The following is a 72,089-nucleotide window of genomic DNA, read 5'->3' on the forward strand; positions in this document are numbered from 1 at the left end:
CTACTTCAATCTCGTTTACCGGCAAGTCTCTTTACTTGTTCCGTAATACAAGATCCTGTAACTTACACTAAGTCACATTGCTTGCAAGGCTTGTGTGTGATGTTGTATTACCGAGTGGGCCCCGAGATACCTCTCCGTCACACGGAGTGACAAATCCCAGTCTCGATCCATACTAACTCAACGAACACCTTCGGAGATACCTGTAGAGCATCTTTATAGTCACCCAGTTACGTTGTGACGTTTGATACACACAAAGCATTCCTCCGGTGTCCGTGAGTTATATGATCTCATGGTCATAGGAACAAATACTTGACACGCAGAAAACAGTAGCAACAAAATGACACGATCAACATGCTACGTCTATTAGTTTGGGTCTATTCCATCACATGATTCTCCTAATGATGTGATCCCGTTATCAAGTGACAACACTTGCCTATGGCCAGGAAACCTTGACCATCTTTGATCAACGAGCTAGTCAACTAGAGGCTTACTAGGGACAGTGTTTTGTCTATGTATCCACACAAGTATTGTGTTTCCAATCAATACAATTATAGCATGGATAATAAACGATTATCATGAACTAAGAAATATAATAATAACTAATTTATTATTGCCTCTAGGGCATATTTCCAACATTTCCCAATGTCATTGGCGTTAATCCTGTGCTTGTTGGTGAACTCTGTGATCATCATGTGGTTGGTGTTGAGTCCACGCTCCACCATCCCTTGGCGCTTGAAGACTTGTTGCTCCATTGCTTCGAGCCTCGTCTCCATGCTTCCGGTCTTCTTGGCCCCCTCAACATCACGGATGTGCAACATCCCCTCACGCATCTCGATAGATTGAGGGTGTTGCAGCACTCCCGCTATGTAAGGATTGATGACCTTCTCGAAGATCTTGTCCTTCGGAGCTTTTGGGGACGTCATAGCGATCTAGATGTGCAACAAAAACAAGCTCAAAACGAAAACAGAGGGAATTTGCGTGATACACAGGTCAGACCTTTTGGGAGAATATATAATGATTTTTTCCAGACCAGAAGGAGTAATCCGCACGAAAACGGAGTCCGGGAGGCGCACGAGGTGGCCACAAGCCCTCCAACCCCGGCCAGGGGGGTAGGTCGGGCCTAGGAGGCTTGTCACCTCCTCGGGCACTTTCCGGACTACTTTAATTTTTTCTATTTTTCAAATATTCCAAAACGGAGGAAAATTGCTATGTGAAAAGTTTTGGAGTCGGTTTACTTACCGAATCACATACCTCCTCATTTTCGGAGTCTCAAAGAGGCTGATAAATATCCCTTATGTACTCCTCCGGAGTTATGGTATTGATAATGTTGCTCTCAACATTTATGGGAGTACCTGAGATGTAATGCTTGATTCTCTGCCTGTTTACCACTCTCGGACAATTATCTTCCGTGTTGTTGATCTTGATAGCACCGGAACGATATACTTCCTCAACAATATAGGGACCTTCCCATTTAGAGAGAAGCTTGCCTCCAAAAAATCTTAAACGAGAATTGTATAGCAAGACATAGTCACCTACCTTGAACTCACGCTTTTGTATCCTCTTATCATGCCACCTCTTAACCTTTTCTTTGAATAACTTGGCATTTTCGTATGCCTGAGTTCTCCATTCATTAAGCGAGCTAATGTCAAATAACCTCTTCTCACCAGCAAGTTTGAAATCAAAGTTAAGCTCTTTGATTGCCCAATAAGCTTTATGCTCTAGCTCAAGAGGTAGATGACATGCTTTACCGTACACCATTTTGTACGGAGACATGCCCATGGGATTCTTATAGGCAGTTCTATAAGCCCACAGTGCATCATCGAGCTTCTTAGACCAATTCTTTCTACACCTGTTGACAGTATTTTGCAGAATTAGTTTAATCTCTCTATTGCTTAGCTCTACTTGACCACTGTACTGAGGGTGATAGGGAGACACAATTCTACGGTTGACATTGTACTTAGCAAGTGTTTTATAGAAAGCACCATGAATGAAATGTGGACCACCGTCGGTCATTAGATATCTAGGGACTCCAAATCTAGGGAATATAACTTCCTTAAGCATCCCGATAGAGGTGTTGTGATCAGCACTACTAGTGGGGATAGCTTCTACCCACTTAGTGACATAATCAACATCAACTAGGATATGAGTATACCCATTGGATTTTGGAAAAGGTCCCATATAATCAAAGCCCAAAATATCAAATGGTTCAATGACAAGTGAATAGTTCATAGGCATTACCTGACGTTTACTAATATTACCTATTCTTTGACATTCGTCACAAGACAAGACAAACTTACGGGCATCCTTGAAGAGAGTGGGCCAATAGAAACTTGATTGCAATACCTTGTGTGCAGTTCTATCTCCCGCATGGTGTCCTCCGTAGGCCTCGGAGTGACACTTCTGTAGGATCTGTCCCTATTCATGTTCAGGTACACCACGTCTAATAACACCATCTACTCCTTACTTATAAATGTGAGGATCATCCCAAAAGTAATGTCTCAAGTCAAAGAAGAATTTCTTCTTTTGCTGGTATGTGAAACCAGGTGGTATATATTTGGCAACGATATAGTTTGCATAATCAGCATACCACAGTGCACTACGTGAAGCATTGATGACATTAATTGCTCATCAGGAAAGCTATCATCAATAGGTTGTGGGTCATCAAGAATGTTCTCCAACCTAGACAAGTTATCTGCTACTGGGTTATCAACACCCTTCCGTCGACAACGTGCAAATCAAATTCTTGTAGCAAGAGAACCCATCTGATAAGTCTAGGTTTAGCGTCTTTCTTCTCCATGAGGTACTTAATAGCAGCGTGATCAGTGTGAATAGTGACTTTGGAATCAACTATGTAAGACCTGAACTTTTCACATGCAAACACGACTGCTAAAAATTCCTTTTCCGTAGTAGCATAGTTTATTTGGGCACTGTCTAGAGTTTTACTAGCGTAGTGAATAACATTCAACTTCTTATCAACTCTTTGCCCTAGGACAGCACCAACAACATAATCACTAGCGTCACACATGATTTCAAAAGGCAAGTTCCAATCAGGTGGTTGAACAATAGGTGCATTTATTAAGGCCTTCTTAAGTATTTCGAAGGCTTCCTCACACTCATAGTCAAAAACAAAAGGAATATCCTTTTGCAATAGATTGGTAAGAGGCCTAGAAATCTTAGAGAAGTCTTTAGTGAACCTTCTATAGAAACCAGCATGACCAAGGAAAGTTCTTATACCTTTGATATCTGTGGGGTATGGCATTTTTTCTATTGCATCAACCTTAGCCTTATTGACTTCAATACCTCTTTCAGAAATTTTATGTCCTAAGACGATGCCTTCATTGACCATAAACTGGCACTTCTCCCAATTCAAGACAAGATTGGTGTCTTTTACATCCTTGCAAGACTCGATCAAGGTTGCTGAGGCAATCATCAAAAGAAGACCCATAAACGGAAAATTCATCCATGAAAACCTCAACAATCTTTTCACAAAAGTCAGAGAATATAGCCATCATACATCTTTGAAAGGTGGCAGGTGCATTACATAAGCCAAAAGGCATACGTCTATAAGCAAAGGTACTGAAAGGGCAGGTGAAAGTGGTTTTCTCCTGATCAAATTGTGCAACTGGTATTTGGGAGAAACCAGAATAACCGTCTAGAAAGCAGAAGTGTGTGTGTCTAGACAGTCTTTCTAGCATTTGGTCGATAAAAGGCAAAGGGTAATGATCGTTCCTAGTGGCTTTATTCAATTTCCTAAAATCGATCACCATCCTATAGCCAGTAATAATCCTTTGCGGGATCAATTCATCCTTATCATCAGGGACAACGGTAATGCCTCCCTTCTTAGGGACGCAATGCACTGGACTCACCCAATCGCTATGAGCAACAGGATAAATAATACCTGCCTCCAGGAGCTCTAGTATTTCTGTTCTTACTACTTCTTTCATCTTAGGATTCAATCTTCTTTAGTGATCAACAACTAGTTTGAAATCAGGATCAGTTTTAATCTTGTGCTGACATAGAGTGGGACTAATGCCCTTAAGATCATCAAGAGTATATCCAATAGCAGCACTGTGCTTCCTCAGAGTTTTTAGTAGCTTCTTTTCTTTATGCTCTGAGAGGCTAGCACTAATAATAACAGGATATATCTCTTTTTCATCAAGATAAGCATACTTAAGAGTATCAGGCAACTGTTTAAGCTCGAATACAGGATCACCCTTTGGTGGGGGCGGATCCCCAAGCAGTTCAACAGGCAAATTATTCTTAAGGATAGGATATTGTTCTAAGACAACTCTATCTATCTCATCCCTTTCATCCATATGCATATCATTTTCATGCTCAAGCAAGTATTGCTCTAAGGAATCAGTAGGAGGCACAACAATAGAAGCTAAGGCAATAGTTTCATCCTTACTAGGCAACTCCTTTTCATGAGGTTGTCTACCAAACTTGGAGAAATTGAACTCATGTGACACACCTTCAAAGCCAACAGTGATATTTTGCTTCTCACAATCAACATGAGCATTGACAGTATTGAGAAAAGGTCTGCCAAATATGATGGGACAAAAGCTGTCTTGGGTGGTAGCAAGAACAAGGAAATCAGCAGGATACTTTGTTTTACCACACAAGACTTCAACATCCCTAACAATTCCCACATGGTAGATAATATCTCTATTGGCAAGCTGAATAGTGACATCAATAGGTTATATCTCAATGGGTGCAATCTCGTCTTTGATTTCATCATATAAGGATTGAGGTATTGCACTAACGCTAGCACCCACGTCACATAAACCATGATAGCAATGATCTCCTATCTTAACAGAAACAACAGGCGTGCCAACAACAAGCCTATGTTTGCCTTTAGCGCGAGGTTTAGCAATTCTAGCAGCATCTTCACAGAAGTGAATATTATGTCCATCAACATCGTCGGACAAAAGATCTTTGATAATAGCAATGCTAGGTTCAACTCTAATTTGCTCAGGGGGTGTAGGTGTTCTAATGTAGCCTCTGTGTATCACAGTTGAAGCTTTAGAATGATCCTTTATCCTAACAGGGAAAGGTGGTTTCTCAATGTAAGCACTAGGAACAACAGGATCATTATAGGCAATTACTCTCTCTTCAACTGGATTGGGTTTAACTACATTGACTTCTAAAGGAGGATGGTATTTAAACCACTTGTCTTTGGGGAGATCAACATGGGCAACAAATGATTCACACAATGAAGCTACTATCTCAGAGTCAAGTCCATACTTAGCGCTAAAGTCTTAAAAAGTATTTGTTTCAACAAAGGATTTAACGCAATCAAACTGGAAATTCATACCTGACTCCTTACCTTCTTCAAGGTCCCAATCTTCAGAGTTGCGTTTAATTATCTCCAATAAGTTCCATTTGAAGTCAATATCTCTCTTCATAAAAGAACCGGTACAAGAAGTGTCAAGCATGGTGCGATCATCATGAGAAAGCCGAGCATAGAAGTTCTGAATGATAATTTCTCTCGAGAGCTCATGGTTGGGGCATGAATACAACATTGATTTAAGCCTCCCCCAAGCTTGAGCGATGCTTTCTCTGTCACGAGGCCAAAAATTATAAATATAATTCCGATCACGATGTACTAAATGCATAGGATAAAACTTTTGATGAAATTCCAATTTCAACCGATTGTAGTCCCATGATCGAGTATCATCACATAGACTATACCATGTCAACGCCTTATCCTTCAAATATAAAGGAAATACCTTCTTCTTGACCTCATCCTCGGACAAACCTGCAAGCTTAAATAAACCACAAACTTCATCTACATAGATTAGATGCAAGTCTGGATGTGATGTTCCATCTCCTGTAAAAGGATTAGCCAGCAGTTTCTCAAGCATACCTGAAGGAAATTCAAAGCAAATATTTTCAGTAGGTGCAGTAGGTTGAGGAGCAACTATTTGTGCTTCCATTCGAAGTGAAGATACCCCGAACAAGCCCCTCAAAGGATTAGTATCCATAATGACAAGTGACAATAAATTTCAGCACACTATATGAATGTTTCCTTACCAAGTTCCACTTACCAAAGGCGCTTCACTCCCCAGCAACGGCGCCACAAAAGAGTCTTAATGACCCACAAGTATAGGGGATCTATCATAGTCCTTTAGGTAAGTAAGAGTGTCGAACCCAACGAGGAGCAGAAGGATCTAACAAGTGGTTTTCAGCAAGGGAATATCTGCAAGCACTGAAATTATCGGTAACAAGAAGTTGTGTGGTGAGATGATTCGTAGCAAGTAGCAAGTAACAAAAGTAACAACGGTGCAGCAAAGTGGCCCAATCCCTTTTGTATCAAGGGACAAGCCTGGACAAAGTCTTATAGGAGGAAAAACGCTCCCGAGAACACACGGGAATTTCTGTCATGCTAGTTTTCATCATGTTCATATGATTCGCGTTCGTTACTTTGATAGTTTGATATGTGGGTGGACCGGCGCTTGGGTGCTGCCCTTACTTGGACAAGCATCCCACTTATGATTAACCCCTCTCGCAAGCATCCGCAACTACGAAAGAAGAATTAAGACAAAGTCTAACCATAGCATTAAACTAGTGGATCCAAATCAACCCCTTATAAACTAGGGTTTAAGCTTGTGTCACTCTAGCAACCCATCATCTACTTAATACTTCCCAATGCCCTCCTCTAGTCCCAAATAATGGTGAAGTGTTATGTAGTCGACTTTCACATAACACCACTAGACGAAAAACAACATACAACACATCCAAATATCGAACGAATACCAAATTCACATGACTATTATTAGCATGACGTATCCCATGTCCTCAGGAACAAAAGTAACTACTCACAAAGCATAACCATATTCATGACTAGTGAGGTAATGAGTAGCATCAAGGATCTGAACATAAACTCTTCCACCAAATAAGCCAACTATCATCAACTACAAAGAGTAATTAACACTACTAGCAACCTTACAAGTACCAATCGGAGTCGCGAGACGGAGATTGGTTACAAGTGATGAACTAGGGTTTGGAGATGAGATGGTGCTGATGAAGATGTTGATGGTGATGAGTCCCCTCCGATGAGAGGAGTGTTGGTGATGACGATGGTGACGGTTTCCCCCTCCGGGAGGGAAGTTTCCCCGGCAGGATCGTCCTGCCGGAGCTCTAGATTGGTTATGCTCAAGTTTTGCCTCGTGGCGATGGCGAATCCTCAAAAAAGCTCCCTTCTGATTTTTTCCGGACGAAACCCTTGATATAGCAAAAGATGAGCACTGGAGGGGCAACAGGGGGCCCACAAGCCCTCCAGCCCCTGCCAGGGGGGTAGGCCGGGCCTGGCAGGCTTGTGGCCTCGAGGTGGCGCCCCTCTGGTATTTCTTCTGCCCAACATTTTTTATATATTCCCAAAAAATTCCACGTTGATTTTCACGGCTTTTGGAGTTGTGCAGAATAGGCATCTCAAACTTGCTCCTTTTTCAGGCCAGAATTCCAGGTGCCGGCATTCTCCCTCTTCATGTAAACCTTGCAAAATAAGAAAGAAAAGGCATAAGTATTGTACCTCGAAGTGTAATAACAGCCCAAAAAGCAATAAATATCAACATGAAAGCATGATGCAAAATGGACGAATCAAGCACACTCAAAGTTTTGCATATGATTAAGCACATTTCTTGGTAAACCTCTAATGATTAGATTGATAGTGTTAAGGTTACCAAGCATATTAACTTCATCATCATGAGAAGGATGTATGGGGTCAATGGGAGGCGCATAGGGATATTCAATATACTTGCGCAAATGGAACTCGTCGAATATATCAAGCATTTCGTATTTCCATTGTCTAAAGTACTCCCCATCAAGAATAGGCACTCAAGAACTAAAAATCTGGGAACTATTCACATTCAACTTCCTCCAATGGCGGTTAAACCAAGGTTTTGTAGACCTTGCTCTGATACCAATTGAGGGATCGATAGAAGTTGTGTCTAGAGGGGGGTGAATAGACTACCTGTCAAGATAAAAAATCTAGCCTAACCTAATTTCTAGGAGGGCAGAAATCTAGTAGTTGTAACAAGTCTAGGTCACCCTACACTTGCAGTTCTAAGAGTATAGCGGCAGAAAGTAAAACATGCAAGTGTAATGTTGAGGAGTAAGGTAGGGAGATCAAACGCATGAGGTTAACACTGTGATTTTTGGCATGGTTCCGATAGGTGGCGCTATCGTACGTCCATGTTAGTGGAGACTTCAACCCACGAAGGGTAACGACTGCGAGAGTTTGTAACACCCTGTTTTTAACTCTTCTGACTGAATTGACTTTTCTCAAAAATTAGGACCAATTAATTTTTGTGTGAATGCTTATGATGCTTGATGTGATGTTTGCTTGCTTGCCTGTTGCTTGCATTTGAATCCAATGCTCCTGCTACTCTCCAGACTCAACTCCTTGACCCAAACCCTTGCCTAATGATCATACCATGTGTGTAGGACCAAAAAGTATTTTTACCAAATATTATTTTTATCAAAAAGCATTTCTTTGATTTAAGCTATCAAAAACCCGTGAGTTGGGATTTACTACAAGTCCTCAAATTAGGGAATTTATTTTACACCAATTATTTTATTTAAAACCCGTTATCAAAATGGCTTCTCAAAACCACAATATTATAATTTTAAAAGTTATTTTACTATTTTATTTAAATGCCTTCCTACGAGGCCAGAAATGGCCTCTTATGAAGGAAAGTTATTTTTATTGCTTTCAAAATATTTAAGAAATTTAGGGAAACTCAGTGGACATATATATTCCATATATATGAGTTTCAACACATGGTCATGCTCAAAATATTGGGAAAACCCCTTCAAAACCCTTCCTACCTATTTCAAGCTTTTGGAATATTTCTATAAGAAATATTCTCAATAAATTCCTATGAAATTCTAGCATGTCACATATGATATATGTGACGATCTTGCCAAGTTTCATCTCAATACAAGTTGATTTGACTCCCCTAATTATTCTAAAACTCTATCTATCCAGATCCAAATTTGAGAACTCTACATTGCCAAGTGTCTCCAATTGTACTCAAATTTGGTAGACATGTTCTGATACTCCAATAAAGCATCCACACCAAGTGGTGCATCAAGGAGAATAGAAGAACTTGTCCCAAGCCCTCAAAACCCTTTGTGTTGATTTCTGACTTTGGGAAACTTTACATTATAAAGTTTCCCTAATTGATCCAAAACTTTTTGGGCATGCTTCAATGATCAAATAATGTCCCACACCAAATATTGGATTTGTGGGAATTGATTTGAATGGTTTTGTAAGCACAAGGCCATTTCTGCCCATTTCATGGGTTTTCCAAGTCTACATTGGAAACCTTCTCCACCAAATCGCAAATTTGGTGCCCAAGCTTATTTTCATCTATTATTTGATCCTCTTAAGTTTCATACCAATTGAAGTCCATCTGGTAGCCCTGACACTCATCAAACACCTTGTGTGCACTCACCTAAGTGGCTACTTTGGCCCCTTCCACTTTTACCCTTGATCTCAAATTTATACCACGGCTCTATATAGTTACATTTTACCTCCAATAGCATTGCCATGACCTCTCGTAAATTATTGGAGAGAGGCTCCATGTAACTACTTCTCATTTTTACCCTTAGATCACCATTTTTACCCCCTCCTGCCCCACCTCTGCTTAAGTTAATGCCCCCACCTCTTTCCAGAAGGTCCCTAGCATCCCAAGGCATCATTTCAAACCAAGATATGGCATGATCATGTGGGGGAAATGAGCAGCACATCTACAAGTTGATTTCTGGATGAAAAGCAGCTTTGTACATCAAGTACTAGCTACCCTCCTCTCATTGAGCTCAAACTTGGCAGTGTTGTAGTCATTGCATAGCTAACACTGCTAGACATAGTTTTCCCCCAACACTACACATTTGAAACTCATTTTCCTTAGCTCCAAGTTTGTTGTTGCAAACTTGACCTCAGTCAAAACCCGACCTACCCTGCTCCATATGCAACCAAACTTCTCCATTAGCCTCCTGAATGCATGCCCTGAGCTAAAGACATATTTGACTGGTCAAATTATCACTCTGGGCACAGGTGGTCGTGGTGACCACCACCCTGGCGTGCAATATGGGTGCTCTGTACCTTGTTTCCTTCCTCCGGGCCGTTTCTAGCCGATGCAACCTGTCTCCGCATGCCAAAGACCCTCCTTTTGACCGTTCCAATCACTCCCCAACAACAGCTACCTCCAAGCTTCAACTAGGACGCGTGGCCGCCATGCACACGGAGCTCCCGAGCTCTCTCTCCCTCCCCTCTCTTATCTCCTCACCCAAGCTCTCTCTGGTTCCCATCACTCCCTCCTTCCTCCCGAGCCTCCCCTTTCTAGCCTTGGGATCTCCTCATCCTCCTGCCCTGCCATAGCCGAAGCTCCCTCGGCAGCCTCTGCCCGAGCCCGAGCTAGCCAGCTCCCCCTCTCGCCTCTAGCCTCCACGGAGGTCCCTCCTAACCGGCGTGAGCCTCCCCATCACCTCCATCCCCTCCCCATCGCTCCTGGTGCCGAATCAAGTGAGGGCCGTCGGCCTCCCCGCAGCCATCATCACCGACTCCCTTTGCAACATTCCATGCGGGCGCCGTGCATGGGAATGGGGGCGTCACGCTGATACGTCTCCAACGTATCTATAATTTTTGATTGTTCCATGCTATTATATTATCAACTTGGGATGTCTTATATGCATTTATATGCCATTTTATATCATTTTGGGACTAACCTATTAACTTGGTGCCTAGTGCCAGTTTCTGTTTTTCCGTGTTTTTGACCCTTTTCAGAAAAGAATATTAAACGGAGTTCAAACGGAATAAAACCCGCGGGATGATTTTTTCCATAACAGAGGATATCCAGAAGACTTGAGAACCGAGGCAGGAGGTCTCGTGGGAGGTCACGAGCCCCCTAGGCGTGCCCTAGGGGGGCGCCTAGCAGGCTCGTTGCCCCCCTTGCTTCCTCTGCCCTACCTCTTTTGCCTATAAATTCCCAAAAATCCCGAAACAAATAGAGAGAGCCACGAAAATACCTTTCCGCCGCCGCAAGCTTCTGTCTCCGCGAGATCCCATCTGGGGACCGTTCTGGTGCCCTGCCGGAGGGGGATTCAGACACGGAAGGCTTCTTCATCAACACCATTGCCTCTCCGGTGATGCGTGAGTAGTTCACCACAGACCTTGGGGTCCATAGCTAGTAGCTAGATGGCTTCTTCTCTCTCTTGGATCTTCAATACAAAGTTCTCCATGATCTTCATGGAGATCTGTCCGATGTAACTTTCTTTTGCGGTGTGTTTGTTGAGATCCGATAAATTGTGGATTTATGATCAGATTATCTATGAATATTATTCGAGTCTCCTCTAATTTCTTATATGCATGATTTCGTATCCTTGTAATTCTCTTCGAGTTATGGGTTTCGTTTGGCCAACTTGATCTATAATTTTTGCAATGGGAGAAGTGCTTGGTTTTGGGTTCATACCATGCGGTGTCCTCACCTAGTGACAGAAGGGGTAGCGAGGCACGCATCATGTTGTTGCCATCAAGGGTAAAAAGATGGGATTTATATCATATTGCATGAATTTATCCCTCTACATCATGTCATCTTGCTTAAGGTGTTACTCTGTTTGTTATGAACTTAATACACTAGATGCATGTTGGATAGCAGTCCATGTGTGGAGTAATAGTAGTAGATGCAGACAGTATCGGTCTACTTGTCTCGGACATGATGCCTATATGTATGATCATTGCCTTAGATATCGTCATGACTTTGCGCGATTCTATCAATTGCTCGATAGTAATTCGTTCACCCACCGTAATATTTGCTATCATGAGAGAAGCCTCTAGTGAACACTATGGCCCTCGGGTCTATTTTACACATTATATATATTCAGATCTACATACAAAAATACCAAAAATACCTTGCTGCACTTTTATCTATTTACCTTTCATCACTATCAGATCTCACCTTTCAAGTAATCGTGAAGGGATTGACAACCCCTTTATCGCGTTGGGTGCAAGTTTGTTTGTTTTTGCGCAGGTTCATTGGTGCGTCATCTTGATACTCCTACTGGATTGATAACTTGGTTCTCAAACTGAGGGAAAAACTTATCTCTACTTTGCTGCATCACCCTTTCCTCTTCAAGGGAAAAACCAACGCAAGAAGAATTTCACGCGCCCCCCCGAGCCCGCTGGTGCGCTTGCCTCGGCTGGGGATGGACGGAGGCACCGAGGCCAGCGCGGCTGCCCCTCCCTCCGCTGCTCCTCCCTGCCAGCGCGAGGAAGAAGAAGGGCCCAATAGGCGAGGCCCTCCTTTCGGCGAGCCAGGGGCCGGGCCCCGCCATTTTAAGTGGAAGCGCCCCCAGACGCACGTAACTCCCCACGCTGGAAGCGTAATCAGCGATGTGCACCTTTGACGTGGCGGCTCTGCTGGCCAGCTCGCGCGGCTGGGCCGGCCCATCTGCCTAATAGCCGCCTGAATGCAGGTCCCTAAAATCAAGACCTATCCATATATTTGCATTGCACATTTTTCCAGAAGAGTTTCTGTGGGATTAATATTCGAATGCCCATTTGAATATTTTAAACCCCACTTTGTAAATTCCTATAGCATTCAAATCAACTCCAAATGGAGTGATTCCAAATTCGAGAGCCTTCTAATATCATGCCCTATTTTTGAAGCCTTGGTCAACATTTTTGTATGACATATTTCTGTTGCAATAAATAAATAGCTCCATTTTGCTATTTATTCCATGTTATAAACTCCCTAGAATATTCATACCAACTCCAAATCGAGTGAAACAACTTCCTAAATATTTCTAAATTCATGCTCTGTCAAATGAGTTCCTCCACTAATTTTTAGCAGAATATTTTTTGTGGGCTTCATAAAGGACCGCCTATTCCTCCTTTCATCCATTCAAAAATCATTGATGGACCAAATATCCTATAGCAAGCTTCAGGTATTTTTCTTATGACCACAGAGGTCCAAGAAAAATAAAACTCCTATTTATATAGCACTTTTGTTTCTGCTTGCTGTATGGCTTACCGTGTTGTTTCCGGCCTTAGTTGATGGATTAGACGGAGTACTTGGAGTTGGACTGGAAGACCTCGAAGACCCCGAGGACTTATGTGAGCAAAGGCAGGCAACCCTTTGACAATGTTTGAGCAAATATTATACTGCATGCTAGTAGAGCAATTAGTCCCATTGCATATTGCTACGGCGCCAGGAATCCCCGGCGGCCTCTTGAGCTTGCGTTGGTTTTTCCCTTGAAGAGGAAACGGTGATGCAGCACATGAGCAGTAAGTATTTCCCTCAGTTTGAGAACCAAGGTATCAATCCAGTAGGAGAATCAAGCCAAGTGTCCACAGTACCCATGCAAACACAAACGAGCTTGCACCCAACACTATAAAGGGGTTGTCAATCCCTTCAAGATTGATTGCAAAGTGAGATCTGAAGGCGAAAAGTGCAACGAATTAAAAGTGTAAGGCTGAAAATATGGTGTGAAGTAGACCCGGGGGCCATAGTGTTCACTATAGGCTTCTCTCAAAATAGCAAATATTATGGTGGGTGAACAAATTACTGTCGAGCAATTGATAGAACCGCGCAAAGTCATGATGATATCTAAGGCAATGATCATACATATAGGCATCGCTTCCGAGACAAGTGGACCGATACTTTCTGCATCTACTACTATTAGTCCACACATCGACCGCTATCCAGCATGCATCTAGTGTATTGAGTTCATGACGAACAGAGTAACGCCTTAAGCAAGATGACATGATGTAGAGGGATAAATTCAAACCAATGATGTAACCCCATCTTTTTACCCTTGATGGAAACAACACGATGCGTGCCTTGCTACCCCTTCTGTCACTAGGTGAGGTCACCGCACGGTATGAACCCAAAACCAAGCACTTCTCCCATTGCAAGAATCATAGATCAAGTTGGCCAAACAAAACCCACAACTCGAAGAGAATTACAAGGATATGAAATCATGCATATAAGAGATCAGAAGAAACTCAAATAAGATTCATAGATAATGTGATCATAAATCCACAATTCATCGGATCTCAACAAACACACCGCAATAGAAGATTACATCAGACAGATCTCCATAAAGATCATGGAGAACTTTGTATTGAAGATCCAAGAGAGAGAAGAAGCCATCTAGCTACTACCTATGGACCCGTAGGTCTATGGTGAACTACTCACGCATCATCGAAGATGTCATGGTGTTGATGAAGAAGCTCTCTGTATCTGAATCCCCCCTCCGACAGGGCACCAGAACGTGCCCCAGATGGGATCTTGTGGAGACAGAAGCTTGCGACGGCAGAAAAGTATTTTCGTGGATCTCTCGCGCAGTTTTGGAATTTTCCTGAATTTATAGGCGGAAGAGGTAGGGCAGACGAGCCACAGGGGGCCCACAAGCCTGCCAGGCGCGGGCCCCCTGGCCGCACCAGGGGGCTTGTGGGGTCCCCTGGTGGCCTCTGCTTTGGTTCTCAAGTCCCGTGCGTATCTTGTGTTCCAAAAAAAAATCTTTTCGTTAGTTTTATTCCGTTTGGACACCGTTTAAAATCCTCCTCTGAAAAGGGTCAAAAACACGAAAAAAACGGGAACTGTCACTTGGCACTGAGTTAATAAGTTAGTCCCAAAAAATATATAAAAGGCATACAAAACATCCAAAGTTTGACAAGATAATAGCATGGAACCATAAAAAAATATAGATACGTTGGAGACGTATCAAGCATCCCCAAGCTTAACTCCTGCTCGTCCTTGAGTAGGGAAGTGATAAAGACTGAATTTTTGATGTGGAATGCTACCTAGCATAGTTGTCCTTTGTAACTTCTTTCATGTGACATGAATGTTCATATCCGTAAGATTCAAAACAATTGTTTGCTATTGACATGAAAACAATAATACTTCAAGCAAACTAGCAAGGTAATCATGAACTTTCGAAATAACAAGGCCAAAGAAAGTTATCCCTACAAAATCATATAGTCTGGCTATGCTCCATCATCCTCACACAACTAACTTAAATCATGCACAACCAAGGTATTGGCCAAGTAATTGTTTTCGCACTCTTACTTTCTCAAACCTTTTTCAACTCTCACACAATACATGAGCGTGATCCATGGATATAGCACTATGGTGGAATAGAGTGTGGTGGTGGTTGTGAGACAAAAAGGAGGAGATGGTCACATTTACTCGGCGTATCAAAGGGCTATGGAGATGCCCATTAATAGATATCAATGTGAATGAGTAGGGATTTCCATACAAAGGATGCACTAGAGCTATAAGTATGTGAAAGCTCAAAAGGAAAACTAGTGGGTGTGCATCCAACTTGCTTGCTCACGAAGACCTAGGGCAATTTTGAGGAAGCCCATCATTGGAATATACAAGCCAAGTTATATAATGAAAATTCCCACTAGCATATGGTGGTGACAAAACAAGAGGCTCTCAATCATGAAGAACATCATGCTATCATGAAGCACAAGTGTGGAAAGAGATAGTAGCACTGTCCCTTCTCTCTTTTTCTCTCTTTTTTTGTTTGGGCTCTTTGGCCTCTTTTTTTCTATTTTTTATGTGGGCAACTTTGGCCTCTTTTTTTATTTCCTCACATGGGACAATGCTCTAATAATGATAATCGTCACACTTTTATTTACTCATAGCTCAAAGCTTAGAACGATGATGACTCTATAGGAAATGCCTCCGACAGTGTACCGGGATGTGCAACGATCTAGCTTGGTGTATGACGTTGAAATATCTCGCTAGCTATCTTACGATCATGCAATGGAAATATGAGAGTGACGCCACAAGTCATGATACGGAACAGTGGGAGTTGCATGGCAATATATCTCGGAATGGCTATGAAAATGCCATAGTAGGTAGGTATGGTGGCTGTTTCGTGGAAGGCATATGGTGGGTTTGTGCATCGACGAAAATTATGCGGTACTAGAGAGGCTAGCAATGGTGGAAGGTGAAAGTGCATCTATACCATGGACTCACATTAGTCATGAAGAACTCACATACTTATTGTGAAAGTTTTTATTAGTGATCAAAACAAAGTGCTAAACGCATGCTCCTAGGGGAAGGGTTGGTAGGTGTAAACCATCGCGCGATCCCGACCGCAACACAAAGGATGACAATCAATAGATCAATTATGCTCCGACTTCCTAACATAGCGGTTCACCATACGTGCATATTACGGGAATCACTAACTTCAACACAAGTATTTCTAGATTCACAACACCCTACTAACATGACTCTTAATATTACCAAATCCACGTCTCAAAACTAATTGAGAGGAATCAAACTTCTCTTCTACTCAATGCACGTGAAGATGGAAGTTTTATCGTATCCTCTTTGGATACATATCACCGGGACTACTTTCATAGCACAAGCCAACTACCAAGTTACGCACCGTCGTGCTCTAAAAGATCTAAGTGAAGCACATAGAGCAACATGGTCTAGCTCAAAAGATATAAGTGAAGCACAATGAGCATTCTAGCAAATTCACGATGAGTGCATGTCTCTCTCAAAAGGTGTGCAGCAAGGATGATTGTGACACAACAAAAATAACAAACTCCTACGATACAAGACGCTCCAAGAAAAACACATATTATGTGGTGAATAAAAATATAGCTCCAAGTAATGTTACCGATGGATTAAAGATGAAAGAGGAAATGCCTTCCCGGGGCATCCCCAAGAATAGCCTTTTTGGTGTCCTTGAATTTGGCTTGGGATGCCTTGGGCATCCCCAAGCTTGAGCTCTTTCCACTCTTTATCCCTTTGTCCATGAGAACATCACCCAAAACTTGAAAACTTCACAACACAAAACTTAAACAGAAACTCGTGGTATCATTTGTTGGGGAACGTCGCATGGGAAACAAAAAATTTCCTACGCGCACGAAGTCCTATCATGGTGATGTCCATCTACGAGAGGGGATTTCCGATCTACGTACCCTTGTAGATCGCACAGCAGAAGCGTTAAGAAACGCGGTTGATGTAGTGGAACGTCCTCATGTCCCTCGATCCGCCCCGCGAACCGTCCCACGAACCGTCCCGCGATCCGTCCCACGATCCGCTCCGATCTAGTGCCGAATGGACGGCACCTCCGCGTTCAACACACGTACAGCTCGACGATGATCTCGGCCTTCTTGATCCAGCAAGAGAGACGGAGAGGTAGATGAGTTCTCCAGCAGCGTGACGGCGCTCCGGAGGTTGGTGGTGATCTAATCTCAACAGGGCTCCGCCCGAGCCCCGGAGAAACGCGATCTAGAGGTAAAACCATGGAGGTATGTGGTCGGGCCGCCGTGGCAAAAGTTGTCTCAAATCAGCCTAAAACCCCACTATATATAGGAGGGAGGGAGGGGAGGAGGCAGCCTCAAAACCTAAAGGTTTGGCCGAAATTGGAGGTGGAGGAGTCCTACTCGAATCCTACTTGGAGTAGGATTCCACCTTCCCACTTTGAAACTCTTTCCACCTTGTGTTTTTTCCTTCTCAAACCTTATGGGCCTTAGTGGGAACTTATTCCAGCCCACTAGGGGCTGGTTTATCTCTTCCCATAGCCCATGAGACCCCTTGGGGCGTGACACCCCTCCTGATGGTCCCCGGCACCCCTCCTGGCACTCCCAGTACACTACCGATGAGCCCGAAACATTTCCGGTAATGCACGAAAACCTTCCGGTAACCAAATGAGGTCATCTTATATATCAATCTTCGTTTCTGGACCATTCCGGAAACCCTCGTGACGTCCGTGATCTCATCCGGGACTCCAAACAACATTCGGTAACCAACCACATAACTCAAATACGCATAAAACAACGTCGAACCTTAAGTGTGCAGACCCTACGGGCTCGAGAACTATGTAGACATGACCCAAGTGACTCCTCGGTCAATATCCAATAGCGGGACCTGGATGCCCATATTGGATCCTACATATTGTACGAAGATCTTATCGTTTGAACCTCAGTGCCGAGGATTCATATAATCCCGTATGTCATTCCCTTTGTCCTTCGGTATGTTACTTGCACGAGATTCGATCGTCAGTATCCGCATACCTATTTCAATATCGTTTACCGGCAAGTATCTTTACTCGTTCCGTAATACAAGATCCCGCAACTTACACTAAGTCAAAATGCTTGCAAGGCTTGTGTGTGATGTTGTATTACCGAGTGGGCCCCGAGATACCTCTCCGTCACACGGAGTGACAAATCCCAGTCTCGATCCATACTAACTCAACGAACACCTTCGGAGATACCTGTAGAGCATGTTTATAGTCACCCAGTTACGTTGCGACGTTTGATACACACAAAGCATTCCTCCGGTGTTAGTGAGTTATATGATCTCATGGTCATAGGAACAAATACTTGACACGCAGAAAACAGTAGCAACAAAATGACACGATCAACATGCTACATCTATTAGTTTGGGTCTAGTCCATCACATAATTCTCCTAATGATGTGTTCCCGTTATCAAGTGACAACACTTGCCTATTGTCAGGAAACCTTGACCATCTTTGATCAACAAGCTAGTCAACTAGAGGCTTACTAGGGACAATGTTTTGTCTATGTATCCACACATGCACTGTGTTTCCAATCAATACAATTATAGCATGGATAATAAACGATTATTATGAACAAATAAATATAATAATAACTAAATTATTATTGCCTTTAGGGCATATTTCCAACAGTCTCCCACTTGCACTAGAGTCAATAATCTAGTTCACATCAACATGTGATTCCAATGAATCCAACACCCATATAGTTATGGGGTCTGATCACGTCTTGCTCGTGAGAGAGGTTTTAGTCAACGGTTCTGAAACTTTCAGATCCGTGTGTTCTTTACAAATCTTTATGTCATCTTATAGATGCTGCTACTATGTGCTATTCGGAAATACTCCAAATATCTACTCTACTATACGAATCCGTTTCACTACTCATAGTTATTCGGATTAGTGTCAAAGCTTGCATCGACGTAACCCTTTACGACGAACTTTTTAACCACCTCCATAATCGAGAAAAGTTCCTTAGTCCATCAGTTACTAACGATAAATTTTGACCGCTGCTAGTGATTCAATCATGGATCACTCTCTGTACCTCTCAACTGACTTTGAGTCAAGGCACACATCAGGTGCGGTACCCGGCATGGCATACTTCAGATTCTACGGCCAAGGCATAGAAGATGACCTTCGTCTATTCTCTTTATCCTGGCGGGGTTGGGTTTTGAGTCTTACTCCAATTCACGCCACACAACACAACCAAGAACTCCTTCTTTGCTGATCTATTTTTAACTCCTTCAAAAACTTGTCAAGGCATGCATCTTGTTGAAACTTCTATTAAGCACTTTCGATCTATCTCCATAGATCTCTGATGCTCAACGTTCAAGTAGCGCAATCCAGGTATTCTTTTGAAAACTCCTTTCAAACAACCTTGTAGGCTTTACAGAAATTCTACATTACTTCTGATCCACAATATGTCAACCACATATACTTATCAAAAATTCTATAGTGCTCCCACTCACTTCTTTGGAAATACAAGTTTCTCATAAATCTTGTACAAACCCAAAATCTTTGATCATCACATCAAAGTGTATATTCCAACTCCGAGATGCTTGCACCAGTCCATTGAAGGATCGCTGGATCTTGCATACTTGCTAGTATCTTTAGGATCGACAAAACCTCCTGGTTGTATCACATACAATGTTTGCTCAAGGAAACCGTCGAGGAAACAATGTTTTGACATCCTATGTGCAATATTTCATAATTAATGCATCAACTACTAACATAATTCTAACAGACTTTTAGCATCGCTACGAGTGAGAAAGTCTCATCATAGTCAACTGTTTGATCTTGTCGGAAACATCTTTGCGACAAGTCGAGCTTTTCTTAATAGTGACTTATCACCATCACCGTCTGTCTTCCTTTTAAAGATCCATCTTTACTCAACAGTCCTATGACCATCAAGTAGTTCTTCCAAAGTCTACACTTTGTTTTCATACATGGAACATCTCTCGGATTTCATGACTTCCATCCATTTGTCGGAATCCGGGCCCACCATTGCTTTCTCCATAACTCGTAGGTTCACTGTTGCACAACAACATGACCTCCAAGACAGGGTTACCATACCACTCTGCAGCAGTACTCGACCTTGTCAACCTACGAGGCTTGTAGTAACTTGATCCGATGCTCGATGATCACCATCATCAGCTTTCACTTCAATTGGTGTAGGCGCCACAGGAACAACTTCCTGCGCCCTACTACACACTGGTTGAAGTGATGGTTCAATAACCTCATCAAGTTCTACCACCCTCCCACTCAATTGTTTTCGAGAGAAACCTTTCCTCGAGAAAGGATCCGTTTCTAGAAACAAACACTTTGCTTTCGGATCTAAGATAGGAGATGTACCCAACTGTTTAGGATATCCTATGAAGATGCATTTATCCGCTTTGGGTTCGAGCTTATCAGACTGAAACTTTTTCACATAAGTGTCGAAGCCCCAAACTTTCAAGAAACGACAGTTTAGATTTCTCTAAACCTCAGTCTATACTGTGTCATCTCAACGGAAATACGTGGTGACCTATTTAAAGTGGATGCGGTTGTCTCTAATGCATAACCCATAAACGATAGTGGTAATTCGATAAGAGACATCATAGCATGCACCATACCAAATAGTGCGTGGCTATGACGTTTAGACACATCATCACACTATGATGTTCCAGGTGGCATGAACTGCGAAACAATTTCCACATTGTCTTAACTGCGTACCAAAACTCGTAACTCAGATATTCATTTCTATGATCATATCGTAGACAGTTTATCCTCTTGTTACGACGAACTTCACTCCTGAAACAGAATTGAACCTTTCAATATTTCAGACTTGTGATTCATTAAGTAAATACTCTTGTATCTGCTCAAATCGTCATTGAAGTAAGAACATAATGATATCCACTGCGTGCCTCAGCATCCATTGGACTGCATACATCAAAATGTATCACTTCCAACAAGTTACTATCTTGTTTCATCTCAATGAAAACAAGGCCTTGCTCATGTGGTATGATTTGCATGTCACTAGTGATTCAAAATCAAGTGAGTATAAAGATCCATCAGCATGGAGCCTCTTCATGCAATTTATACCAACATGACTCAAGCGGCAGTGCCACAAGTAAGTGGTACTATCATCATTACCTCGTATCTTTTGGCACCAATATCATGAACATGTGTAACACTACGATCGAGATTCATTAAACCATTGAAGGTGATTATTCAAGCAAATAGAGTAACCATTATTCTCTTTAAATGAGTAATCGTATTGCAATAAACACGATCCAATCATCTTCATGCTTAACGCAAGCACCAAATAACAATTAAATAGGTTTAACACCAATCCCGATGGTAGAGGGAGCGTGCGACGTTTGATCATATCAACCTTGGAAACACTTCCAACACGTATCGTCACCTCGCCTTTAGCTAGTCTCCGTTTATGTCGTAGCTTTCGTTTCGTGTTACTAATCACTTAGCAACCGAACCGGTATCCAATACCCTCGTGCTACTAGGAGTACTAGTAAAGTACACATCAACATCATGTATATCAAATATACTTCTTTCAACTTTTGCCAGCCTTCTTATCTACCAAGTATCTAGAGTTGCTCCGCCTCAGTGACCGTTCCCCTCATAACAGAAGCACTTAGTCCCGGGCTTGGGTTTAATCTGGGGTCTCTTCATTAGTGCAGCAACTGCTTTTCCGTTTCACGAAGTATCCCTTCTAGCCCTTGCCTTTCTCGAAACTTAGTGGTTTTACTAACCATCAACTATTGATGCTCCTTCCTGATTTCTACTCTCGCAGTGTCAAACATCGCGAATCGCTCAAGGATCATTGTATCTATCCTTGATATGTTATAGTTCATCACGAAGCTCTCACAGCTTGGTGGCAGTGACTTTGGAGAACCATCACTATCTTATCTGGAAGATCAACTCCCACTTGATTCAAGCGATTGTCGTACTCAGATAATCTGAGCACACGCTCAACGATTGAGATTTTCTCCTTTACTTCGTGGGCAAAGAATTTTGTCAGAGGTCTCATACCTCTTAACAAGGGCACAAGCATGAAATAACAATTTCATCTCTTTAGAACATCACTCATGTTCCGTGACGTTTCAAAACGTCTTCGGCGCCTTGCTTCTAAGCCATTAAGTATTTTGTACTGAACTATCGTGTAGTTATCAGAAACGTGTATGTCGGATGTTCACAACATCTACAGACGACGCTCGAGGTGCAGCACACCGAGTGGTGCATTAAGGACATAAGCCTTCTGCACAGCAACGAGGACAATCCTCGGTTCTACAGACTCAGTCTGCAAAGTTTGCTACTATCAACTTTCAACTAAATTTTCTCTAGGAACATATTAAAAACAGTAGAGCTATAGCGCAAGCTACATCGTAATTCGCAAAGACCATTAGACTATGTTCATGACAATTAGTTCAATTAATCATATTACTTAATAACTCCCACTCAAAAAGTACATCTCTCTAGTCATTTGAGTGGTACATGATCCAAATCCACTATCTCAAGTCCGATCATCACGTGAGTCGAGAATAGTTTTAGTGGTAAGCATCTCTATGCTAATCATATCAACTATACGATTCATGCTCGACCTTTCGGTCTCATGTGTTCCGAGGCCATGTCTGCACATGCTAGGCTCGTCAAGCTTAACCCGAGTGTTCCGCGTGTGCAACTGTTTTGCACCCGTTGTATGTGAACGTTGAGTCTATCACACCCGATCATCACGTGGTGTCTCGAAACGAAGAACTGTCGCAACGGTGCACAGTCGGGGAGAACACAATTTTGTCTTGAAATTTTAGTGAGAGATCACCTCATAATGCTACCGTCGTTCTAAGCAAGATAAGGTGCATAAAGGATTAACATCACATGCAATTCATAAGTGACATGATATGGCCATGATCAGGTGCTTCTTGATCTCCATCACCAAAGCACCGGCACGATCTTCTTGTCACCGGCGTTACACCATGATCTCCATCATCATGATCTCTATCAACATGTCGCCATCGGGGTTGTCGTGCTACTCATGCTATTACTACTAAAGCTACGTCCTAGCAATATAGTAAACACATCTGCAAGCACAAACGTTAGTTTAAAGACAACCCTATGGCTCCTGCCGGTTGCCGTACCATCGACGTGCAAGTCGATATTAACTATTACAACATGATCATCTCATACATCCAATATATCACATCACATCGTTGGCCATATCACATCACAAGCATACCCTGCAAAAACAAGTTAGACGTCCTCTAATTGTTGTTGCATGTTTTACATGGTGACCATGGGTATCTAGTAGGATCGCATCTTACTTACGCAAACACCACAACGGAGATATATGAATTGCTATTTAACCTCATCCAAGGACCTCCTCGGTCAAATCCGATTCAACTAAAGTTGGAGAAACCGACACTTGCCAGTCATCTTTGAGCAACGGAGTTACTCGTAGCGACGAAACCAGTCTCTCGTAAGCGTACGAGTAATGTCGGTCCAAGCCGCTTCAATCCAACAATACCGCAGAATCAAGAAAAGACTAAGGAGGGCAGCAAGACGCACATCACCGCCCACAAAAACTTTTGTGTTCTACTCGAGATTACATCTACGCATGAACCTAGGTCATGATGCCACTGTTGGGGAACGTCGCATGGGAAACAAAAAATTTCCTACGCGCACGAAGTCCTATCATGGTGATGTCCATCTATGAGAGGGGATTTCCGATCTACGTACCCTTGTAGATCACACAGCAGAAGCGTTAAGAAACGCGTTTGATGTAGTTGAACGTCCTCATGTCCCTCGATCCGCCCTGCGAACCGTCCCACGAACCGTCCCGCGATCCGTCCCACGATCCGCTCCGATCTAGTGCCGAACGGACGGCACACGTACAGCTCGACGATGATCTCGACCTTATTGATCCAGCAAGAGAGATGGAGAGGTAGATGAGTTCTCTAGCAGCGTGACGGCGCTCCGGAGGTTGGTGGTGATCTAATCTCAGCAGGGCTCCGCCCGAGCCCCGCAGAAACGCGATCTAGAGGTAAAACCGTGGAGGTATGTGGTCGGGCTGCCGTGACAAAAGTTGTCTCAAATTAGCCCTAAAACCCCACTATATATAGGAGGGAGGGAGGGGAGGAGGCAGCCTCAAAACCTGAAGGTTTGGCCGAAATTGGAGGTGGAGGAGCCCTACTCCAATCCTACTTGGAGTAGGATTCCACCTTCCCACTTTGAAACTCTTTCCACCTTGTGTTTTTTCCTTCTCAAACCTTATGGGCCTTAGTGGGAACTTATTCCAGCCCACTAGGGGCTGGTTTATCTCTTCCCATAGCCCATGAGATCCCTTGGGGCGTGACACCCCTCCCGATGGTCCCCGGCACCCCTCCCGGCACTCCCAGTACACTACCGATGAGCCCGAAGCTTTTCCGGTAATGCACGAAAACCTTCCGGTAACCAAATGAGGTCATCCTATATATCAATCTTTGTTTCCGGACCATTTCGGAAACCCTCGTGACGTCCGTGATCTCATCCGGGACTCCAAACAACATTCGGTAACCAACCATATAACTCAAATACGCATAAAACAACGTCGAACCTTAAGAGTGCAGACCCTGCGGGCTCGAGAACTATGTAGACATGACCCAAGTGACTCCTCGGTCAATATCCAATAGCGGGACCTGGATGCCCATATTGGATCCTACATATTCTACGAAGATCTTATCGTTTGAACCTCAGTGCCAAGGATTCATATAATCCCGTATGTCATTCCCTTTGTCCTTCGGTATGTGACTTGCCCGAGATTCGATCGTCAGTATCCGCATACCTATTTCAATCTCGTTTACCGGCAAGTCTCTTTACTCGTTCCGTAATACAAGATCCCGCAACTTACACTAAGTCACAATGCTTGCAAGGCTTGTGTGTGATGTTGTATTACCGAGTGGGCCCCGAGATGCCTCTCCGTCACACGGAGTGACAAATCCCAGTCTCGATCCATACTAACTAAACGAACACCTTCGGAGATACCCGTAGAGCATCTTTATAGTCACCAAGTTACGTTGCGACGTTTGATACACACAAAGCATTCCTCCGGTGTGAGTCAGTTATAAGATCTCATGGTCACAGGAACAAATACTTGACACGCAGAAAACAGTAGCAACAAAATGACACGATCAACATGCTACGTCTATTAGTTTGGGTCTAGTCCATCACATGATTCTCCTAATGATGTCATCCCGTTATCAAGTGACAACACTTGCCTATGGTTAGGAAACCTTGACCATCTTTGATCAACAAGCTAGTCAACTAGAGGCTTACTAGGGACAGTGTTTTGTCTATGTATCCACACATGCACTGTGTTTCCAATCAATACGATTATATCATGGATAATAAACGATTATTATGAACAAAGAAATATAATAATAACTAATTTATTATTGCCTCTAGGGCATATTTCAAACATCATTAGCACAAGAAAACAAACTACCACCTCTTTAGGTAGTGTAGCAATATTGATTTCTATTTATATTGGTGTTAGGTTACTGTATTCTCACTTTTTCATGGCTAGTACCCCCCGATACTATCCATAGTTTCATCAAAACAAGCAACCAACACAACAAAAAACAGAATCTGTCAAAAACAAACCAATCTGTAGCAATCTATATACTTTGTATACTTCTGGTACCTCAAAAATTCTGAAACATTACGACTGCCTGGGAAAAAGGCATATCAACCAGTAGAAAAACGAAGCAACTCAAAAGCTCTTTTTGAATAAAAATGAAAAATAATTTCCTGAGCGCAAAGTTTCTGTGTTTTTCCAGCAGGATCAAACAACCATGATCAAAACTAGTCATAAAGGTTTTGCTTGGCTCAAACACAAAAAGAAACACAAAAAACACAATCATAACAGAATTATGATGGTGTGGACATAACAAAACATAAATAAAAAGATAAATTCATTGGGTTGCCTCCCAAGAAGCACTATTGTTTAACACCCTTAGCTAGGCAAAAGGTGATGGAATCACGTATCGTCATCTTTGGTGCTCAAACCATAAGTAGCCCTTGATGTTTGCTGTGTATCCCTTGCAACGGTGCCAGAAATAGTTGTGTCGACGACACCATGAATCCTTCAGCTACGGCTACGCCTTAAGGGACTCCTAGGCTAGTATGCAAAGGATTTCCCCCGTGGCCTTGGAGCCTTGCGTTGGTGTTCCCTCGAAGCGGAAAGGGTGATGTAGCACAACGACGGTAAGTATTTCCCTCAGTTTGAGAACCAAGGTATCAATCCGGCGGAAGAGTATCTCAAGATCCTGCACAAACACAAAAGCTTGCACCCAACGCTATGAAGGGGTTGTCAATCCCTTATAGATTGTTTGCCAAGTGAGAACTGAAAGCCACAAAGTAACAAAGCAAAGTAAAAGCAGAGATGTAAATGATGGATGCGAATAGACCCGGGGCCGTAGTGTTACTAGTGGCTTCTCTCATGAAAGCAAGTAGACGGTGGGTGAACAAATTATTGTCGAGCAATTGATAGAACTATGCAGAGTCGTGACGATATCTATGCAATAATTATTTCTATAGGCATCACGTCCGAAACAAGTAGATCGATACTTTCTGCATCTACTACTATTACTCCACACGTCGACCGCTATCCAGCATGCATCTAGTGTATTAAGTCCATAAGAACAGAGTAACGCCTTAAGCAAGATGACATGATGTAGAGGGATAATCTCAAACCAATGATAAAAACCCCATCTTTTTACCCTTGATGGCAACTGCTTGATGTGTGCCTTGCTGCCCCTACTGTCACTGGGAAAGGTCACCACATGGCAGAACCCAAAACCAAGCACTTCTCCCATTGCAAGAATCATAGATCTAGTTGGCCAAACAAAACCCAAGACTCAGAGAGACTTACAAGGATATAAAATCATGCATATAAGAAATCAGCAAAGACTCAAATATATATCATAGATAATCTGATCACAAGTCCACAATTCATCGGATCTTGACAAACACACCACCAAAGAAGATTACATCGGATAGATCTCCATGAAGATCATGGAGAATTTGTATTGAAGATCCAAGAGAGAGAAGAAGCCATCTAGTTACTAACTACGGACCCGTAGGTCTGAAGTGAACTACTCACGAGTCATTGGAGGGGCGATGATGATGATGATGAAGCCCTCCAACTCCAAAGTCCCCTCCGGCAGGGTGCCGGGAAGGGTCTCCAGATGAGATCTCGCGGAAACGGAATCTTGCAGTGGCGGAAAAGTATTTTCGAGGCTCCCCTGATTTTTTGCGGAATATTTGGGAATTTATAGGCCAAAGATCTAGGTCAGGGGGCGGCCAGGGAGGCCACAAGCCTGCCCACCGCCGCCTCCCCCTGGTGGCGGAGTGGGGGCTTGTGGGCTCCCTGGATCCCACCTGGCTTGGCCCAAAAGCCCCCTGGACTTCTTTCGTTCGGGAAAAAATCATTTCAGGGGTTTTCTTCCGGTTGGACTCCTTTCCAAAATCAGATCTGAAAAGAGTCAAAAACACGGAAAAAACAGGAACTGGCACTTGGCACTGAATTAATAAGTTAGTCCCAAAAAGATATAAAAAGGTACATAAAACATACAAAGAAGGCAAGATAACAGCGTGAAACCATTAAAAATTATAGATACGTTTGAGATGTATCAAGCACCCCCAAGCTTAACGCCTGCTCGTGCTCGAGTAGGGAAGTGATAAGAATGAATTTTTGATGCTTTCATGCTACCTAGCATAAGTGTCCTTTGTAATTCCTCTTATGTGATGTGAATGTTCAGATCCATTAGATTCAAAACAATAGTTTGCTATTGACGTGGAAACAATAATAATTCAAGCAAACTAGCAAAGTAATCATGAACTTTCAAAATAACAAGGCCAAAAGAAAGTTATCTCGACAAAAGCATATAGTCTGGCTATGCTCTATCATCATTGCACAACGAGTTTAAATCATGCACAACCCCGGTATTGGCCAAGTAATTGTTTCACACCTTTACTTTCTCAAACACTTTCAACTCTCACGCAATACATGAGCGTGAGCCATGGTTATAGCACTATAGATAGTGTGGATTGTGGTGGGGGTTGCAAGACAAAAAGGAGAAGATAGTCACATTAACTAGGCGTATCAATGAGCTGTGGAGATGCTCATCAATAGATATCAATGTGAATGAGTAGGGATTGCCATACAAATGATGCACTAGAGCTACAAGTATGTGAAAGCTCTTAAAGAAAACTAGTGGGTGTGCATCCAACTTGCTTGCTCACGAAGACCTAAGGCAATTTTGAGGAAGCCTATCATTGGAATATACAAGCCAAGTTATATAATGAAAATTTCCCACTAGCTATATGGTGGTGACAAGACGAGAGATTCTCAATCATGAAGATCATGGTGCTCAAAATGCACAAGTGTGGAAAAAGTGGTAGCATTGTCCCTTCTCTCTTTTTCTCTCATTTTTTATTTTGGTGGGCTCTTTGGCCTCTTTTTTTATGGGCTTCTTTGGCCTCTTTTATTTCCTCACATGGGACAATGCTCCAATAATGATGATCATCACACTTTCAACTCAAAACTTAGAGCAACTACGACTTTGTATGGAATGCCTTCGGTAGTGTACCGTGGCAATGATCTAGCATGGCATAGACATCAATGGAAACATCAGGCTAGCTATCTTACGATCGTGCAAAGGCAATGTAGACGTGGTGGCACATATCATGGTGGTAGTTGCATGGCAATATATCTCGGAAATGACTTTGAAAAAGCCATAGTAGGTAGGTATGGTGGCTATTTTGAGGGAGGCTAGTGGTGGGTTTTGTGCACCGGCGAAAGTTGCATGGCACTAAGAAGATAGTGATGGTGGAAGGTGAAAGTGCATCTAAACCATAGACTCAACATTAGTCATGAAGAACTCATATACTTGTTGCAGAAGTTTTATTAGTAATCGAAACAAAGCATTCAACACATACTCCTAGGGGAAGGGTTGGTAGGTATAAACCATCGCGCGATCCCGACCGCCACGCAAAGGATGACAATCAATATACTAATCATGCTCAGACTTCATCACATAGCGGTTCACCATACGTGCATGCTACGGGAATCACTAACTTCAACACAAGTATTTCTAGATCCGCAACACCTTACTAGCATGACTTCAATATTACCATAACCACAACTCAAAACTAATTGAGATGAATCAAAATTCTCTAACTATTCAATGCACATGAAGGTGGAAGTTTTTGTATCCCTTTGGATAACTACCCCTTTTGAGACTACTTTCAAAGCATAGATCAACTACCAAGCCACGCCCCGCTATGCTCTAAAAGATATAGGTGAAGCACATAAAGCAAAAGTATCTAGCTCAAAAGATATAAGTGAAGCACATGTGAGCTGAATTGTCTACCAAAAGATATAAGTGAAGCTCGACAAAATCACGGTGAGTGCATGTCTCTCTCTCTAGGTGTGCAGCAAGGATGATTGTGACACAACAAAAATAAAAGACTCCTACGATACAAGACGCTCCAAGCAAAAACACATAACATGTGGTGAATAAAAATATAGCCCCAAGTAACGTTACCGATGGATTGAAGACGAGAGAGGGGATGCCTTCCCGGGGCATCCCCAAGCTTAGGCTTTTATGGCATCCTTGAATCTCTTGGGGTGCCTTGGGCATCCCCAAGCTTGAGCTCTTGCCATTCTTTATCTTTTTGTCCATAAGAACTTCAGCCAAAACTTGAAAACTTCACAACACAAAACTTAAACAGAAACTCGTGATAACATTTGTACAAGAAAGCAAACCACCACTTCCTTAGGTACTGTAGCAAACTTAAATTCTACTTGTGCTGATGTTGGGTTACTGTACTTTCAATCTTCCATGGCTAATACCCCCGATACTATCCATAGTTTCATCAAAATAAGCATCCAACACAACAAAAACAAAATCTATTAACAGCAGACCAGTCTATAGCAATCTGTATGTTTCGTATACCTCTGGTACTTCAAAAATTCTTAACAATTACAACAGTCTGAAGAATTTGCGTAGAAATCAGCAGCAACAAGAATAAACTCAAAAGCTCTTACAGAAAAAAAGAGAATTCTTTTCGTGAGCAGAACGTTTCTGTCTTTACCAGCGTGACCAAACGATCATCCCCAAGACTAATCATAACGGTTTTGCTTGGCACAAATGCAAAAAGAAACACAAAAAACACAATCATAACAGAATTATGAAAGTGTTGAAAACACAAAACAGAAAGAAAAAGGATAGATTCGTTGGGTTGCCTCCCAACAAGCGCTTTTGTTTGACGCCCTTAGCTAGGCGAAAGTGGTGGAATCACGTATAGTCATCTTTGATACTCAAACCATAAGTAGCCCTCATCATAGATTCATAAGGCAATCTTATTTTATTTCTAGGAAAGTGCTCCATGCCCTTCTTTAAGGGAAATTGAAATCTAATATTCCCTTCCTTCATATCGATGATAGCACCAATAGTCCTTAGGAAAGGTCTACCAAGAATAATGGGACATGAAGGATTGCAATCTATGTCAAGTACAATGAAATCCACGGGTACATAGTTCTTATTTGCAACAATAAGAACATCATCGATCCTCCCCATGGGCTTCTTGACAGTAGAATCCGCAAGATGCAAATTAAGAGAACACTCTTCAATCTCATGAAAACCAAGAATATCACATAAAGACTTTGGAATCGCGGAAACACTAGCACCCAAATCACACAAAGCATTGCACTCATAGTTTTTTATCTTGATTTTGATAGTAGGTTCCCACTCATCATGAAGTTTTCTAGGTATAGAGACTTCTAGTTTGAGCTTCTCTTCAAGAGATTTCATCATAGCATCTACGATATGCGCGGTAAAGGCTTTGCTTTGGCTATAAGCATGTGGAGAGTTTGCAATGGATTGCATCAAAGAAATGCATTCAAACAAGGAGCAATTATCATAATTTAATTCCTTGAAATACAAAGTGGGAGTTTCATTACTACCCAAAATTTTGACTTCTTCTACTCCACTCTCCACACCTTTATCATCAAGATAGGTGGACTCCGAATCATTGGGGCGTTTTCAACCAAAGTGGATTCATATCCAGACCCTCCATAAGTAGGTTTGACACGCGAAAACAAAGATTCAAGAGGAGACACACCAAGCACTTTAAGATCTTCGTGATTTGATCACTAGAATGCACCCTTTTAAACCATTCATGTCTAGCGCGAATTTGGGCGGTTCTTTCTTTGCTCTCATTCATGGAGATACGCATAGCTTTCAAAGTTTCATCCAAGTTGATCTTGGGAGGAGCGCATCTAACTTTCAAAGCATCAATATCACAAGACATCCTATCAACGCTCTTAGCCGAATCGTCTATTTTGAGTAGTTTTTCCTCTATGGACGCATTGAAAATCTTTTGAGAGTTGATGAACTCCTTGATATTACTCTCTAGACCAGAGGGTAATTTGTTGTCATTTCCATAAGTGTTGCCGTAGGAATTGCCATAATCGTTAGAGGAGTTACTAGGAAAAGGCCTAGGAACATAGTTTCCTCTAAAAGCATTGTTGTTGCCAAAATTGTTCCTACCAACAAAATTCACGTCCAAACTAGCATTGCTACTCTCAATCAAAGAAGATAGTGGCATGTAATTAGGATCTACGGTAGCGGTTCTACTAGCAACCAAATTCATCAACTAGTCCATCTTAGCACTAAGCGAGTTAATCTCTTCTATAGCGTGCACCTTTTTGCTAGCAGGCGACCTTTTAGTGTGCCACTGAGAGTAGTTGGTCATGATATTGTCTAGGAGTTTTGTAGTGTCTCCTAACGTGATTTCCATGAACGTTCCACCTGAGGCGGAGTCCAAGATATTGCGAGAAGCAAAATTCAAGCTAGCGTAAAAGATTTGTATAATCATCCACAAACTCAAGCCATGCGGAGGACAATTTCTAATCATAAGCTTCATCCTCTCCCAAGATTGTGCAACGTGTTCATGATCAAGTTGCTTGAAATTCATGATATCGTTACGTAAGGAGATGATCTTAGCCGCGGAAAATACTTGGATATGTAAGCATCTTTGCACCTATCCCAAGAATCGATACTATTTTTAGGTAAAGAAGAAAACCAAGTTTTTGCGCGATCTCGCAACGAGAAAGGAAAAAGTTTCAACTTAATCACGTCATTATTTACATCTCTTTTCTTTTGCATATCACAAAGCTCAATGAAGGTATTGAGATGGGATGCGACATCTTCACTAGGAAGGCCAGAGAATTGCTCTTTCATAACAAGATTCAGCAAAGCTGCGCTGATTTCATATGATTCCGCACTAGTGGCGGGAGCAATCGGAGTACTAATACAATCATTATTATTAGTGCTCGAGAAGTCGCAAAGTTTGGTGTTTTCAGACATGATGTCTTCAACAAACAAACAAGCACACAAGCAAGCAAGAAACCGGCAAAGGAAAACAGCAAGGGCAAAGAAAACGACGAAGGAGAAAAGCGAATGAAAACGGCAAATGTGAAGTGGGGGGAGAGGAAAACGAGAGGCAACTGGCAACAGAAGTAAATGCAAGAGAAGAGTTTGTGAGACCTACTTGGCTAGATCTTGATTTCTCCTCCCCAGCAACGGCGCCAGAAATACTTCTGATGTTTGTTGTGTATCCCTTGCAACGGCGCCAGAAATCGTTGTGTCGACGGCACCAGGAATCCTTCAGCTACGGCTATGCCTTAAGGGACTTCCTAGGCAAGTATGCAAAGGATTTCCCCCGTGGCCTTGGAGCCTTGCGTTGGTGTTCCCTCAAAGCGGAAAGGGTGATGTAGCACAGCGACGGTAAGTATTTCCCTCAGTTTAAGAACCAAGGTATCAATCCGGCAGAAGGTATCCCAAGATCCTGCACAAACACAAAAGCTTGCACCCAACGCTATGAAGGGGTTATCAATCCCTTATAGATTGTTTGCCAAGTGAGAACTTAAAGCAACAAAGTAACAAAGCAAAGTAAAAGCGGAGATGTAAACGATGGATGTGAATAGACCCGGGGCCCGTAGTGTTTAATAGTGGCATCTCTCATGAAAGCAAGTAGACGGTGGGTGAACAAATTACTGTAAAGCAATTGATAGAACTGTGCAGAGTCGTGACGATATCTATGCAATGATTATTAATATAGGCATCACGTCCGAAACAAGTAGACCGATACTTTCTGCATCTACTACTATTACTCCACACGTCGACCGCTATCCAGCATGCATCTAGTGTATTAAGTCCATAAGAACAGAGTAATGCCTTAAGCAAGATGACATGATGTAGAGGGATAATCTCAAACCAATGATAAAAACCCCATCTTTTTACCCTTGATGGCAACTGCTTGATGTGTGCCTTGCTGCCCCTACTGTCACTGGGAAAGGTCACCACATGGCAGAACCCAAAACCAAGCACTTCTCCCATTGCAATAATCATAGATCTAGTTGGCCAAACAAAACCCAAGACTCAGAGAGACTTACAAGGATATCAAATCATGCATATAAGAAATCAGCAAAGACTCATATATATCATAGATAATCTGATCACAAGTCCAGAATTCATCGGATCTCGACAAACACACCGCCAAAGAAGATTACATCGGATAGATCTCCATGAAGATCGTGGAGAACTTTGTATTCAAGATCCAAGAGAGAGAAGAAGCCATCTAGCTACTAACTACGGACCCATAGGTCTGAAGTGAACTACTCACGAGTCGTTGGAGGGGCGACGATGATGATGAAGAAGCCCTCCAACTCCAAAGTCCCCTGCGGCAGGGTGCCGGGAAGGGTCTCCAGATGAGATCTCGCGGAAACGGAAGCTTGCGGCGGCGGATAATTATTTTCGAGGCTCCCCTGATTTTTTGCGGAATATTTGGGAGTTTATAGGCCAAAGATCTAGGTCAGGGGGCGGCCAGGGAGGCCACAAGCCTGCCCACCGCCGCCTCCCCTGGTGGCAGAGTGGGGGCTTGTGGGCTCTCTGGAGCCCACCTGGCTTGGCCCAAAAGCCCCCTGGACTTCTTCCGTTCGGGAAAAAATCATTTCGGGGTTTTTCTTCCGTTTGGACTCCGTTCCAAAATCAGATCTGAAAAGAGTCAAAAACACGAGAAAAACAGGAACTGACACTTGGCACTGAATTAATAAGTTAGTCCCAAAAAGATATAAAAAGGTACATAAAACATACAAAGAAGGCAAGATAACAGCGTGAAACCATCAAAAATTATAGATACGTTTGAGACGTATCAGCCCTCATCTTGGATTCATAAGGCAATCTTATTTTCTTTCTAGGAAAATGCTCCATGCCCTTCTTTAAAGGAAATTGAAATCTAATATTCCCTTCCTTCATATCGATGATAGCACCAATAGTCCTTAGGAAAGGTCTACCAAGAATGATAGGGCAAGTAGGATTGCAATCAATGTCAAGCATAATGAAATCCATGGGTACATAGTTCCTATTTGCAATAATAAGAACATCATTGATCCTTCCCATGGGATTCTTGACAGTAGAATCCGCAAGATGCAAATTAAGAGAACACTCCTCAATCTCATTAAAGCCTAGAACATCACATAAAGACTTTGGAATCGCAGAAACACGAGCACCCAAATCACACAAAGCATTGCATTCATAGTTTTAATTTTGATTTTTATAGTAGGTTCCCACTCATCATGAAACTTTCTAGGGATAGAAACTTCCAATTCAAGTTTCTCTTGAAGAGATTTTATCATAGCTTCGACGATATGATCGTTAAAGGCCTTGTTTTGGCTATAAGCGTGTGGAGAGTTTAGCATGGATTGCATCAAGGAAATGCATTCAATCAAGGAGCAACTATCATAATTGAATTCCTTGAAATCCAAAGTAGTAGTTTCATTACTACTCAAAGTTTTCATATCTTCTACTCCACTTTTAATGCTTTTAGCATCAAGATAGATGGACTCCGAATCATTGGGGAGTTTTTCAACCAAAGTGGATTCATATCCAGCCCCATAATCATTAGGTTTGACACTAGAAAACAAGGATTCAATGGGAGTCACACCAAGCACTTTAAGATCTCCATGATTCTTATCACGAGAACACGCCTTCTTAAGCCATTCATGTCTAGCATGAATTTGGGCAGTTCTTTCTTTGCTCTCAATCATGGAAACAGGCATAGCTTTCAAAGTTTCATCCATATTGATCTTGGGAGGAGCACATCTAACTTTCAAAGCATCAATATCACTAGACATTCTATCAACGCTCCTAGCCAAATCGTCAATTTTGAGTAGTTTTTCCTCTGTGGACGCATTGAAAATATTTTGCGAGTTGATAAACTCTTTGATATTACTCTCTAGATCAGAGGGTAATTTATTATAATTTCCATGAGTATTGTTGTAGGAGTTGCCAAATTTATTAGAGGGGTTACTAGGAAAAGGCCTAGGAACATAGTTTCCTCTAAAAGCATTGTTGTTGCCAAAATTATTCCTACCAACAAAATTAACGTCCAAGCTAGCATTACTACTCTCAATCAAGGAAGACAAGGGCATGTCATTAGGATCTAAAGGATCACTTCTACTAGCAACCAAATTCATTAACTCATCCATCTTAGCACTCAACGAGTTAATTTCTTCTATAGCGTGTACCTTTTTACTAGTAGGTGACCTTTCAGTGTGCTACTGAGAGTAGTTTGTCATGGTATTGTCTAGGAGTTTTGTGGCTTCTCCTAATGGGATTTCCATGAATGTTCCACCTGAGACGAAGTCCAAGATATTTCTAGAAGCGAAATTCAAGCCAGCATAAAAGATTTGTATAATCATCCAAAGACTCAAGCCATGAGCAGGACAATTTCTAATCATCAATTTCATTCTCTCCCAAGATTGTGCAACATGTTCATGACCAAGTTGCTTAAAATTCATGATATCATTACGGAGAGAGATAATCTTAGCCGGCGGAAAATACTTGGATATATAAGCATCTTTGCACTTGTTCCAAGAATCAATACTATTTTTGGGCAAAGACGAAAACCAAGTTTTTGCTCGATCTCGCAACGAGAAAGGAAAAAGCTTCAATTTAATCACATCATTATCCACATCTTTATTATTTTGCATATCGCAAAGCTCAATGAAGGTATTAAGATGGTATCCGGAGAATTGCTCTTTCATAACAGGATTCAGCAAAGCAGCATTGATTTCGTATGATTCCACACTAGTGGCGGGAGCAATCGGAGTACTAATAAAATCATTATTATTAGTATTTGGGAAGTCACAAAGTTTGGTGTTTTCAGTTATGGTGACTTCAGCAAGCAAACAAGCACACAGGCGAACAGAAAGTAAGCGAGAGAAAGGGCGAACGAAAAAGGCAAACGAAAAAGGCAAATATTTTTGTAAATTTTTGTTTTTCAGAAGTGGGGGAGAGGAAAACAAGAGGCAAAAAATTAAATGCAAGAGATGAGTTTGCGACACTTACTTGGATGAGCTTCACCTAGAACTTGATCCTCCCCGGCAACGGCGCCAGAAATCCTTCTGCTACGGCACGAGGAATCCCCGGTGGCCTCTTGAGCTTGCGTTGGTTTTTCCCTTGAAGAGGAAAGGGTGATGCAGCACAGGAGCAGTAAGTATTTCCCTCAGTTTGAGAACCAAGGTATCAATCCAGTAGGAGAATCAAGCCAAGTGTCCAGAGTACCTGCACAAACACAAACGAGCTTGCACCCAACGCTGTAAAGGGGTTGTCAATACCTTCAAGATTGATTGCAAAGTGAGATTTGAAGGCGAAAAGTGCAACGAAGTAAAAGTGTAAGGCTAAAAATATGGTGTGAAGTAGACCCGGGGGCCATAGTGTTCACTAGAGGCTTCTCTCAAATTAGCAAATATTATGGTGGGTGAACAAATTACTGTCGAGCAATTGATAGAACCGCGCAAAGTCATGACGATATCTAAGGCAATGATCATACATATAGGCATCACGTCCGAGACAAGTAGACCGATACTTTCTGCATCTACTACTATTACTCCACACATCGACCGCTATCCAACATGCATCTAGTGTATCGACTTCATGACGAACAGAGTAACACCTTAAGCAAGATGACATGATGTAGAGGGATAAACTCAAACCAATGATGTAAACCCCATCTTTTTACCCTTGATGGCAACAACATGATGCGTGCCTCGGTACCCCTTCTGTCACTGGGTGAGGTCACCACACGGTATGAACCCCAAACCAAGCACTTCTCCCATTGCAAGAATCATAGATCAAGTTGGCCAAACAAAACCCACAACTCGAAGAGAATTGCAATGATATGAAATCATGCATATAAGAGATCAGAAGAAACTCAAATAAGATTCATAGATATCTGATCATAAATCCACAATTCATCGTATCTCGACAAACACACCACAAAACAAAATTACATCGGATAGATCTCCATGAAGATCATGTAGAACTTTGCATTGAAGATCCAAGACAGAGAAGAAGCCATCTAGCTACTAGCTATGGACCCGTAGGTCTATGGTGAACTACTCACGCATCATCGGAGAGGTTATGGTGTTGATGAAGAAGCCCTCCGTATCCGAATCCCCCCGCCAGGAGGGAACCAGAACATGCCCCAGATGGGATCTTGCGGAGACACAAGCTTGCGGCGGCGGAAAAGTATTTTTGTGGATCTCTCGCGCAGTTTTTGAATTTTCCTGAATTTATAGGCGGAAGAGGTAGGGCAGACGAGCCACAGGGGGCCCACAAGCCTGCTAGGCGCGCCCCCCTGGCCGTGCCTAGGGGGCTTGTGGGGTCCCCTGGTGGCCTCTGCCTTGGTTCTCAAGTCCCGTGCGTATCTTCTGTTCCGGAAAAAATCTTTTCGGAAGTTTTATTCCGTTTGGACATCGTTTAAAATCCTCCTATGAAAAGGGTCAAAAACACGGAAAAAACAGGAACTGGCACTTGGCACTGAGTTAATAAGTTAGTCCCAAAAAAGATATAAAAGGCATACAAAACATCCAAAGTTTGACAAGATAATAGCATGGAACCATCAAAAATTGTAGATACGTTGGAGACGTATCACATATGATCATGAATATTCGGTAAATCATTGATGACCCACAAGTATAGGGGATCAATCGTAGTCCTTTCGATAAGTAAGAGTGTCGAACCCAACGAGGAGCAGGAGGATCTGACAAGTGGTTTTCAGCAAGGTAATATCTGCAAGCACTGAAATTATCGGCAACAAGTGATTGTATGGTGAGATGATTCGTAGCAAGCAACAAGTAACAAAAGTAGCAATGGTGCAACAAAGTGGCCCAATCCCTTTTGTAGCAAGGGACAAGCCTGGACAAAGTCTTATAGGAGGAAAAACGCTCTCGAGGACACACGAGAATATTTGTCATGCTAGTTTTCATCATGTTCATATGATTCACGTTCGTTACTTTGATAGTTTGATATGTGGGTGGACCGGCGTTTGGGAACTGCCCTTACTTGGACAAGCATCCCACTTATGATTAACTCCTCTCGCAAGCATCCGTAACTCCCAAAGAAGAATTAAGACAAAGTCTAACCATAACATTGAACTAGTGGATCCAAATCAGCCCCTTACGAAGCAACGCATAAACTAGGGTTTAAGCTTCTGTCACTCTAGCAACCCATCATCTACTTACTACTTCCCAATGCCTTCCTCTAGGCCCAAATAATGGTGAAGTGTTATGTAGTCGATGTTCACATAACACCACTAGAGGAAAAACAACATACAACACATCAAAATATCGAACGAATACCAAATTCACATGACTACTATTAGCATGACTTATCCCATGTCCTCGGGAACAAAAGTAACTACTCACAAAGCATAATAATGTTCATGACCAGAGAGGTAATGAGTAGCATCAAGGATCTGAACATAAACTCTTCCACCAAATAATCCAACTAGCATCAACTACAAAGAGTAATTAACACTACTAGCAACCTTACAAGTACCAATCGGAGTCGCGAGACGGAGATTTGTTACTAGTGATGAACTAGGGTTTGGAGATGAGATGGTGCTGATGAAGATGTTGATGGTGATGAGTCCCCTCCGATGAGAGGAGTGTTGGTGATGACGATGGCGACGATTTCCCCCTCCGGGAGGGAAGTTTCCCCGGTAGGATCGTCCTGCCGGAGCTCTAGATTGGTTCTGCTCAAGTTCCGCCTCGTGGCGGCGGCGAATCCTCGAAAAAGCTCCCCTATGATTTTTTTCTGGACGAAACCCTTCATATAGCAAAAGATGAGCGCCGGAGGGGCAACATGGGGCCCACAAGCCCTCCATCCCCGGCAAGGGGGGTAGGCCGGGCCTGGCAGGCTTGTGGCCTCCAGGTGGCGCCCCTTTGGTACTTCTTCCACCTAGTATTTTTTATATATTCCCAAAAAATTCCACGTTGATTTTCATGGCTTTTGGAGTTGCGCATAATAGGCATCTCAAACTTTCTCCTTTTTCAGGCCAGAATTCCAGCTGCCGGCATTCTCCCTCTTCATGTAAACCTTGCAAAATAAGAGAGAAAAGGCATAAGTATTGTACCTCAAAGTGTAATAACTGCCCAAAAAGCAATAAATATCAACATGAAAGCATGATACAAAATGGACGTATCAATCATCGATATGATGTTTCCGATGGCTCCTCCGGAGCACTTGCATTTTGAGCATGATCCTACAACCTATGAGGGTCACGCTGGTATCATGTTGACAACTAGGGCTAAGCATAGTAGAAGCATGAGCATGATGATGGTAAATATCAAAGGTTTATGACAACCCCGTCGGGTGCCACTAATGCCCGAGGGTGATGATGAGTTAGGTGGGCACTTGTGAAGAAGTGGTGCACCGAGTATATTTTGGTGTCACTGGTTTCAAAAATGGGATTAGATTTATGATGTGTCGATCGTCCCAACCTTACATGTGCGACCATGTTACGCCTTTGTGGGACGGGGCTTTGTTGATTACTCTGGTCGGTGCTAGCAAAGAGCCACATTACTAGCGGGGGGAGTGATATGTGGTCTCTCTCGTGACGGGGTCGTACCAGGTAGGTCGACTGTGCCGTTTTTACGTGTTCCAGGCACACCGTTGGTCCCAGCATGGATGATACGGTCCAGAGTCGGTGCTCGTAAGATGTACATCATGTGGGCTGGGTACCAATCGAGTGGATCTCTTTGTCTAATACCGTCAGGGGAAAGGCATTGATCGGGTACTTACCTTGGGTATATTATATACCGCGAGTCGTGGATGACACGAAAGTTTCCTGGGTCTCGTGGGTACAGCGTACAACCTCTGCAGAGTGTAAAACTATTCGAATAGTCGTGTCCACGGTCAAGGACAGTTGGGTAATCCTGCTTAAACTACATCTAGTCGTTTCCACATAAACCAAGTGTGTGTGTGTGTGTGTGTTCAAAGAGTTATGTGAAAGAGTTGATATGACCAAGTTTGGTGACTTGGCATATCGGGTGAACCCAAAGTGTTCCACCCCCAGCAGATATAATGATATCTGTAACATGTTCTTCTAAATACCATATAGCTTATGATGCACATCCATCTATGATCATGTTTATTTACAGTTAAGCTGCTATCCACCAATTCTGCATATTACTTGTTACCATACCAACTGCATTATCCATGTCATGGGATGTTTGCGAGTACATTCAAAGTACTCATTGGCTTGCCACTGGTTATTTCATTGACCAGGTATGAGAGAGAAGGATATGGTGAAGAGTAACTTGGTGACGTTCCTGCGAGCTAGGACGCTTCCCACTCAGAATGCGTGTAGGTTAAGGCTGATGGCATGGGTTCACGCTTTTGACCAATATTTCCGCTATTGGTCCAGTTTGGTGTGTTGGCCCTCAAGGACCTATATATGTAAGACTTGACCGCAATGGTCATTTATTGTATCAAATGGTATGTATGGATGTAAGACTCTTGTTATTCAGTTTATGTGTGTTCGGTGAGCATTGGTCTCTGGGATCACCGAGCACGATCATTCGGCGATCTCGACTCGTAAGTCGGGGTCCCCACAGAGCTGGTATCAGAGCCATCCTGATTGTAGGAAGCCCTTAGTTAGAACGGACGTTAGTTAGAAAAAATTGATTTCCAGACCCTTCAAAAGTACTTACCAACCTGTATCATTCTCACCTCTCCTAAATTTTCAAAGGAAGCAAGGTTTTTGCCTTAGCACTTCCACCCTAATTATCTGACACTCCTCGTCTACTTCTTCAAAACTTGCAAATGGTCGCTAGCACCCAGTGCCCTCTGACCACAAGATTACTAAAAATCCCCATAGGTAACTCGGAAGGAAGAAACCTTCCAAGCGACCACCCATCTATTGAAGGACAAGGATGACAACGCTACGACCACACGACATCAACAGAAGTACCTCCATGAGGAATGAGGATATCGAGACCCTGAAGATGGTGACACCCTCGACATTGTTCTGGAGTGATGTCGCCTTCACCTACGATAAATAGGACATAATATGTGCAAGACCATGATCTGCATCGCTAATAGAGCGACCCTCTCAATGTTAAGGTTGTGTCGACCACCACCGGTGGATGAGAACCTCGCCATTTGGTCCACCTCACCCTAGTGAGCAGGAAAATGGTTCTCTTCATCCCCCGCCCTAGGTGTCGATATCGTGATCAACATGATTGACGGGTCACAACTCTATCATGCCTCGCTGATATCATTGCATAAAGGCTGTTCACTTGGAACTCTCAACGCTTTGAAAGGCAAGAAGACAATGACAAGATTATAGAGACAACAGAAGACCTGTCGATGGCAGCCATGAAGAACCACCTTCGTCGGCAACTCACCACCCGATAAGTCATCAGGAATTCTTTCAACTTAACCCGAGTCGTTTCGGCGAGCAACAACAAGAGACGTGGCAACACCATGAGAAGGCCAAGAAGACTGAGTGGACTCCTCCCTGCAGCACGAAGCAAGCACGACTATTGAGTCCGAGAACCCTAGGGTAGGATGAGTCATAAATCCCTTATACGAAGTCGAGTCCGTGAAATGGTTCGGATGGGACCATGTTGTGTGTTGTTTGTTTTTGTTTGTTTGTGCTTTGATAGAAGCCGCACTTTTGCTCTAGGCAACAAGCATGCAGTTATATCACGTGCCTCATCTTGATGTGTGAGTTGACTTTCCAACACTTGTTTGATTGTACTTGCACTATAGCACCCCTTAGGCACTCTCCTCTGTGGTGCTACTCTCTCTCTCTCTCTCTCGCCCTTCTCGACAACTGAAGACCAGCAGGACAAGATGCACCAGGGATCCACTTCGACGAACAGCTGACACTGAAGACACGGACCACACCATGCTCAACCAGACGCAACCCATAGGAGTTACGCTCTCCTTCAAGATCTGGAAACCCTCCCTAGTACAGCCTAACCTCCACCAGCCTTTCCGGCTCAAATATCTGGTCACGTGTGTGATACACGAATTTGCCAGAACACCTGTCGAGCCCCGATAAACCCCCTCTTAGCACTGAGTTCTTTATGAAACAAGTGATTACAGTGAATGAGTATCCTTCATTCTTAAGCTAGCACCATAACCTTGATGCCATAAGAAGGACCGTTCTCGGATATAAGGGTATTAGACTAAGGTTAGTTGTGATGATGATAGGTCTCTTGACAATATAGCTAGACTATTGATACGTCCATTTTGCATCATGTTTTCACGTTGATATTTGTCACTTCTTTGGCTGTTACTTCACTTCAAGGTACTATTCTTATACCTTTTCTCTCTTATTTTCCAAGGTCTACATGAAGAGGGAGAATACCGGCAACTGGAATTCTGGCCTGAAAGTGGAGCAAAGTTTAGATACCTATGCTGTGCAACTCCAAACGCTGTGAAAACCAACGGGGATTTTTTCCCCAATATATAAAAAATACTAGGCCAAAGAAGTACCGGAGGAGCACCAGGGGGTGCCCACAAGCCTGCACGGCGCGGCCACCCCCCAGGCCGCGCCATAGGGGCTTGTGGGGAGCCCACTGGCCCACTGGCCCCCCTCTTTTGCTATATGGAGGGTTTCGTCCAGGAAAAAATCAGAAGGGAGATTTTTCATGGTTTCGCCGCCGCCATGAGGCGGAACTTGAGCAGAACCAATCTAGAGCTCCGGCAGGACGATCCTGCCGGGGAAACTTCCCTCTCGGAGGGGGAAATCGTCGCCATCGTCATCACCAACACTCCTCTCATCGGAGGGGACTCGTCACCATCAACATCTTCATCAACACCATCTCATCTCCAAACCCTAGTTCATCTCTTGTAACCAATCTCCGTCTCGCGACTCCGAGTTGTACTTGTAAGGTTGCTAGTAGTGTTGATTACTCTTTGTAGTGGATGCTAGTTGGATTACTCGGTGGAAGAGTTTATGTTCAGATCCTTGATGCTACTCATTACACCTCTGATCATTATTATGATTATGCTTTGTGAGTAGTTACTTTTGTTCCTCAGGACATGGGATAAGTCATGCTAATAATAGTCATGTGAATTTGGTATTCGTTCGGTATTTTGATATGTTGTATGTTGTTTTTCTTCTAGTGGTGTTATGTGAACGTCAACTACATAACACTTCACCATTATTTGGGCCTAGAGGAAGGCATTGGGAAGTAGTAAGTGGATGATGGGTTGCTAGAGTGACAGAAGCTTAAACCCTAGTTTATGCGTTGCTCCGTAAGGGGCTGATTTGGATCCACTAGTTTAATGCTATGGTTAGACTTTGTCTTAATTCTTCTTTCATAGTTGAGGATGCTTGCGAGAGGGGTTAATCATAAGTGGGATGCTTGTCCAAGTAAGGGCAGTACCCAAGCGCCGGTCCACCCACATATCAAACTATCAAAGTAACGAACACGAATCATATGAACATGATGAAACTAGCATGACAGAAATTCCCGTGTGTCCTCGGGAGCGTTTTTCCTCCTATAAGACTTTGTCCAGGCTTGTCCCTTGCTACAAAAGGGATTGGGCCACTTTGCTGCACTGTTTCTACTTTAATTACTTGTTGCTTGCTACGAATCATTTCACCACACAATCACTTGTTACCGACAATTTCAGTGCTTGCAGATTTTTCCTTGCTGAAAACCACTTGTCAGATCCTTCTGCTCCTCGTTGGGTTCGACACTCTTACTTATCGAAAGGACTATGATTGATCCCCTATACTTGTGGGTCATCCAGACTCTTTTCTGGCGCCGTAGCCGGGGAGTGAAGCGCCTTTGGTAAGTCAAACTTGGTAAGGAAACATTCATATAGTGTGCTGAAATTTGTTGTCACTTGTCACTATGGATACTAATCCTTTGAGGGGCTTGTTCGGGGTATCTTCACCTCAAACGGAAGCACAAAGAATTACTCCTCAACCTGTTGCACCTACTAAAAATATTTGCTTTGAATTTCCTTCGGGTATGCTTGAGAAACTGCTGGCTAATCCTTTTACAGGAGATGGAACCTCACATCCAGACTTGCATCTAATCTATGTAGATGAAGTTTGTGGTTTATTTAAGCTTGCAGGTGTGCCCGAGGATGAAGTCAAGAAGAAGGTCTTTCCTTTTATCTTTGAAGGATAAGGCGTTGACATGGTATAGGCTATGTGATGATACTGGATCATGGGACTAGAATCGGTTGAAATTGGAATTTCATCAAAAGTTTTATCCTATGCATTTAGTACATCGTGATCGGAATTATATTTATAATTTTTGGCCTCGTGACAGAGAAAGCATCGCTCAAGCTTGGGGGAGGCTTAAATCAATGCTATATTCATGCCCCAATCATGAGCTCTCGAGAGAAATTATCATTCAGAACTTCTATGCTCGGCTTTCTCATGATGATCGCACCATGCTTGACACTTCTTGTACCGGTTCTTTTATGAAGAGAGATATTGACTTCAAATGGAATTTATTGGAGAGAATTAAACGCAACTCTGAAGATTGGGAGCTTGAAGAAGGTAAGGAGTCAGGTATGAATTTCACTTTTGATTGCGTTAAATCCTTTGTTGAGACGAATACTTTTTGTGACTTTAGCGCTAAGTATGGACTTGACTCTGAGATAGTAGCTTCATTGTGTGAATCCTTTGCTGCCCATATTGATCTCCCCAAAGAGAAGTGGTTTAAATTTGATCCTCCTTTAGAAGTCAATGTAGTTAAACCCACTCCAGTTGAAGAGAGAGTCATTGCCTATAATGATCCTGTGGTTCCCAGTGCTTACATTGAGAAACCACCTTTCCCTGTTAGGATAAAGGATCATTCTAAAGCTTCAACGGTGATACGTAGAGGCTATATTAGAACACCTACACCCCCTGAGCAAATTAGAGTTGAACCTAGTGTTGCTATCATCAAAGATCTTCTGTCTGAAGAAGTTGAGGGACCTAATATTCACTTTTGTGAAGATGCTGCTAGAATTGCTAAACCTCACGCTAGAGACAAACATAGGCCTATCGTTGGCTTGCTTGTGGTTTATGTTAAGATAGGAGATCATTGTTATCATGGTTTATGTGACTTGGGTGCTAGTGTTAGTGCAATACCTCAATCCTTATACGATGAAGTCAAAGATGAGATTGCACCTGTTGAGATAGAACCTATAGATGTCACTATTCAGCTTGCCAATAGAGATACTATCTGCCCTGTGGGAATTGTTAGGGATGTTGAAGTCTTGTGTGGTAAAACGAAGTATCCTGCTGATTTCCTTGTTCTTGCTACCTCCCAAGATAGCTTTTGTCCCATCATAATGGCAGACCTTTTCTCAATACCGTCAATGCTCATATTGACTGTGAGAAGCAAACTGTCATTGTTGGCTTTGAAGGTGTGTCACATGAGTTCAATTTTTCTAAGTTTGGTAGACAACCTCATGAAAAGGAGTTGCCTAGTAGGGATGAAACTATTGCCTTAGCCTCTATTGCCGTGCCTCCTACTGATCCCTTAGAGCAATACTTGCTTGAGCATGAAAATGATATGCATATGGATGAAAGGGATGAAATAGATAGAGTTGTCTTAGAACAATATCATATCCTTAAGAATAACTTGCCTGTTGAACTACTTGGGGATCCACCTCCACCAAAGGGTGATCCTGTGTTCGAGCTTAAACAGTTGCCTGATACTCTTAAGTATGCCTATCTTGATGAAAAGGAGATATATCCTGTTATTATTAGTGCTAGCCTCTCGGAGCATGAAGAAAAGAAGTTACTAAAAACTTTAAGGAAGCACCGTGCAGCTATAGGATATACTCTTGATGATCTTAAGGGCATTAGTCCTACTCTATGCCAACACAAGATTAAAAGTGATCCTGAATTCAAACCAGTTGCTGATCATCAAAGGAGATTGAATCCTAAGATGAAAGAAGTAGTGAGAAAAGAAATACTAAAGCTCCTGGAAGCGGGTATTATCTATCCTGTTGCTCATAGCGATTGGGTGAGTCCGGTGCATTGCGTTCCTAAGAAGGGAGGCATCACCGTTGCCCCTAATGATAAGGATGAGTTGATCCCACTGAGGATTATTACTGGCTATAGGATGGTGATTGATTTTAGGAAGTTGAATAAGGCCACTAGGAAAGATCATTACCTTTTGCCTTTTATCGACCAAATGCTAGAAAGGTTGTCCAAACACACACACTTCTGCTTTCTAGACGATTATTCTGGTTTCTCCCAAATACCAGTTGCACAATATGATCAGGAGAAAACCACTTTCACATGCCCTTTCGGTACCTTTGCTTATAGATGTATGCCTATTGGCTTGTGTAATGCACCTGCCACCTTTCAAAGATGTATGATGGCTATATTCTCTGACTTTTGTGAAAAGATTGTCGAGGTTTTCATGGATGACTTCTCTGTTTACGGGTCTTCCTTTGATGATTGCCTTAACAACCTTGATCGGGTCTTACAGAGATGTAAAGACACCAATCTTATCTTGAATTGGGAGAAGTGCCACTTTATGGTCAATGAAGGCATCGTCTTAGGACATAAAATTTCTAAAAGAGGTATTGAAGTTGATAAGGCTAAGGTTGATGCAATCGAGAAAATGCCATACCCCAGAGATATCAAAGGTATAAGAAGTTTCCTTGGTCATGCTGGTTTCTATAGAAGGTTCATTAAAGACTTCTCTAAGATTTCCAGGCCTCTTATCAATCTCTTGCAAAAGGATATCCCTTTTGTTTTTGATGATGATTGTGAGGAAGCCTTCGAAATACTTAAGAGGGCTTTGATAACTGCACCTATTGTTCAACCACCTGATTGGAACTTGCCTTTTGAAATCATGTGTGATGCTAGTGATTATGCTGTTGGTGCTGTTCTAGGGCAAAGAGTTGATAAGAAGTTGAATGTTATTCACTACGCTAGTAAAACTCTAGACAGTGCCCAGAGAAACTATGCTACTACGGAGAAGGAATTTTTAGCAGTCGTGTTTGCATGTGAAAAGTTCAGGTCTTACATAGTTGATTCCAAAGTCACTATTCACACTGATCATGCTACTATTAAGTACCTCATGGAGAAGAAGGACGCTAAACCTAGACTTATCAGATGGGTTCTCTTGCTACAAGAATTTGATTTGCACGTTGTCGACACAAAGGGTGCTGATAACCCTGTAGCAGATAACTTGTCTAGGTTAGAGAACGTTCTTGATGACCCACAACCTATTGATGATAGCGTTCACGATGAGCAATTGAATGTCATCAATGCTTCACGTAGTGCACCGTGGTATGCTGATTATGCAAACTATATCGTTGCCAAATACAAACCACCTAGTTTTACATACCAGCAAAATAAGAAATTCTTCTTTGACTTGAGACACTACTTTTGGGATGATCCTCACCTTTAAAAGGAAGGAGTAGATGGTGTTATTAGACGTTGTGTACCTGAACATGAACAGGGACAGATCCTACAGAAGTGTCACTCCGAGGCCTACGGAGGACACCATGCGGGAGATAGAACTGCACACAAGTTATTGCAATCAGGTTTCTATTGGCCCACTCTCTTCAAGGATGCCCGTAAGTTTGTCTTGTCTTGTGATGAATGTCAAAGAATAGGTAATATTAGCAAACGTCAGGAAATGCCTATGAACTATTCACTTGTCATTGAACCATTTGATGTTTGGGTTTTGATTATATGGGACCTTTTCCAAAATCCAATGGGTATACTCACATCTTGGTTGCTGTTGATTACGTCACTAAGTGGGTAGAAGCTATCCCCACTAGTAGTGCTTATCACAACACTTCTATCAAGATGCTGAAAGAAGTTATCTTCCCTAGATTTGGAGTCCCTAGATATCTGATGACCGACGGTGGTTCACACTTCATTCATGGTGCTTTCCATTAAACGCTTGCTAAGTACGATGTCAACCATAGAAATGGGTCTCCCTATCACCCTCAGTCCAGTGGTAAAGTAGAGCTAAGTAATAGAGAGATTAAACTGATTCTGCAAAAGACTGTCAACAGGTATAGAAAGAATTGGTCTAAGAAGCTTGATGATGCACTGTGTGCTTATAGAACTGCCTATAAGAATCCCATGGGCATGTCTCCGTACAAAATGGTGTACGGTAAAGCATGTCACTTACCTCTTGAGCAAGAGCATAAAGTTTATTGGGCAATCAAAGAGCTCAACTTTGATTTCAAACTTGCCGGTGAGAAGAGGTTATTTGACATTAGCTCGCTTGATGAGTGGAGAACTCAAGCATATGAGAATGCCAAGCTCTTCAAAGAGAAGGTTAAGAGGTGGCATGATACTAGGATACAAAAGCGTGAGTTCAATGTAGGTGATTATGTCTTGCTATATAACTCTCGTTTAAGATTCTTTGCAGGCAAGCTTCTCTCTAAATGGGAAGGTCCCTATGTTGTTGAGGAAGTATATCGTTCTGGTGCTATCAAGATCAACAACACGGAAGGTAATTGTCCGAGAGTGGTAAATGGGCAGAGAATCAAGCATTATATCTGAGGTACTCCCATAAATGTTGAAAGCAATATTATCAATACCATAACTCCAGAAGAATACCTAAGGGACATTTATCAGCCTGTTTCAGACTCCGAAAACGAAGAGGTATGTGATTCGGTAAGAAAACAGAGTCCAAAACTTTTCCAATAGGAATTTTCCTCCGTTTTGGAATATTTGAAAAATACAAAAATTGGAAGTAGTCCGAAAAGTGCGCGAGGAGGTGACAAGCCTGCATGGCGCGGGGCCACCCCTCGCCGCGCCGTGAGGGCTTGTGTCCACCTCGTGCGCCTCCCGAACTCCGTTTTTGTGCAGGGGACTCCTTCTGGTCTGGAAAAAATCATTATATATACTTCCGTTTGGTCTGACCCCTGCATCACGCAGATTTCCTCTGTTTTTCGTTTCGAGCCTGTTTCTGTTGCAGATCTAGATCGCTATGACTTCCCCAAAAGCTCCGAAGGACAAGATCTTCGAGAAGGTCATCAATCCCTACCTCACGGAAGTGCTGCAACACCCTCAATCTATCGAGATGCGTGAGGGGATGTTGCACATCCGTGATGTTGAGGGGCCTAAGAAGACCAGAAGCATGGAGATGAGGCTCGAAGCAATGGAGCAACAAGTCTTCAAGTGCCAAGGGATGGTGGAGCATGGACTCAACGCCAACCACATGATGATCACGGAGTTCACCAACAAGCACAAGATTGATGCCAATGACATTGGGAAGCACCTGTCCAAGCTCTATGACAGGGTTGATCAACTCCAGGGCCATATCTATGACCTGCAGAATCAAAACTGTGAGTATGAGTATAGATTTAAATCAATACGGTTGGCTGCAGATTTGAGGATCCCGGAGACTCGTTCATCTTTCGATGATGGAGCACCTATGCCTTGGAAGCGGAGGATCAAACTCATGTTGCAACAACTCCTCCACCACCACCAAAGGAAGACAGTTGAGCATGGGTATGGTCAATCCCCTTGGCTTGTGCCAAGCTTGGGGGAGTTGCCCCTGTATCGTATCACCATCACATCTTTTGCCTTTACCTTTGTTTTAGTTTTCCTTTTCAGTTTTCTCTTTCTCTTTTAGTTTGAAAGTCTTAGTGTTTTAGTCTTGAGTTTTGCTTTGTGTCACCCACGATGTATTCTTGCTCGTGAGCCATATAATAAATAGTGTCTTAGTTGAAGGGCTTTGCCTCTTGCCATGATCAAAAGAGTGAGAATAGAACAAAATCATGAAAGATCATGTAGTGATCTTATGGGAAGTGATGGCTTCACATATAAAAAGAATGAGGATTGAAACTTGTTGAGGGTAGGCCAACGTAGACCTTGGTCATTGTTGCAATTAATAGGAAGTGATAAGGAAGGAGAGGTTCACATATACATATATCATCTCTGACACCATCTATGGTTGTGAACACTCACCAAACTATTGCATGCCTAGAAGTAGATGTTGGACAAGGAAGACAACATAATGAATTGTGTTTGCTTGGCTCTGAACAATGTTATATGATTAGAGATCCCTTAGCATGTGACGATTGCTTCCACCTCATATTATCCAAAACTACCGCACCAAGTAGAGATACTACTTGTGCATCCATAAACCTTCAAACCAGTTTTGCCATGAGTGTCCACCATACCTACCTATGGATTGAATAAGATCCCTCAAGTAAGTTGTCATCGGTGCAAGCAATAAAAATTGCTCTCTAATATGTATGATCTATTAGTGTGTGGAAAATAAGGTTTATACGAACCTGTGATGAGGAAGACATAAAAGTGACAGACTGCATAATAAAATTCTTTATCACAGGGGGCAATATAAAGTGACATTCCTCCGCACTAAGAGGACACGCATCCAAACCTCAAAAGCGCATGACAACCTCTGCTTCCCTCTGCGAAGGGCCTATCTTGTACCTTTACTTTTTGTCCCTGACAGAGTCATGGTGATCTTCACAATTCCTTATTTTGCCTTTGTCTTGGCTACCATCACATGCTTGGGAAAGATCTATATTAATATGTCAACTTGGAGGTAGGCATTCATGAATTATTATTGTTGACATTACCCTTGAGGTAAGCAGTTGGGAGGCAAAACTATAAGCCCCTATCTTTCTCTGTGTCCAGCTGAAACTTTGATCTCATGAGTACCACGTGAGCTGTAGCAATTGTAGAGAACGAAAGAATGATTGAGTATGTGGATTTTCTTTACAAGCTCTTATTTGACTCTTTCTGATGTTGTGATAAATTGCAATTGCTTCAATGACTAAAGGCTATCGGTTGTTACTTCTCGGTAAGGTTCTTGATCCATGCTTTACTTTGTGAAGGAATTATCACTTTGGCATGAGAGATTATATGTTGGTATGCTATTCTGATTATGATCATGATGCATGCATGTTTGTATCTTGTTTTGTCGACACCTCTCTCCCTAAACATGTGGACATATTTATTGAGCTCGGCTTTCGCTTGAGGACAAGCGAGATCTAAGATTGGGGGAGTTGATACGTCCATTTTGCATCATGTTTTCATGTTGATATTTATCGCTTCTTTGGCTGTTATTTCACTTGACGGTACTATTCTTATGCCTTTTCTCTCTTATTTTGCAAGGTTTACATGAAGAGGGAGAATACCGGCAACTGGAATTCTGACCTGGAAGTGGAGCAAAGTTGAGATACCTATGCCGCGCAACTCCAAAAGCCGTGAAAATCAACGGGGATTTTTTTCCCAATATATAAAAAATACTAGGCCTAAGAAGTACCAGAGGGGCACCAGGGGGTGCCCATAAGCCTGCATGATGCGGCCACCCCCCAGGCCGCGCCATGGGGGCTTGTGGGCAGCCCACTGGCCCACTGGCCTCCCTCTTTTGCTATATGGAGGGTTTCGTCCAGGAAAAAAAATCAGAAGGGAGCTTTTTCATGGTTTCGCCGCCGCCACGAGGCGGAACTTGAGCAGAACCAATCTAGAGCTCCGGCAGGACGACCCTGCCGGGGAAACTTCCCTCCCGGAGGGGGAAATCATCGCCATCGTCATCACCAACACTCCTCTCGTCGGAGGGGACTCATCACCATCAACATCTTCATCAACACCATCTCATCTCCAAACCCTAGTTCATCTCTTGTAACCAATCTCCGTCTCGCGACTCCGATTGGTACTTGTAAGGTTGCTAGTAGTGTTGATTACTCTTTGTAGTTGATGCTAGTTGGATTACTTGGTGGAAGAGTTTATGTTCAGATCCTTGATGCTACTCATTACACCTCTGATCATGATTATGATTATGCTTTGTGAGTAGTTACTTTTGTTCCTGAGGACATGGGATAAGTCATGCTAATAATAGCCATGTGAATTTGGTATTCGTTCGGTATTTTGATATCTTGTATGTTGTTTTCCCTCTAGTGGTGTTATGTGAACGTCGACTACATAACACTTCACCATTATTTGGGCCTAGAGGAAGGCATTGGGAAGTAGTAAGTAGATGATGGGTTGCTAGAGTGATAGAAGCTTAAACCCTAGTTTATGCGTTGCTTTGTAAGGGGCTGATTTGGATCCACTAGTTTAATGTTATGGTTAGACTTTGTCTTAATTCTTCTTTCGTTGTTGTGGATGCTTGCGAGAGGGGTTAATCATAAGTGAGATGCTTGTCCAAGTAAGGGAAGTACCCAAGCGTCGGTCCACCCACATATCAAACTATCAATGTAACGAACGCGAATCATATGAACATGATGAAACTAGCATGACAGAAATTCCCGTGTGTCCTCGGGAGCGTTTTTCCTCCTATAATACTTTGTCCAGGCTTGTCCCTTGCTACAAAAGGGATTGGGCCACTTTGTTGCATCGTTGCTACTTTTGTTACTTGTTGCTTGCTACGAATCATCTCACCACACAATCACTTGTTACCGACAATTTCAGTGCTTGCAGATTTTTCCTTGCTGAAAACCACTTGTCAGATCCTTCTGCTCCTCGTTGGGTTCGACACTCTTACTTATCCAAAGGACTACGATTGATCCCCTATACTTGTGGGTCATCAACTATCTTGGTGGATCGTAAGACCCTTATAAAAGGTAGGTGAACTTGGTGGAACAAGTTGATATAGTAGCATAACCTACATGTTCCTGGAGTATGTTTGGATTCAGTAGGGCGATTATGATCGCTAGCAATAATTCTTGGTGGTATAATTGACTTTATCAAGTAGTTGACATGATTTTATGCTTTTACCATAATGACTTGAAGTATCGAGTGAGAGTTGTTATTGGACTTGGTTTTTGGATTTAAATAGGTAATCTCAATAGAGTATCGATGATGAGATAGCCCACATGGTTCGGAGTAAATTGGATTTAGCCCAATGATCTCGATCATGATACCATGTTTCTTGGTGGATAACGAGTGCGAATACTTGGAGTTGTCGAATTGATTTACGAACCTATATGAGTTGGCTTCGGAGATTAGTTGGCCATGATATTGAAAGTTGGCGGATACACTACGACGTAGTTCTGGCAATAATATGTGAATTATGAGGACTCTAAGTGATTATGTAGAACCCCATCAATATTGGATTTGTAGGAGCGATGGGTCCAGTGATGATCAACCGGATTGATGAACCACTTGATCGCATTCATAGAAAGGAAACGAGATCTTGGATTGGGATACTACATGTTTCCTTAATATAGAAATGCAGTATCGTGTCCATTGAATGATCTAGCTGGACATTTGGATTTGTAGCATCCCAGTTCCAGCTTAGCAGCTTGTATGCTTCCCCGAGGTTCCCGCATAGGGATGCATGTGCAATGTATGTTGTATGATACTTGTGGTGTTTGGATTTAGTCCTTCCATCAACCCCAGAGTTGACTAGCAGGAGCGGTGTGGAGTTGACTTTTGTGAGATGGTATCTTAGATGAAATAGGGTGATTTTGTCCAGAGTGAGAGGTCAGACTATTGGCATCTAAGGAATGAGCTTAAGATAAGGTGATAGGTGTTCACTCGCATCCTAAGTTCCTAGAAACCCCAAAGCTTCACCGAGCCCTAAGGTGATCGGATTATGACCATAGGAAATGACTCTAAGTCGTTGGATATGGCCAGTACTCCGCGCGACCACCACCCATCATGCCTATGACGGACATGGGCATGAAGCACCAGGTCATATTGGATCACAAACCCCTCGGCCAGTGACCGCCCATAGCGAGTCCCCGCTCCCCTCACCTGTCTCATAAGCACTACGCTTATGTGATGCTTGGGAAAATATGTTGTTATCCTCACGGACGACATACTTATTCACCCAATTAGAGGATGAACACCTTAGTCCTGTTTGGACGGACCCCAGGAACGCCGATCGCTATGCCCCTCGAGAGTAAGGTGTTATCTCGAGAAGGGGGGATTCTCGAAGCAACCTCAAGACAGCAGAAGTCTATCCTACCCAAGACAAGACGAAGACCTGCCATGGTTGGGGAAGCACGACAATGAGGAAGAAACAATAGAAGTCGATCACCGATCCTGCGCTGACTACATCAACAATGTCAAGAAGCCTCGACGATTCAAGCCAAGGAAGACTTTGGACAGCAAGATAAATCAGACGGCCTCTTCTTGGTCCAAACCAAGGACGAGCATCCTAATTGGATCATGGTGGAAACCTGCTAAATGTGATTCACCGCTTGCCGAGCCGCAGACCTTGGGATTGGATGACTAGCCTATACTCTTGGGTAGCCAGCTCATCCAGAACCCCTCATGAACCTTCCGAAATGGTAGGACCTGTTCTGGGCTCAAAGTCTTCGAGCTTAGGCTCATGGGCGGGACCCAACCTAGACCCTTTCACGAGAAGCCTTCGAAGGACCATTGCAACACCCTCGAGGACGAAGACCACCTACGACAATAGCTTGCGTGCCTTAAGGAGTCAAAGACTTCCTGTTGGGGAACGTTGCATGGGAAACAAAAAATTTCCTATGCACACGAAGACCTATCATGGTGATGTCCATCTATGAGAAGAGATTATATCTACGTACCCTTATAGATCGCTAAGCGGGAAGCGTTAAGAAACACGGTTGATGTAGTGGTACAGCTTCATGATTCAAATCACCGTCGTCCCATGATCTGTTCCGATCTAGCGCCGAACGGACGACACCTCGCGTTCAGCACACGTACAACTCGATGACGATCTCGGCCTTCTTGATCCAGCGAGACGGAGAAGTAGATGAGTTATCCGGCAGAGTGACGACGCTTCGGTGGTGGTGATGATCTATTCCTGCAGGGCTCCGCCCGAGCTCCGCAGAAATCCGATCTAGAGGCAAAACTATGTGGAATAGGTTTGAGTTGCACGTGTGAAAGTTGTGTCTCAAAAACCCTAAAACCACCAGTATATATAGGAGGAGGGGAGGGGCTAGCCTTTAGGCACAAGGGCCCCAAGGGTGTGTCGGCCAAAGAGGGAGGAGGACTCCTCCTCCAATTCAGTTTGGGAAGGAGGAGTCCTCCTCTTCCTTCCCACCTCCCTCTTTCCTTTTTTTCTTTCTTTCCTTTGGTTTTTTCACTTGTCGTGCCACAACCCTCTTGGGCTGGCTCCACCAGCCCACTAAGGGCTGGTGCGGCACCCTAAGGCTACTGGGCTCACTCCTGGGTGGGTGGGCCCCTCCCGGTGAACACGCGGAACCCATTCGTCACTCCCAGTACACTGCCGGAAATGCGCGAAACTTTCCGGTGACCAAATGAAACCATCCTATATATCAATCTTCATTTCCGGACCATTCCGGAAACCCTAGTGACGTCCGTGATCTTGTACGGGACTCCGAACAACGTTCGGTAACCACACATATAACTCAACTATATTAAAACATCATCGAACCTTAAGTGTGCACACCCTGTGGGTTCGAGAACTATGTAGACATGACCCAAGAAACTCCTCGGTCAATATCCAAGAGCGGGACCTGGATGCCCATATTGGATCCTAAATATTCTCCAAAGATCTTATCGGTTGAACCTTAGTGCCAAGGATTCATATAATCCTGTATGTCATTCCCTTTGTCCTTCGGTATGTTACTTGCCCGAGATTCGATCGTCGGTATCCGCATACCTATTTCAATCTCGTTACCGGCAAGTCTCTTTACTCGTTCCGTAATACAAGATCCCGTGACTTACACTTAGTCACATTGCTTGCAAGGCTTGTTTGTGATGTTGTATTACCGAGTGGGCCGCGAGACACCTCTCCGTCACACGGAGTGACAAATCCTAGTCTTTATCCATACTAACTCAACGGACACCTTCGGAGATACCTATAGAGCACCTTTATAGTCACCAAGTTACGTTCCAACGTTTGATACACACAATGTATTCCTCCGGTGCCAGTGAGTTATATGATCTCATGGTCATAGGAATAAATACTTGACACGAAGAAAACAATAGCAACAAAGTGACACGATCACATGATACGTTCATAGTTTGGGTCTAGTCCATCACATGATTATCCTAATGATATGATCCAGTTATCAAGTGGCAACACTTGCATATAGTCAGAAAACCTTGACTATCCTTGATCAACTGGCTAGCCAACTAGAGGCTTGCTAGGGACATTGTTTTGTCTCTGTTTTCATTCAATACAATTATAGCATGGATAATAAACATTTATCTTGAAATAGGAAATATAATAAAACTATTTTATCATTGCCTCTAGGGCATATTTCCAACAGTCTCCCACTTGCACTACAATCAATAATCTAGTCCTCACATCGCCATGTGATTTACATTGTAATAAATTTAACACCCATACAGTTCTGGTATTGATCATGTTTTGCCCGTGGAAGAGGTTTAGTCAGCGGATCTGCTACATTTAGATCCGTGTACACTTTGCAAATATTTAAGTCCTCTCCTTCGACGTAGTCTCGGATGAGGTTGAAGCGTCGTTTGATGTGCCTGGTCTTCTTGTGAAAACTTGGTTCCTTTGCTAAAGCAATGGCACCAGTGTTGTCATAGAACAGAGTTACTGGATTTAGTGCATCTGGCACAACTCCAAGATCCGTCATGAACTGCTTCATTGAGACACCCTCCTTAGCTGCCTCTCAGGCAGCCATGTACTCCGCTTCACATGTAGAATCTGCTACGACGCTTTGCTTGGAACTGCACCAGCTTACCGCACCCCCATTAAGAATAAATATGTATCCGGTTTGAGACTTAGAGTCATCCAGATCAGTGTCAAAGCTTGCATCGACATAACCCTTTACGACGAGCTCTTCGTCACCTCCATAAACGAGAAACAATTTCTTAGTCCTTTTCAGGTACTTCAGAATATTCTTGACCTCCATCCAGTGATCCACTCCTGGATTACTTTGAAACCTGCCTGCCATACTTATGGCCAAGCTGACGTCTGGTCTAGTGCACAACATTGCATACAAGATAGAACCTATGGCTGAAGCATAGGGGACGGAACTCATTTGCTCTCTATCTTCAGCAGTTGCTCGTCACTGAGTCTTACTCAATTTTATACCTTGTAACACAGGCAAGAACCCCTTCTTGGACTATTCCATTTTGAACTTCTTCAAAACTATATCAAGGTATGTGCTTTTTGAAAGTCCTATCAGGCGTCTCGATCTATCCCTATAGATCTTAATGCCTAGAATGTAAGAAGCTTCTCCTAGGTCCTTCATAGAGAAACTTTTGTTCAAGTAATCCTTTACGCTCTCCAAAAACTCCACGTTGTTTCCAATTAGCAATATGTCATCCACATATAATATTAGAAACACCACAGAGCTCCCACTCACTTTCTTGTAAATACAAGATTCTCCAACCACTTGTATAAACCCAAATGCTTTGATCACCTCATCAAAGCGCTTATTCCAACTCCAAGATTCTTGCACCAGTCCATAAAGGGATCGCTGGAGCTTGCATACTTTGTTAGCATTCTGTGGATCGACAAAACCTTCGGGTTGCATCATATACAACTCTTCCTTAAGAAAACCGTTAAGGAACGCCGTTTTGACATCCATCTGCCATATTTCATAATCGAAAAATGCAGCTGTTGCTAAGATGATTCAGACGGACTTAAGCATCGCTACCGATGAGAACGTTGATAACCCACAAGTATAGGGGATCGCAACAGTTTTCGAGGGTAGAGTATTCAACCCAAATTTATTCATTCGACTCAAGGGGAAGCCAAAGAATATTCTCAAGTATTAGCAGTTGAGTTGTCAATTCAACCACACCTGAAAGATTTAGTATCTGTAGCAAAGTATCAGTAGCAAAGAAGTATGATAGTAGCAGTAGCAACAGTAACCAGTAGTAGCAAAGTAACAGTAGTAGCAACACAGTAACAGTAGCAGCAAAGTAACATAGCAAGTACCAGTAGGAAAAGACTCGTAGGCATTGGATCGGTGATGGATGATTATGCCGGATGCTATTCATCATGTAACAGTTATAACACGGAGATATATGTAACTAGCTCCAGTTCGTCAATCTAATGTAGGCAAGGGGGGCCCGCGCCTGGTGGGCTTGTGGGCTCACAACTCCACTTCCTCCGCTGTCTTGCGCCATTATTTTTCATAAATTCCACAAAAATTCTCCATAAATTTTCAGGTCATTTCGAGAACTTTTATTTCTGCGCAAAAACAACACCATGGCAATTCTGCTGAAAACAGCGTTAGTCCGGGTTAGTTCCATTCAAATCATGCAAATTAGAGTCCAAAACAAGGGCAAAAGAGTTCGGAAAAGTTGATACGACGGAAACGTATCAACTCCCCCAAGCTTAAAGCCTTGCTTGTCTTGAAGCAATTCAGTTGACAAACTAAAAGAGACAAAAGAAAAAAATTACGAACTCAGTTTGATCTTGTTGTTGCAACTATGTCTAACTCATATCCAGAATTTCAGCAAGATTACAAGCTAACCACATAATCAAATGGCAACTAGGTCTCACGGTAAACTCATATCAATGGCATAATCAACTTGCGAGAAAATAATAATAAGTCTCAAATGTCAACACTTCAATCAAAACAACATGAAGCAGTACGAACATATGGTATCTCGCTAGCTCTTTCTCAGACCGCAAAACATAAATGCAGAGCACCTTCAAAGACCAAGGGCTGACTAAACATTGTAATTCAAGGCAAAGAAGATCCAGTCACAGTCATACTCAACACAGTTAAAAGCAAAGCATAAAAATGACAGAGGTGCTCTCTAATTGGTGCTTTTATAAGAAGAGGATGACTCAACAGGAACACAAATAGACAGGCCATTCGCAGAGGGAAGCATTGATTTGCACAGGTGCCAGAGCTCACGCTTTGAAAACAGAGATGATAATTTTGGGTAGCATGCTTTCATTGTCAACGCAATGACTAAGAGTTCTCACCATCTTCCACGCTACACATGCTATAGGCGGTTCCCAAACAAAAAAGTAAAGTTTTGACTCCCCCACCACCAATCAATCACACTCCACGACTAGCCGAATCCTCGGGTGCCGTCCATAGCAACAACAATCTAGGGGGAGTTTTGTTTGCAATTATCTTTTCGATTTGAGCATGGAACTGGGAATTCCAATTACCGTCCCCTTTCTCGTGAATGATACTGAATAAACACATATCGAGGATAACACGCCTAGCATGGAAGATATTGATAGCCCCCTGTCACCACATGAGCGGTTCGGGCATGCAAAACAGATTATTTCTTGAATATTTAGAGAGTGGCACATGCAAATTTACTTGGAACGGCAGGTAGATACCACATATAGGTAGGTATGGTAGACTCATATTGAACAAATCTAGATTTATGGAAGTGGATGCACAAGCAGTATTCCCGCTTAGTACTGAAAGTGCGTTATATCGACTAGAGGGGGGGTGAATAGGAGATTTTTAGAATTTCATCACTGAGGAAATTCCTTTTGAAAAAATTCCTCACTGATGACTAACTTACAGCGTAAATAGTAAAGGATCAGACGTGCAAACGTACACAACAGCAGTATTACAGACTGAAGAATGTGAAAACAGATTGCACAGTAAGGAGGCACGCAGAATACAGATGATGATTAACTATCATGAAGAATTTGGGGTTGAGGAAATTCAAAGAAAGTCTTCAGCAAATTCTTCAAACAGTCACAGTAAAAGTCATCAACACACGATACAAGAAAAGTAAAGAGTTGAGGAATTAGAACCCGTTTCTCAGTGAAGACTGTTGTTGATGACCCAGTTCCAACTACTGTGACAGTTGTACATATGGTTTGGAGCGGCTTGGTATTGAAACCAAAGGACACCCAGTCCCGGGACACACAGTCCCTACCGTATTCTCCTTGAGCTAAGGACACACAGTCCTCGCCCAACACTCGTGGTAAGTCTTCAGGGCAGACTTCCAAACCCTCACAAACTTGGTCACCCGGCGATCCACAATTGACTGCTGGATTGCTCTAGACCATGACGCCTAACCATCTGGAGGATGCACAGTCCTCAAAGGTAAAAGGGTTCAGTCCCACACAGGAACAACTTCTTCAGTGATGCTCAATCACTAGGTTTGGTTTGTGGTTTCGGTGGGTGGTGTATTTCCTCACTGATGAATTATTCTCGAAAGCTCTGAGGAATTTGGGTTGCTCTTATGACAAGTGTCAGTTTCTAACGGAGCAGCCAACCAGCTAGTGGTTGTGGGGGGTGGCTATTTATAGCCTGGGAGCACCCCGACATGATTTGACACTAATGCCCTTAAATAATATGACCGTTGGAGTGGATAAGACCAATGACTTGGCGTGGTTATCAAAACGGTCGGAACCCTCAACTGTGAGAGTCCTCATGTCAATCATATTCCTCACTTGCGGCTTTTGGTAGGATTAGGCTTGGGTTGAGCATCATGAGGAAATTCATTCCATAGTGTAACTTCGACCCCCTTTAACAGTACGGTGTTCCTATTACTCAAATGCGAAGAACGTAAAATAGAAAGTGTAAATCTTCATGCTTCAAATTCTTCAGAATGATTTTCTTCAGGAACCACCGGTCTTCTCAATATCAGTATCTTCATGAGGAATATCAATTTCATCGCAGATTGCTCGCGATACATTTCTTCAGCGTCAGACCAATTTCTTCAACTGAAGACATATATTTTTAGGGGTCGATATTCTTCAAATATCTCAAACTCCTCAATGACTTATAGATCCTGTGTACACTCACAAGCACATTAGATACTTAACCTATAAGTCTTCAAACCACCAAAATCACTAAGGGGCACTAGATGCACTTACAATCTCCCCCTTTTTGGTGGTTGATGACAATTAGGTTAAGTCTTCAACAAGGATCAAAAATATGAAGTGTAAATACTCATTTGAGGAATTTGAGAGCAAGATTCAGAGAGACTCCCCCTGAAGATGTGCATATCTTGAGGATTTTGCTTTTATAGCAAATGCACATTGATGATTTATATCATGGAGATCTCCCCCTGAGTCTTGTAAATCATGCATACATATAACATATCATATGAAGAAAATGAAGATGCATGATGGGAAATGGTATCTGACGAATTTCAGCATGCGTGCATTAAAACTTGAGGAATAAGCATGCGAAGAAAAAACGTTCAAAAAGCGTCAGAGTACCATCGGGCTTAAGTTACAACTCATTACATAAAAACTTCAGAAGAGCCAAGAGTTTGTAACTTAAATATAGTTTATAAGCCTAAAAAATATCCCGCTTGAAGACTAACACTTGAGTTTCTCCCCCTTTGTCATCAAGTGACAAAAAGGGACAAACTGAGGACTAACGCCCGTGAAGACTTCATTTCTTGGCGGTCGAGGAAGAGCCGTGATGCTTCTTGGGAGTAGTCTTCTTCCTGGGGCCGGTTGCAGTGTCGAGTTGTTCCTCATCAGATTCAGCGGTGCCGAATGAAGAAAAGGAGTTGTCTTCAAGGTCTGGCACTGGAATGGGCCTGAACTTCCTCTTGGGAGACCACGACCAGTCAAAGTCCCGCTCAAAGTCCATTTCTTCAAGCTCAATCTGAGCCTTCAGATGTGCAAGTGTAGCCCAGGTGCGATCGAAAACCTCATGCAGATAGTGATGATTAATCTTCACAGAGTTGTGTGTTTCAGTGAGGGTTTTCACAATGGTACCAAACTGGCGTTTGACCCATTTGTGGTCGCGATCCACCTTCTGGTGAAGACTGAGGAGGAGCTCTCTGGTGTTCAGCACGCGAGGAGGAACTGGGCTTGCTGGACGAGTCTCAGTATCATCCCATGAAGAATATGCTTCTGGCTCTTTGAACTGGCCATCAAGGGGCCTGCTGCCTTCTTCAATCACAGATTTTCCTTTTCCTTCAATGGGCTCGAAAGTCTTCTTGTTGACCCGGATAGGAGGCATATAACCAACATGGTTTTGGAAATCAGCATGGCAGTTGATGCCTGTCCTTGTCCTGATGAATCTCATTATCCACGGGGCATATATCTTGTGATCAAAGGGGCACATGGCATTGTCGGCCAAAGTCCTCAATAAGAAATCATGAATATTGATAGGAATACCGTGAATGTTGTTGAAGAGGATATTCTTCATGAGGCCTACAAAATCTTCTTCATCGTCATGGCCTTTGATTGGCGCGAGCACACTACAGAGGATTCTGTAGACAGACCGGGGTGTGTACTTGAGCTCATGGCCGAGGATTGTGGTTCTTGAGGGTTTTCCCGCAGCCAAAGGCTTCATGAGGACTTCCATCATTCCATTTTGCAGCTCACGCTCACCATAAAGCTTCACTGCCCCATCTGAGGGAATTGGTACGGGCAGTTCTCTGAGGAGTTCAGAAGCAGGAGCTTTGTAGTGAGTATTTTGACACATCCAATCAAACACCCAAGTGTTGATGTCATCAGCGTTGCCAGATATGTGCAGAGTGGCATAGAACTGAAGAATGAGCTTGCTATTCCAGTCTGATATGTCTGAGCACATAGGGAGCAAACCTGCATCGTGGAGTACACCGAGGATTGGTTCCATGCAAGGTATTGCTTCAAGCTCAACATGAGGAATGTGCCGGTGCTGGAATATCTTGTTGCGTCCACAGAGCATAGAGGAATAGTAGTTCATCTGAGTCCTTGTCCAAAACTTCAGATGCCTCATTTGAGGCTTGTCATAAGGGTTCTCTCCGATGAAATACATGCGTTCTTCAAAGAAATCTTCTTTCTGAAACTTTGGACGCTTGGAGAATGGTTGGCGCTGAACTGGTTTAAGATTTTGCTGAGGAATGGGGGAGGAGACAACAATGGCAGTCTTTGGGTTGAGCACAATGAATTCATTGTCTTGGGAGGGTACATTTTCTTCAGCTTTTTCTTCAAGGTGAGGAATTTCATCAGCTGGTACTTCATGCTGAGGAGATGATGCTTGCTCTGGCTGAGCCTCAGGCTGAGGAATTTCCACTTCTTTCTCGTTTGGAGGAGTTGGGTCAGCCTGTTCCTCATCTTGAGGAGTCTTCTCAGAAGGTACAGTTTCATCAGTCTGAGGATGTTCAGCTTGTTTTTCCTCAGCTGGCTTTGTGGCAGAAGCAGTTTCATCAGCTGGTGCAGCTGATGCTGGAGCAGTCTCTGTCTGAGGAATAGGTGGTTGAGGACTGTCGTCAATCTGAATTTCCTCATCAGTGTGTTCCTCAGAGGTGACATCCTTCATTTCCTCATCTGCCCTTGTTGCTGGGTCATCAATGACGACCATCTCATAGGAAGGGGCGACATTGAGAGGCACTGGGTCCAGAGGAGCAGTTTCTTCAGTTTCTTTGAGGCGCTTTGCCTCTGTCTCTTCTACTGCTGAGGAGGCTTTTCTCTTCTTGGCTTCCTTTTCAGCAGCCCTTGTTTTCTTCGCGTCTGATGCACACGGAATTATCTTCTTCACCTTTGAAGCTTTTGGTGAAGGTGTTCTTTCTTTAGATTCTTTAGCTAGTAGTGAGGAACCAGCTGGAACAGAGTCATCAGTCTGCTTTGATGGAGCAGCTGGATCAGGAGCAGTCTCACCAGTGGTTGCAATTTCATCAGTTGCAGTTTCCGTGATGATTTCTTCAATGGCCGGTTCATCAACACGGCGCTCTTGGTGTTCTACCTTAGTTTGAGGAGTTTCCTCCTTATCAGGAGATGCATCTTCTGGCTGCTCAATCAAGGGTTGAGGAGTTGGTGCTGGGGTTACGGTTCTTTTGTTGTAGTCATCAACAACACTAGTGGCTAGCTTGGTGAAATTGCTCTTGATGCTTTTGCGATCTGACAGCTTGGCGTACTTGTCAGTCAGTACTTGCAGCTCTGCCTGGGTTGACACCAGTGCATCAGGAGTAAGTTTGAGGAGATTCTGCCTGAGGAATTTCTCCTTTTTGGCCTTTGCAACCTTTGCCTGCCTGGCCTGTTGTTCTTTCCACTTGGCTTCATTTATGAAGGTGGGCACCATGTGGCTGATGCCAGGAGGAAGTTTCAAATCATCAATGGGAGTGTTTGGATCCTCATACCAGATATTGATGTAGTCAAGGAGGACCTTGGGGTCCATGGCCAGAGGAATAACACTGCCTGATGCTTGTGCTACCCTTTCTTGCTTGTTTCTGATGATGGCTTGCAGGGTTTCATCATCATATTCATCACTTCCCTCTGATGCAGATGGGACTGCGATGATTTTGTTGGGGCTTGGCAAAGGTGTAGGTTCAGCAGTTGTCAAAGTCTTCACAAGTGGTGTTGAAGACTTAGTCTCCGAGCTAGTTGCTGCTGGGAGTGAGGAGCTGGAGCTGGCGGTCGTAGGTTTCACGACATGCTTCTGTACTAGTTTTTCTTGAGGCTTTGGAGGTGGAGCTGAGGATTTTTGTGCTGAGGAGATTGGTGCAGAGGGTTTTGGCGCTGTTGGTTTTGGTGTTGAAGGTTTTGGTAGTGAGGGTTTTGGTGCTCAGGGTTTTGTGACAGAAGTCTGAGCAGACTTCTCTTGAGGCTTTGGAGCCTTTGGCTTTGTTGGCGCAGACTGCATTTGAGGAATCTCTGAGCCTGAGGTTTTTGCAGCTGAGGACTGAGCAGCACCGGAGGCAGCAGCTGAGGATTCATTGAATTTCCTCACTGCAGCTTCTGCTTGCCTCTTGAGCTTGGCCAGATGCTTTTCTTTCTCATCTGGATAGTCATCAATGGTCATGAGACTTGAGGGATGTGCTACTTGATGATCCTCAAGTGGCGCCCTTCTGCCAGGAGGCTTCAAGGCGAATTTCTTTGCATATTTGGGAGTCACAAACCTGTACTCCTTCCATTCCTTCGCCCATCGGTGTTCAATTTTCTGCAGCCGTATTTTTCTCTTGGCCATTGTCTCATGTTCATCAGGTGTGCAGTAGTCCAAGTAAATGTCCTCTGGGATATCAACAGTTGTGTTCTGCTCAAGCTTCTTTCCTCCCTTCTGTTTTCTGTCTTCCTCCATTTTCTTCAGTTGAGGATTTTGCTGATGATTTTGAACTCGTGAGGATTCTGATGAGCCTTGAAGAGTTTCTTCCAGAAATGCTACAAATGAGTTAATGTGATGAGAACCGAGAGATTCATCAGCTGACATGTGTGTACCTGTGAACAGAGTATGGTTGCGAGAAATTTGGAGAGGTCATATGCGTTCTCAGATTTGAGGAAAATGAAAAAGTTTAACAGTTTGAGGAATATAACAAGTGGTTGAGGAATTTGCCTAAGCATACTGTTCTTGGGTTCCAGAGTTGTACAAATCCGAAAATTCGCACAATTGAGGAATCTCGTGATAGTCTTAGATGCTTAGCATAGTTCATCAATGATTGTGGTGATATGTAGTGTTCGAGGAATCATGTGCGCATCATATCTTGGGGAAAAACAGATTTCACATAGAAGATGTAAAATTTCAGATCTAATCTGCTCTAAAAATGGGATATATTTACCCTGGAAGGTGCGTACGAAGAACACAGAAAGTAGTGTTGGAGAGGCTCTTCGTTCGAGTGTCCAATGCACCCTAACTTGGCGACAGAGGACGTCTACGGCGGCGGCGGACGAAGATGATCCGACTCCGGCGTGGTTCTGGCGACGAGGAGGTCGAGGCAGTGAAGCTCTTCCTCACCGGCGACAAGACTACAAGCGGTGGCGCTAGGGTTCGGTGGAGTGTGCTGTGGCAGGAGAGTGATGAGGCGAAGAAGAGGATACCGAGGGGGATAAGGACATATTTATAGCCCAAAAGTTACTGTTTGGCGCGAAAATTTCGAACCAAATAGCCCGTGCCTCTACGTCTCCGCAGGACACGTGTAGCTCCCGTACGATGCGGTGGAGATAGTGGGGATCGTGGTTATCCGATCGTGGGAAGTGGGGTATCAGTTACTGTGTCTTTAAAGAAACAATTTTTGAAGATTTGAGGATTTTCGTTACAAAATCATCAGCTCACAAGGACGCAATGAGGATTTTGAACAAAGTTTCAAATATAACGCATATGAAGAATTGAATAGACTGGATAAGTATAGAATAGAGGGAAAGTAGGGTCCGATCACATTCACTTAGCAGAAACATCAACTTGAAGAGATAGCAATAAGTGAATGCTGTTGAGGACTAGAAATCACAGTCTACCTAGTCAAATGAAAGTCATCAAGTGTTTTTGAAGATTTTGTAATAAATCATCACAATGAAGAACAACAGTTTTGAAGAGAAACACATGTTGAGGAATTTCACATAGGGCGGTGGTGTTACCCACCATATAAGAACATTGATTACACACGCCGCGTACAATTGTCGTAGGGCCCTGAGAATCAATTTCTTCGTTACTTTCTTCACATTCAGAGTGACATTCTTCATCAGTTGAAGAAAATCGATTCATCATGTGTTGCACATCTAAGTCATCAACTTTGCATAAGTGTTAGGATGTGTGCATGTTTTCTTACAAAACATTTGAAGATTCTAAGATATTTATCTCACATCGCAACTTGCAAAACCTTTTCTCATCCAAGGGCTTAGTGAAGATATCTGCTAGCTGATCATCAGTCTTCACATGGTCGATGAGGATATTGCCCTTGAGGACATGGTCCCGAAGAAAATGATGACGTATCTGGATGTGCTTGGTCTTCGAGTGTTGTACTGGTTTGTATGCAATCTTGATAGCACTCTCATTGTCTCAGTAGAGAGGTACATTCTTCATGTTGATGCTGTAGTCCTTGAGGGTTTGCTTCATCCATAGCAATTGAGCACAGCAAGAACTAGCAGCAATGTACTCAGCTTCGGCAGTGGAGAGTGATACGCAGTTCTGCTTCTTTGAGGACCAACAAACCAGTGATCTTCCGAGGAAATGACATGTGCCAGAAGTTGACTTGCGATCCACACGGTCACCAGCATAGTCTGAATCAGAATACCCTACCAGATGAAGATTGGAGCCCTTGGGATACCATAATCCTAGTGTTGGTGTGTGAGCTAAGTATCGAAGAATATGTTTCACAGCCTTATAGTGTGATTCCTTCGGTTTTGCTTGAAAACGTGCACACATGCAAACACTAAGCATTATATCTGGCCTAGATGCACATAGATACAATAAAGAGCCAATCATAGAACGGTATACCTACTGATCAAAATCTTTACCATTTTCATCAGTGCCGAGGTGGCCGTTGGTAGGCATCGGAGTCTTGGCACCTTTGCATTCGTGCATGTCGAATTTTCCTCAGAACATCCTTGAGGTATTTCTCCAGTGATATGAAGATTCCATTGCTTTGTTGACAAATTTGAATACCTAAGAAGAATTTCAGCTCCCCCATCATGGACATCTGATATTCCTCACTCATCATGTAGGCAAATTCATCACTGTATTTTTTGTCAGTACAGCCAAATATAATATCATCGACATATATTTGACACACAAATAGCTCATTATCATAGGATTTAGTGAAAAGAGTTGGATCGAGTGAACCAGATTGGAAGCCTTTCTTCATGAGGAATTCCTTCAATGTATCATACCATGCCCGAGGGGCTTGCTTGAGGCCATATAGAGCCTTTTTGAGTCTGAAGACTTTGTCTGGATTCTTTGGATCCTCAAAACCTGGGGGCTGAGCAACATATACTTCTTCCTCAAGCTTACCATTGAGGAATGCACTTTTCACATCCATTTGATATAAGGTGATGTTATGATGATTATCATAAGCAAGTAATATTTGAATAGCTTCAAGTCTAGCAACAGGTGCAAAAGTTTCATCGAAATCTATTCCTTCAACCTGGGTGTAGCCTTGGGCTACAAGTCGTGCCTTGTTCCTCACCACTTGACCGTCCTCATCTTGCTTATTTCGGAATATCCACTTGGTGTCGATGATGTTGTGCTTGCGAGGATCTGGTCGTTTGACGAGCTCCCATACATTATTCATCTTGAATGGAAGAAGTTCGTCTTGCATAGCTTGGATCCACTCCGGTTCCAGAAAAGCCTCAGCAACTTTTGAGGGTTCTGTGATGGATATAAAGGAGAAATGCCCACAAAAGTTAACTAAGTGTGAAGCTTTTGAGTGAGTGAGAGGACCTGGCGCGTTGATGTCGTTGAGGATTTTGTCAAGTTCAACTTCGTTTGCAATCCTCGGATGAGCTGGTTGAGGATTTTTTCTGGGCTGAGGAAGTGGTGCTGATGCAATTTCCTCAGGAACATCTTCTTGGTTTTTATCAGCGATGGGGATCGTTTCTTCATCAATTTCCTCAGATGGAACAATGTCTTCAGTAGGCTTGAGCTTTATTGCTTCCTCAGGAGACAACTTATCTGGATGAGAAGGCAATTGCTCTCTTTGCGAGCCATTAGTTTCATCGAACCGCACATCTACAGTCTCAACAACTTTGTTGTGATAGTTGTTGAAGACTCTGTAAGTGTGCGAGTCCTTTCCATAACCGAGCATAAAACCTTCATGTGCCTTAGGTGCAAATTTTGAGCTGTGGTGAGGATCTCTAATCGAGCATTTTGCACCGAAGACTTTGAAATAACTTACATTGGGTTTCTTGTCAGTGAGGAGTTCATATGAGGTTTTCTTGAGGAATTTGTGAAGATATACCTTGTTGATGATATGGCATGCAGTGTTGATTGCTTCAGGCCAAAAGCGACGAGGAGTCTGATATTCTTCAAGCATGGTTCTCGCCATTTCAACCAGAGTCCTGTTCTTCCTTTCGACGACACCATTCTGCTCAGGAGTATAAGGAGCAGACAATTCGTGAGTAATACCAAGTTCATCAAGATAATCATCAAGACCAGTGTTTTTGAACTCGGTTCCATTATCACTCCTGATATGTTTGATCTTGATGCCAAAGTTCGTCGAGGCCCTTGAAGAAAATCGTTTGAAGATTTCCTGCACTTCAGTTTTATACACTATAATATGCACCCAAGTGTATCTGGAATAATCATCAACTATGACAAAGCCATATAGAGATGCTGCATTGGTTAGTGTGGCATAGTGAGTAGGTCCAAAAAAATCCATATGAAGCAATTCGAATGGTCGTGTAGTGGTCATGATGGTTTTGGAGGGATGGTTGGATCTGGTTATTTTCCCAGATTCACAAGCACCGCAGAGATGATCCTTGAGGAATTTGACTGATTCGATGCCGATGACATGCTTCTTCTTCGCAAGCGTGTGCAAATTCCTCATGCCTGCATGACCTAGTCTTCGGTGCCACAACCATCCTTCTGAGGTTTTTGCTAGTAAGCAGGTGGCTGGTTGAGGACCTGTAGACAAATCAACAATGTGCAAATCCCCTCTTCTTACACCTTCGAAGACTTTGGATCTGTCAGATTCCATGATGACTACACATCTATATCTACCAAAGATAACAATCATATCAAGATCACAAAGCATTGAGACTGACATAAGGTTAAAACCAAGGGATTGAACAAGCATCACTTTGTCCATATGCCTATCCTTGGAAATAGCCACTTTGCCAAGTCCCAATACCTTGCTTTTACCTTTATCAGCATATGTGATTTGCTTCAGAGGTGATGGAGTTAGTGGCATATTCATCAGTAAGATTTTATCACAAGTCATGTGATGTGTGCAGCCACTATCGAGAACCCACTCAGTATTTTTGGGTTTGTCATCCTGCAGATGAATTAGTATAGCTTACCATCTCATATGCTTCAGATTTGAAGAATATGATACTAATTTCATCAGATCAGTAATTTCATCATAACAGAAATGTAAGGACATGTGAAATATTTCTATTTCATCAATCATTAGCTTGCGTCCTATCAAGCATTTCTTCAGGTCTCCAGCAAATTCTTCAGATGATGATTTTCATCTCGAGACCTCACCTGCAGAAGTGATTAGTTTGATTTCTTCACCACCCACATCTGAAGGGGTGGCAAAGCGTTCATCATCCTGCGAGCACCATATGAGAAAGGTGGCATTGAAGCTAATGCACTTCTCTTAACAGTAGGGGGATTAAAGTACTCATATGAATATGCAGAGGACTGGTTTGAGGATTTATGAACATAATGATTTGAGGAGTAACGCTCATATTCATGTTCCTTATAGTTTCCCTGCATGTTAAATGCATAAGCACGGCTACGAGCATAGTTTTGAGCAGTTGAGGATTTTGATCCTCTTGAAGACTTTGGTCCTCCTGAGGAATTTGATCTGGGGTTCAGATTCTTCAGTGGTGGTGTCATGAGGACATTCACCTGAAGATTTTCAAGACAGCTTTTGGGAACCCAGATTTTCCTCAGAGGAGGGCCATTCCTGCAGTTAGTTCCAACATATCGAGCAAATACTTCACCAGATTGACTTTTGAACAGTTTATAGTTGGAATCAAATGACTCATCTGAGGAATAGGATAGTTCACATGAAAAGCCAGTTAGATTAGATGGATCAAAAGGAGGCCCAGTAGCCGCAACCCATGAGGTTTTGGGATACTGCTCAGGTTTCCAATAAGATCCATCAGCATTTAGTTTCCTCTCAAAGGCAATTCCTTCTTTCCTTGGGTTCCTGTTCAAGATCTACTTTATGAGCACATCACAAAGGATTTGATGTCCTTTGAGGCTTTTGTACATGCCTGTGACGTACAATTCCTTCAACCCTGCATTTTCATCAGTGACATTTGTGTTTTCCTCAAGTGAGGAAATAGACACAACAGGTGCAGTTGAAAAATTTGTAGCAATGGTAGCATTTGAAGATTCTGGTGAAGAATCAGCAGTTTCGCGTTCAATGCATTTAAGACATGGAGGAATAAATTCAACTTGACTAGCGCTGATCTGTTGTGCTAGTAATGAATCATTTTCCATACGAAGATCATCATGAGACATCCTCAGCTTCTCATGATCAGTGAGGAGTGTATCATAACGATCCTGAAGATTATCAAATCTAGACTGAAGACTTTTTATGTCATCGGTGAGGATTTGGGTAAGGTTCATTTCATCATTCAACAGATCATCACTTTTGTCTAGCAGTTTCTGAAGCTTTTCCAGAGCAGTTTGTTGTTTAGTGGCAATAATACCAAGTTTACTGTAACTGGGTTTCTTATAATCATTAGGTTCACAGTCACTTGAATCAGAGGAGGCATTATTTGATACCTTTGAACCTTTTGCCATGAAGCAATAGGTTGGAGCGATGTCATCAGCATAGTCATCAGTATGGATGGTGCAACCATTTTCTTCAAGATTGAAGATTGACTTGCTGATGAAAGTGGTTGCTAGTGCAAGACTAGCCTGTCCTGATTCTGAGTCTTCATCAGAACCCTCTTCTTCATCACATTCCTCTGATTCTGCCTCGGAGTCCATTTCCTTGCTAATAAGTGCCCGAGCCTTTCTGAAACTGGTCTTCTTGTGCGATGAGGGCTTTGAAGATGAGGATTTTGAAGATTTCTTCTTCTTCTTCGAGTCATCAGAACTGTCATCCTTGTATTTCTTCTTCTTTGATTCCTGTCCCCAACGGGGACAATCAGCAATGTAATGACCTGATTTCTTGCACTTGTGACAGGTTCGTTTCTTGTAGTCCTCAGATGCAGATTCTGATTTCCTCATGTCTCTTCTTGAAGATTTACCGAATTGGCCTCATCGTGTAAATCTCTGGAATTTCCTCACAAGTATTGCAAGCTCCTGTCCAAATTCTTCAGGATCACAAATGTTGTCGTCTGTGTCTTCGTCTTCAGATGAGGAAATTGCTCTAGCCTTCAGTGCACGTGGTCTGGAATAGCTTGGTCCATATAGATCTCTCTTTTCTTCTAGCTGGAATTCATGAGTATTTAGCCTTTCTAGTATATCAGCTGGATCAAGCATCTTGTAATCTAGTCTTTCTTGAATCATCAGAACTAAAGTATCAA

Source organism: Hordeum vulgare, chromosome 3H (assembly GCF_904849725.1).
Source record: "Hordeum vulgare subsp. vulgare chromosome 3H, MorexV3_pseudomolecules_assembly, whole genome shotgun sequence".
NCBI classification, from domain to species: Eukaryota; Viridiplantae; Streptophyta; class Magnoliopsida; order Poales; family Poaceae; genus Hordeum; species Hordeum vulgare.